Here is a 61,347-nt window from a genome sequence, read left to right on the forward strand (position 1 = left end):
AATAAGCCTGGGACCCTAGTGGGAATGTGATACTAACGTACTTGCCCTGATTACCAACTTTCAAATTCCTCATTGTGTGAGATAAAAACCAAACCAAACCAAACCAAACCCAAAACTGTATTTTGTTCAGCCACTTTTAGCATTTTATTTCATATATGCTGCTGAACCTTTTTAAAAAAAAGACTTTATTTATTTATTTGAGAGAGAAAGTGAGCACGTGCACACGAGCGGGGGGAGGGGAGGGCAGAAGAAAAGGGACAAGCAGACCTCCCGCTGAGCACCGAGCTGGATCCCAAGACCCTGAGATCATGACCCAAGCCAGAATCAGACGCTTAACCAACTGAGCCACCCAGGCGCCCCTGCTGAACCTATTTCTAAGTGATCTGGAATTGGAAACCAAGAGCGTGGTGAAATGAGTAACAAATTCTAAAGTACAGAACTGTCTTAGTGAAGACCTAGCAGGACCAGGAGTTAAGAGTCCCCGCATGGCTATTACCCTTAAATCTTGTTCAGCACTAGGCCAACAAAAACACCTTTTCTTTTTCTCGGATGAAAACTTAGAATCCCTTTCCGCACTGTTCATTCAGTCTTTTTGTTGTTCTGTTTCTTTTTTTTTTCTCTTTTTTTAAAATTTTATTTATTTATTTGAGAGAAAGAGAGTGTGAGAAAGAGTGCATAAGCCAAGGGAGGGGCAGAGAAGCAGACTCCCTGCTGAGCAAGGAGCCCCACGTGGGACAGGATCCCAGGACCCTGGGATCATAACCCGATGGGAAGGCAGATGCTTAACCGACTGAGCCCCCAGGCACCCTGTTGTTCTGTTTCCATGTCATGAAGCAAAGTGGAAAACTTGAGCACAGCAACAGCTTCTGACTAGACTCGTTCTGAGATGTTCTCCTTGCATTGATTGACTTTATTAAGTATGAGAGTTATCAATAAATCTCAGCTATTTACCCTTTATTTTTTTTTAAAGATTTTATTTATTTATTCGACAGAGATAGAGACAGCCAGCAAGAGAAGGAACACAAGCAGCGGGAGTGGGAGAGGAAGAAGCAGGCTCCTAGAGGAGGAGCCTGATGTGGGGCTCGATCCCATAACGCCGGGATCACGCCCTGAGCCGAAGGCAGACACTTAACCGCTGTGCCACCCAGGCGCCCCTCAGCTATTTACCCTTTAAATCACTTCCCCTCTTAGGATCTCACAATGCCTGTGCTGTTTCCATTTACCCTGTCCCAGGATCCACCCTACACTCCCTAAAAGCCTATAATTTGCCTTCAGATCATTTATTTATAAGACAGGCACAGTAATGATATTCGTTGATTCTAGAGGTGGAAGCAAATTCTCAAGACTAGGGGGGATGAAGTGAGGAAGGAGGGACAGGTAGGAAGGGAGTTCTATTTTTTGAGTCACCTTTGTGAGAATCATGCAGTGAAAGTAGAAACTGACAGCTTTTGTATATTAAACTTTTTGGAAATATCTCTAGGATTTTTTTTAAGACTTTATTTTTATTTATTTATTTGAGAGAGTGAGAGTGAGCGAGAGAGAGAGAGCATAAGCCTGGGAGAGAGGCAGAGGGAAAAACAGACTCTCTGCTGAGCAGGGAGCCTGATGTGGGACTCCATCCCAGGAAGCTGGGATCATGACCTGAGCTGAAGGCAGACGCTTAACCAGCTGAGCCACCCAGGTGCATTGTCTCTGAGATTTTCTTACAATCATAAAAATAATTCCACATCTTGGGCTTTTGATAGGTTTTCTTAATAAAAATGCTCTTTAAACATTGTGTACAATAACCAGGCTCCCCCACCCCCCACCCATTTGTTATTCCTCTCTCGTTGCTAGTAGAGTGCTCACAGAATAATGAAGAGAATGTTATGAAATGACTCTAGATTGAACCACATTTTCAGGAAAATGAAGAAATGGATGACCAGGAACTACTGGAATTCAGTGTTTTTCTGGGAAAAATAGAGATAAGTGCATGCATCTCTCCAGTCCTTTAATAAATTATGCTATCTTTGCGATGTGTGTGCTATGGAATGACAGGTCAGTTAAGAGAAGTTCTATTAAAAACAAGAAAAATGTTATTAGTAGAAGAAACATGTTGACTTAAAATTGTCTCAGGGACGGAGGTAAGAACACTCCTAGGATGTTTCGGGGTGTATCCTTCCCAAAAAGATGCTCCGTAACCACAGCACTTCTAGAAAGGTAACAATTTCTTAAGTTTTCTCCTTACACTAGAGCAAACTCTTGTTTAAACAATGAGAGTATACTTCTATTTTTTCCCTTCCACTGGAAAGCAATTTGAAGTTCTGCAAACAAATATTTTCAGAATTACGTTTTTGAAAGAATTGGTATGGAGCAAGAAAGTTACACACGGAGGCACACAGACACACAAACACGGCGCCGAAACCAAACCAAACTACAAAAGCAAAGCAGGTGTCTATGAAGAAGCAAGTGCATAAGCCAGGTGCCATCCTGCGGGTGTTTTCCGAAGACCGATGACAAACTTTCATTGTGATAGCAATCGGAGACAGAGATTAGGTTCCACACACGGGAGGGAGACCGATGGCTCCCTTCATCTTTAAAGAAGGAATTTCAATGCTCACAAGCTAATGAGAAATAAACTCACTTTGCAGAAAGAGACCGTAAGAAAAACTAGCTAGTAACAATTATCATGCTAGGCAAAGGGGAAAAAAATGTTATGTGAGAATTTGAAGCCACTATACAGCCCTCATGTGAGTTTTCAGGCCTCATGTGTGACAGAAAAAAACCTCAACCAAGTAATTCTAACTAAATGATTCTAGGATTGTAGTACTTCCAGACAACCGGGAGAAAGAATACATTTCTTTGTAGGAAAGTATTTTCTTTCATGCTAAACCTCAAAAGATTGCACGGAGAGAATTCCAGCCACGATCCACTTCGGAGTATGAAACAAAGCACACATTTCCATGCCAGAATACTGGTAAGGCAGTGAAGACGTCAGGAGCTAAGATTCCAAAAAGAAGGGACGTTCACAGTGGTGATCTCAACATGTGGTGTTGCTTTCCCCCTGAAGGTAAAAATTATTAGAAGCTGAACAAAGCTTTTGGCAATCTGTCATTACCGAGGCCAAAGAAGCAGAGCCCTGGTAATCACTCCAGGCTTTCAGAGACACCACAAAAAACTCATCTGTAAGCGTAAGAGTGGAACGGAATTGACAAACACTTAAAAAGACTGAAGCTTCTCTTTAAAACAGATCAACCCCATATTATATTAAATTCTCTTGCCCCCACTTTCATGGGCTGACAAAAAAGCAAATCTCTGCAGGACAATGATATCATGTAGAGTCTCCAATTAACCCTGTAATTTTTCACACACAACGTCTAACATTCAAAAAAGAAAGCAGAAGGCATTGAAAAAGGCAAAAATTGAACAGTAACCAAAAGAAAAAGCTAGTATAAATAGATTCACGAGATACCAGGGGGAAATAATTACCAGAAAGAATAAAGAGCAACAAAAAGAATAAATATGTGGGTCAATTTAAATGAAAATCAGTACATCACTAGGTATTCTTTTTTTTTTTTTTAAGATTTTTACATTTCTTTATTCAACAGAGATAGAGACAGCCAGCAAGAGAGGGAACACAAGCAGGGGGAGTGGGAGAGGAAGAAGCAGGCCCATAGAGGAAGAGCCTGATGTGGGGCTCGATCCCATAACGCCGGGATCACACCCTGAGCCGAAGGCAGACGCTCAACTGCTGTGCCACCCAGGCGCCTTATCACTGGGTATTCTACGAAGACCTTCCAACGAGTAACTAACTCTTTACCCTGGGGCAGGAAGAGATGTTTTGCAGACTTGTGTGAATTTGGGGAAAAAAGGACAACCCCCCCCCATCCAGTAATAACTAAAAGTAAAGTGACCTTTCTTAAATGACAGAAGTTCCTAAGTGAAATTTATGAAGCACATATGTCAGCATCCCTTGGAAATGGAGTCCCACCCACACACACACAAGCAAAACTTGTGAGCCCGAGTTCCTGGTCACTGCATATTTCAAGTACCCAGTAATTCTGCCGCATAGTGGTGTTTCATACAAAGTGCTACGGACTAGGGGGTGGGTCCTTCTCTTTCCGGGGTGAGTTATTCTCTTTTATGTAACTTAACTGGAAATGGAAACGTTCTTATCATCCTTCATTTGAAGATTCTTTGAACTTTTGAAATTCAGTACTTAATCACTGTTCTTGCCCCTTTACCCCTTGCAAGGTGCTGCTGCGCTGAGACTTCCGGTGAAAAGGCGAGAGGAACAAGGTCCAGTTCTAATTTCGAAGATTTTAGAACCGGGGGACGGGGGGCACAAGAACAACTAGGATTTGGCCGTTTTTGTAAAATGTTCTGAGGTTGGCGACAAAAATCACAATGTCCTATTCTTTGAGAACTGCCCTCTAGTTCAAAAAGGGTTGATTTCCATCAGATGTGTTTCTATTCATGAGTCTCTCCCAGTGACTTCTGTTCAGTAAACCAAGAGTAATCACATTGGCTGTCATGGGCACATCGATTTGTATAAGCTCCAAATCTGAACTCATAACGATAGTAAATTAATGTATGCGTGGGTGGTCAGAAATATAATTTGTGAATTCAGCAGCTGTGAAGTGGTCCAATTCAATCATGTCACGAATATAAGCATCTGATCTAACGAACAAAAGTATGATGCCTCCTAATCCACGTTTTCCCCTAGACAAAGGCAAGAACCTCTGTACATCTGTACTCCCTCTAGTCTCTCCATTCTCCCTCCACCAAATATTGGCATTGAGCTAGCAGAGCAGTGGTTAATAACGGTGGTGTGTGGAACTAGCTGCCTGGGTATAAACCTCAGCTCCACAGTTAATAGATCGGTGACTTTGAGCATATCAATTCATTCTTTAGGTCTTACTTTTCTCATCTGTAAAATGGGGCTACTAGTATTACCTACCTCAAAACATTGTCATAAGAATTAAATTAATATTTGTAAGTCAGCCAATGCCTGATAAATAATACTGTACAAGGAGCATTTCATTAAATAAGCAAATTATCATATTGAAAGTTGTCTTGAATTTTGAATGAAAATTTCCATGGCTAAACACTTCAGTGTCCTTGCAAATAAACTGCATCATTGTTAATTCTCACAGTGGTAATTATTATTCAGTCTTCTACTTACCCTCACTTCCCATATCCCATACCTTCTCCTAAATTCATTCCCTTCTTAGTGGAATACATTCTCTGAGATTTCTTACAAAGAGTATTCACATCTGGTACACATACTTAATAGTTCAGTTTGAATTTTTTCAGCCAACTGGATCATGAGTGTAGTTTAAAATAATACATCATGACCAAATAGGGCTTATTCTAGAGAAGTTCCACATCAGAAAGATGTCATACAGAGTGGGTAACAGGGAAAAAAATCTACACAGTCATCTCAATATGTACTGTCTGTCTATCTATCATCTGTTTATCTGTCTATATCTATATCTTCTTGCCAGTCTGCTCATTTTTCAGCTGTCAACTTTGCCTTACTATCCTCTCTTTGAGGGACTACTCTGTATCGCAGGTACCAGGAGCCTCATTTTCCAGAACCCCCTTCCCCACAGAGTTTCAGGCCAGAGCTTGCCAAGCAGATCTTGCGCAGTATTTGGAAAGTGAACTGGAGAAGAGGTTTTCGTTCCAGGGAGGTTGTGGCAGCCAAATACCATGGCTTCACAGATTTCTTCACAAGGTCCTCCTTGGCTGCTACAGACCGAGACCAAACCTTGGGACAGCAATCGCTGGAATTTTCTGGCGAACTTGAGAGACTGGGAGACTTGTTTGTTCCAGTGTTTCGGATTGAAGTCCTCAGATTCCTTGACCTCCTACTGCAGCTCTTCCCTCACCCAGCTTTTTTTATATTCATATTATTTCAATTTCCTTAAAAAAAAACCCCACACCTTTATAACAATAATAGACTAATTTAATTTTACTGACCAAAACAAGATAAAAATGTTTAAAAATTAGAAAACTAATTAGGAATGTTCTTCTGCTTATAAAAGTTATCTAAAAAATTCTGTAAATATGTTTTAACATTTAAATGCATTTATTTTAAGGTGTGAAGTAAGATAATGATGCCCATTATCACCACTACTGTTTAACAGAACTGGCTAGGAAATTAAATGACTTATAAGGATTAGAGGTGAAGAGGTAAAGTATTCATTAATTGTAATATAAAAACATTTACATTAATGAAAGATAACTAGCAAACAATACAGAATGATATAAGTACTATACAACATTTATTAAAAAAAATAATAGTATTTCTTTATACTACCAATAACCAATTATAAAATAAAATTTAAAATAATTTACCATTTGAATAGCAACAACTCACCCTTCAAAAATTATGGTATAGTTGGAAAGAATGCTGTTTAAATAGTGTGGCATCCCAGGAAGTAACAATAAGTAAACTGGTATCTGGAAGTATTTTCTGGCTGTCCACCACCTGGCCTTAAAGGCAATGGCACATATTTTAGGAATTGCCATGGCAACAACTGGCTTCTAGGTGTCACTGTAGCAGAAAACAACCCCAAACCCTCATTGTCTTATAGGGGTTAATATTTATTACTTGAACATATCATATGAGAGCTTGAGCTGACTGTGGCTCTTCCGGGCAATGCTAGACTTCACATGTTTTCTTATTTCAAGTCTCAGACTAAGGGACTGGCCACTGAGACCTGTTTTTCTCATGCAAAGAGCAGAAATTGGAGGAGGCAGAACTAAAGTGCAAAAGTTCACTTCAGGTGTCTGCTTGGACATTGCATAAATCACAACCACTCACGTCCCGTCCGCCAAGCAGAATTGGCAGAACAAGGAAGTATACTCCACCTACAGGAACGTATGGCAAGTGCAGGGAAGGAACACGTGCACTGAACAAACAACCCTGTGTGTCTCAAATGGAAAGAACCTAGTCTAGAACAGGAAGCATTAAATACATTTTAGCTCTAACTTTTATTTTGTTGAATTATCATGATAACCCTGAGAAATATTTTATTATAAGAAAACGATGGCTCAGTGTCACCAAATAACTTGTTTCAGGTTTTGAAATGGTAGCCCCAGGATTTAAATCCAGGTATCCTGATACCGTAGAAAATGCATTTTCCACAACCATACCCTGTGATCATGTGGAAGCTGATCACAGAGTTGACAGTGTCCTGTCAGACGAACTCCAGCTGCGAACTGGAAAAGCTCCAGTAGCTTAATCAAGCTTCAGTTGGTGAATTTCTGTGGGTTATTGCTCATCCAAGTATATAAGTATACCCTTCAAGCATAATTTTCTCATTTCTCCCATAATTCAGAAAAACTGACAGATAATTCATGAAGCGTCACTATGTGGAAAGTATAGGGAATAAATTCATTCATGGTACTTTCAACCTACTTCACTTTTCATGCCAGGACAGTTTTTACCAATCTGTCAAGTCAACCATTATTTGCTTGTCAGTAATGTTCTCATGTCAAAATACTAAATTAGCATTCTAGTTTAATATGTTTATCAAACTCGAGAGTATGCTCCAAGTAAATTTGCATTCTAGGGCCTGTTCACATCAGATCCTGATAAAATCTAGATTATGGTTAAGCAAACAAATGATACAAAGATATAAAATCCCAACATCATGGCCATTTTCTTCAGTAACATTCTCTTTGCAGGGTCTCACGAGGACTAAGCATTATGGACTGAATGTCTGTATCCCTACAAAATTCATATTGAAATCCTAGCTCTTGACGTGATGGTATTTGGAAATGGGGACTTTGGGAGAGAATTAGAGTTAGATGAGGTCATGAGGGTGGGGCTCTAATGATGGAATTAGTGCCCTTACAGAAGAGACATAAGAGAGCTTTCTCTTTCTCCCCGTGTACACACAAGGAAGGGATCATGTGAGCACGCGGCAACACAGCAGCTGTCTACAAACCAGGAAGAGAATTCTCCCCAAAACCCAGCTTGGTGGCACCCTCATCTCCAGTCTCCAGCATATGAGAAAATACATTTCTGTTGCCAACTATTCAGTCTACTGTATTTTGTTATGGCAGCCCGAGCTAAGAGAGTGAGATAAATGAAGAGCACCTGGCATAGAGTAGTTTTTTTGTTGTTTTTTTTGTTGTTGTTGTTGTTTTTAATGACAGCTGCTATTTTTGAAGGGCAAGGGTAGGAGGAAAGATAAATGATGAATAAGCCACCACCACTAAGCTAAAAGTTTACAATCTGATTCTGAGTTTTCTGCATATAAAAAAAAAAATGAAACAGCTAGAAAAACACTTGGTAGAGTGTCTTGGATTTTTTTTCACAGTGATCCCAAAATGTAAGAAGTCATCAGGATCCCCAGAGACATATTTTGCTTTTATTCTTTCCTCTCTTAATTCACCGATTCCTATATTCATTCGTTTTTTCAATGAATATTTATTGACTTTTCAATAGATGTCAGACAGTGTTAGTCACTCAAGATGCAAAGCTAAACAGGAAGTCGTTGACCGTTTTCTCTATCTGGATTCTTATGTCACCATTTCCACACCAAATTTTATAAGTGAATTAGCAAACAGGCAGTGTGAGTCTCTTCATTATTCTTGTGGAAATGGATGCTGTTTATTTGAAGATTAGTGATTTTAAGATCTCATGCATAGTTTCATCTTCATAATGTTTTATTGAGAAAGAACATTGTGATTGGATTTTGGTTTTATAATGCATATTATTTAACCCCTCTTGCTAAAGTTAAGAAAGATTCTCTAGTGCCACTTTTAGCAATTTTAAAGGCCATTATGCCATAAATAGTTGGGTGGAAAATTTACTCCTCACTTTCATTTCTTTTGCTGGAAGTTCCCTTCACCCCAACTCCTTCATTATTTAATCAATCCTTGTAAAATCCACACATTTCTATGAATTACTTCAAATCCTTTGTAAAAGACTTAGTATAGGGCGCCTGGGTGGCTCAGTAGGTTAAGTGTCTGCCTTCGGCCCAGGTCATGATCCCACAGTCCTGGGATCGAGTCCTGCATCAGGCTCCCTGCTCACCGGGGAGTCTCTTTCTCCCCTTCCCTCTGCCCCTCCCCTTCCCATGCTCTCTCTCTCATGCTTTCTCTCTCTATCAAATAAATAAATAAAATCTTTTAAAAAAGAGGCTTTGTATAAATAACAAAATTGTCTAGTGTGCCTCTTGAAGAATACAGGTGAGTGTAGCTCTTTTAATAGATCATAATATTTAAGTTGTTTTCAATAGTTGACCTAGCTTATGGTTTTTATCTCAAAAGCAATTCCATAATTCAAATGAGCTCTAAGATCTTAAGAACGAAGAGTATAGCAATGGTCTACATGAAATATTCAGAAAAGAAGTGAGGGATAGATGTTAATTTTTCTCAGCAATTCAATCAATAAATATTTAATGGTGTCTGACATCTTCAGGTAGAAATTATGCAAATTATCATCAATAAATAACTATGAAGAAGAAAAGTTTGCATAGTTAGAAAAGTAGGCAAGGCAATTTTTTGAAGTCACACTTCAAACTATATTCCCTGACCTCAAGGATTTTGGGGAACAAAAACTAACCTTTTTCCCACTGAATTTAGAAATAACCCATAAGATTTCTTTAATATTTGCTCCAAGTCAAGTAAGATTCCTACTATAAATCAATTTAGTTTATCACTAAAGTATTGTAGATTTACTAGTCATAATTAAAACTGTAGGGAACTAATTTGAATGAAATTGATGTTCACTGTACTTTTAAGATACCAGCTCTTCAGCTATAAGGTCTTCTTGGTTTTTTTTTTTTTTTTTTTTTTTTTTTTTTTACTTTTGTTTTTTGTTTTTAGAGAGAGAGGAGGTGAGTGGGGGAGGAGCAGAGGGAGAGGGAGAGAGAGAATCTTAAGCAGGCTCCACACCCAGCGAGAAGCCCAACCTGGGGCTTGATCTCATAACCCTGAGGTCATGACCTGAGCCAAAATCAAGAGTCAGGTGCTTATCCAACTGAGCCACTCAGGTGCCCCTATAAGGTTTTCTCATGAACCAACTAATTTTGGTCCTCAAGATACTTAGAAAAATAGGGCTCTTGTGGCATAGACAGAAGACATTTTAGTAATGTCTTTTAACAATTATCTATCTGGCTGGCATTTTGAAAATTAGCCAGACAAGGGCAAGAACTGGATAAAGAGGATAATGAGTCTTCTGTCTTCCTCATGGACAGGTCTCAGTTTTACCGTGAACGTCTGTAGAGGAACTGATAAAAACTAAGCAAAAAAGGATGCCAATGAGACCTTCATTTCCACATAGTAGATCACTTGACACTTCCAGGGAACTTGCAGAAAATTAAAGCTTGAGTTGGTTGTATAAATAACGGGGCAGAGCAAAGCTATAAGATATGTTATCCTCAGATGACCAAACTAAGGCATAAGTTCCTCACAGCTAAGCTGGAGTAATTTTTCATAGATTCAACTACAAATTTCTAATTTTTCTGAAAAATGAGTTTGAATCATGCCTTCTAGGACAATCCCTGGTGTGTGAGCGGGAATAACAGCTCATAAATAATCTAGCATTTATTGCAAAGAAATATGGTCATTTAAATATCAACCCTTGGTAAAAGCCAAAGGCAAAGCACCAGAAATTAACTCAAAAACAGCATTTATGAGAAGGTAAGTTCATGTGGGCTATGCATTTAGCTTTATACACAGACTGGAAACTTGGCTAGTGCTAAGTTTAAAAGTTTGTGTCCCCCCCAAATTCATATGTGCAAATCCTAATGCCTAATGTGATGGTATTGGGAAGTGGGGCTTTGGAAGATTCTTAGGTGATGAGCGGAAGGCTTCAAAAATGAGATTAATACTCCTAAAAAAAAAAAAAAAAAAGAGGCCCTGAAAGTTCCCAGCACCTTCTCTTATGTGAGGATACCACAAGAAGTCTGCAATCCAGAAAAAGGTCCTCACTCAAACATGCTGGCACCTCAAACGTGGACTTCAGGCCCCAGAACTATGAGAAATAATTGTCTGTGGTTTATAAGCCACCTACTCTGTGGCTTTTTGTTACAAGCAGGCTGAACAGACTAGGACAATTAGTACCTAAGAATCATAGCAGAATGACTAATCTTAAAGTAGCTTCTTCAGGTATAAAATTCTAAACATCCAATTTTTTTATTGCTTGCTTTATATTTACTCAAGACTGTCACTCTCAGCAAATATCCACCCCAATCATTTCTCATAATGAGATGACAGAAATAATTAATAATAATGATAACAGTATAACTAATACTTGCACACACTATGGGCCAAGTACTGTTTCAAGTCTTTCCCACGTTATCAACTCAAGCAATTCTAATAACAAACTAAGGGAGTGCTGGTATTAGTCTCTTTTCTTAGAGAGGGTTATATACTTTCCCAGTGTCACACAGCTCCTGTGTGGTGAAGCTGGATTCAAATAAAGGTGCCTCCTTCTACATTCCATGCCATTAACCATCATAGTATATTTTTCCCGAGAGAAATCCACATGATTTAGGCTAGGCAGTCAGTTAAGCTTGACAGTCTGTTAAATAAGCTTAAACTGATTTTGTGGATGGGGTTTGTATAATTCCCAAACCAAAACTAATGAACAAATACAAGCAAAACAGCGATGCCAAAGAAATTCGTATTAACAACATGAATTTAATACAAAAGATGATATTATTTTGCTAAACCAAAAATCAAAGTGGGCTTTAATAGTAGAATGATGTAACCCAAGTCTGCTTTAATAATATTCATGCCGAGATTAACTATTTGCATGAGTAATTTATTATAAAAATTGGTGTGCTTAACTTCAAGTGTTTATTTTCTAAATCAATTCCTGTTATTTTAAAGTATAGGACAAAGCATCAGATTAACTTCAAGATATGGTACTTCAGTATTTGTAATTTTTAAATGTTTATGCTGAAAGGGACAAGGGCTAGGAATTGGGGCACAGCCATGCAATGGGACAAGAGGCTGACATAATCAAGTTCTTGAAAAAGGAAAAGAAGTAGTTGTAGATGTGTGGCAGGTAACCAAGAGCACCAGCTACAGTGTATAAAACAATTACCCCTGAAATCAAGAGCAAAGGGGCGCCTGGGTGGCTAAGTCAGTTAAGTATTTGCCTTAGGCTCAGGTCGTGATCCCAGGGTCTTCTGGATGGAGCCCTGCATTGGGCTCCCTGCTCCACGGGAAGCCTGCTTCTCCCTCCCCCACTCCCCCTGCTTGTGTTCCCTCTCTCGCTGTCTCTCTCTCTCTCTGTCAAATAAATAAATAAATAAATAAATAAATAAATAAATAAATAAAATCTTTAAAAAAAAGAAATCAAGAGCAAAATAAGCTTTTGTTGTTTAAAATGTATTGTAAACAATCTGCTTGAGCCTTCCTTCTACCTATAAATATGGGATCTGACAAATATATTCCCCCACAACATGAATATGGTCCTGACTCTCACAATGCAGGTTTTCTGTTTCTAATTTGACATGCCTTTACTACCAAGAACCGGTGAGGGCAAATTCTCTCGCTGCTTATCTCTATTTGAACTCCTTCGAAAATTTTATTTGTACAGAACATTGTGATATCAGTTAGTCTTAATTAATATGGAACACCCACATTTGTATAAGTAAATGCAAATGTATTTTTTTTGGCACTGTTAGGTTATAAAATGACCTTGATGATTCAAGATATGTTTATAATATATATTTTTAAATTTTTATAATTTAAAAGTAAAATGTTAAACTTCTCATAGAACACTCTTAGACACACTAGAACATTTTCAGAAACTCCCAAACACAGGTTGGGAAATATGTTATGGTGAGAGATATATAGATAACACTCAAGGATTGCTGTGAGAGAGGCAAATATAAAAAAGAAACAAAACCAAATAAACAGAGAATGTTCATTTACTGGAGATGGGTGAGGATAAACTGACAGCTTTAGGTAGGAAAAATAATCAAGTCGAACAAGACTTTGGTAGTTTCTCCCACTCAAAACGTTGGTAAGTAGTGAATAGCTGTTTTTCCCACTATGATGTATGTAGCCCAGTCACAGATATAATACTTAGGATTTCTCCTCTGACCATACATTTCTAAATGATTATTTTGTATTTCCTAAACATAATTTTGCATGGATTATGTTATTGTAGAAGCATTGAAAGGTAAAATGTTGGCTCAAAAACAAATGACTTTTTTGCTCTTTGCAATGAATCAGAAACAGCTCACCTAACTTTTTTTTGAGATTTTATGTATTTACTTATTTAGAGGGAGTGAGAGCATGCATGGGTGGGGGGAGGGGCAGAGAGCAAGGGAAAGAGAGAATCTCAAGAAGGCTCCATGCTGACTGTGGAGCAAATGAGGGGCTCGATCTCAAGACCCTGAGATCATGACCTGACCCAAAATCAAGAGTTGGAGGCTTAAATGATTGCGCCACCCACACGCCCCTCTCCTAACTCTTGACTTACACACTAATACGGAGTTCTAGGCTAGAGAACTGGAAGAGGTTTAGGAAGGATGGGGCAGTGGAGAAGTCACATCTCCCCTTAGTTTTCAATTTTGTGGGTGATGGCTGGGCGAGCACAGCAGACTGAGGGGCACACCATCAACTGAGACCTGTGCCTCATTATTCTGAAAGAACATCAGAAGGATTAAAGAGCTTTGGTTTTAACTTGAGAGATTTAAAACAAAACAAAACAAAGCATGTTTTGAATATCCAAGACTGGCCTTTTGATTGCCTTGGGTCTCCTGAGAGCGGGATCCCCAGTGTTACAAGGTCTACAGAAGAACAAATGCTAAGTGAAATAAGTCAAGCAGAGAAAGACAATTATCATATGGTTTCACTCATTTGTGGAACATAAGAAGTAGGAAGATCAGTAGGAGAAGAAAGGCAAGAAGGGAGGGGGGGTAAACAGAAGGGGGAATGAACCATGAGAGACTATGGACTCTGGGAATCAAACTGAGGGCTTCAGAGGGAAGGGGAGTGGGGGATTGGGATAGGCCGGTGATGGGTATTAAGGAGGGCACGTATTGCATGGAGCACTGGGTGTTATATGCAAGTAATGGATCATGGAACTTTACATCAAAAACTAGGGATGTACTGTATGGTGACTAACATAACATAATAAAAAATTATTATATAAAAAAAAGAACAAAGAACTATCCATGTGAGCTGAAAGAGTTAATACTCATCCCAGCTGGCTCCTTGCAACTGCAGGTGGCTTAAGTAGTGAGGAAATCTGGACATTTGAATTATAACTATGCAAACAGATTTTATTAGTAAGCATGTAAAATTTCAGTGGAGGGGCGCCTGGGTGGCTCAGTTGGTTAAGCGTCTGACTCTTGATTTCGGCTCAGGTCATGATCTCAGGGTCATGAGATGGAGGCAGGCTTTGGGCTCCCCACTCAATGGACACTCTGCTTGAGGATTCTCTTTCTCTCTCTCTCCTCTGCCCCTCCTCCTTCTCTTTTTCGAATAAATAAATCTTAAAAAGAAAAAAAGTTCAGTAGAACCTTACTTTTCTGAAGTTAATATTCTATCTTCGCTTTCACATTGGCACCAAGAACTTGGGACAGTGACTTGTGGTCAGTCTGTCACAGGGTGCCAGAAATCCATCCAAGAACATGTCTCATATCCTTGATGAAATATTGCATTTTCTATAAATCTGAGGCAATGGCTTGTCAACAGAGTCTCAAATTTATGAGTATGCATGCAAAAGCAAAAAGGGGAGACTCAGTGTGCTCTTTCTGAGTGGGAAAGAAGTCAATGAGCATTTATGAAATGACTGTGTAAGAGCAATTAACCATTTGGGAAACGTGGACTGAGGTTACTTAGCCAGGACCTATCATTATGGCTAATGCAACATCCCTGTGGCTTCATTCACCTAAAATATATCTAATAGAGCCCAATGTGGTCAAGTATTTGCTTACTGCTGCCTCCCTTAATAATGAATTTCAAAGGACTTGCAGGGCCTGTACCTCTCAGTCCTGAGATGTGCCTCTAATGGGAAGTCACACAGCTTAATCACTATTCACCTTCATGAAAATACAATGCCATAGATCCTGGTGGTGAAAACAGCCTCAGTCCTAGATTTTCTGACTCCTGCTGCCTGAGGTAATTAGTGGTTGCAACAGGTGACCCTGTTATGTTCCTATATACAAGAAAAGGAGGGTCAGCTCACAATAGCATTCTGTGGGTAGCACGCAGTTTTCTGAATGACTTGGAGTTTACTTCTGAGTCTTTAAAAATGCACGAAGATTGGTATTTTCCAAGTAAAGTGGCCTGGGAGGAATTTATTGCTTTGATAATTTCAAAATTAAGAATATAAATTATTCAGCCAATACTTTAATGTTCTCTCACTTTGAATACTTGACAGGTAGATTGAGGGCTGAAAATCTTGTTCACTGATAACAAACCAGTCTTGTAAAATTATATTAGAGATGAAACATGAGTTTTATATAGTAATATATAACTTTAAACTTTAGCATTACTATTCATTTATCTACAATATAAAAGCTAAAATATTACTTTTCTACTTTTTTTTCACTTTATATAGGGATAATGAATAAATTCTATGAACACTAATGGTTTTCTGGCTTTTATTTCATTTATAGTCTAAATATTCTATCATTGAAATAGATGTACAAAATAAAAATATATTCTAATACAAACAAAACCCAGAACATCATGACAAAAGGAGGTATGCATCTTTTGAAAATAGTATGTCCCTAAAACGTACTTATAAAGCAAATTATTTTGAGTTAATGGGGTATATTTTACAAGTTGAAGTCTTTTCAAAATAAACATAGATCTATTTAAGCTGAAAGGGAGAAACAAAAGCAGCAAATGAGCAAGTTACTAAAATCACAATTCAAAGTAGTTAAGACCACGTGCTTTAGAGTCGAACCTGTCTGGCTTACGCATTAGCTGCATAACTTTGGAGAATTTACTTAACATCTTTAAGACTCAGTATCTTCACATGAACAGACATTTTCCAAAGAAGACATACAGGTGACCAGCAGAAACATGAAAAGATGCTCAACATCACTGATCATCAGGGGAAATACAATTCAATACAACAATGAGATATCACCTCACACCTGTCAGAATGGCTAAAACCAAAAACACAAGAAACAACATGTGTTGGCAAAGATGTGGAGAAAGGGGAACCTCTTGCACTATTGGTGGGAATGTAAACTGGTACAGCCACTCTGGAAAACAGTATAGAATTTCCTAAAAAAGTTGAAAATAGAACTACCCTACAATCCAGCAATTACACTACTAGGTATTTATTCAAAGAATACAAAAATACTAATTCAAACGGATACATGCACCCTGATGTTTATAGCAGCGTTACCTACAATAGCTTAATTATGGAAACATCCCAAGTGCCCATCAACTGACGAACAGATAAAGAAGTTGAAGTATGTATTATATAGATATGTATATGTACTTATCTATATAATAAAGTATTATTCAGCCATAAAAAAGAATGAAATCTTGCCACTTGCAGTTACATGGATGGAGTTAGAAAGTATAATGTTAAGCAAAATAAGTCAGTCAGAGAAAGACAATGCCATATGATTTCACTCATAAGTAGAATTTAAGAAACAAAACAAACAAGCAAAGAGGAAAAAAACTGAAAGACAAACCAAGAAACAGACTCTTAAGTATAGAGAATAAACTGATGGTTACCAGAGGGAAGGTGGGTGGGGGACGGGTAAATAGGTGATGGGGATTAAGGAGTGCGCTTGTCGTGATGGACACTGGGTGGTGTATGGAATTGTTGAATTACTAGATTGTACACCTGAGAAATACTTATTGAAGTCTATTGTGCGCTCGACGAATGTGCTAACTATTTAGGGATAAACTGGTGAGCAAAAGCAAGTGTAGTCTGTATTAAAAAAAAAAAAAAGGCAAACACGGTGCTAATCCTTTTAGACGTTCCCAGTCTAACAGGGGACATAGTCAAATGAATTTGAAATTATGACTGTGAAAACTACATGGCACTCTAGAAGATATAAAAGGGAAGATAAATTAGTTAAAGAACAAAGACACTTTTCCTGGAGAAAGTGATGATTCAATTGAAATATGAAGAAAAGGTAGGAATAATGTAAGTAAAGCAAAAAGAGAAGTATTTTCTAGGCAGCATTTACAGCTCCCTGCTGGATGAGGACACACTGCTCCTTAGAACAACTGAGAAAAGCCATTGTTCTCGAACTGTTAAGAGGAGGCAGGAATAAGGAGCTGAGGTGACACTGTCCTAGGAAGGGTTGTTTCTACCCCCAAAGTTCTTGGAGAGTTTTAAACAGAGTGTTAACATGAACAAACCTGCATTTGAAAAGATGATCCTGGCTGCAATGCTAAGAATGCCTTGGTGAAGAGCAAGAGTGGACATGTATAAGCCAATTAGGAAGCTGACATAGTAATTTAAGCAAGAGGCAGTGGTAGTTTGGACTGGGTCCATAATGGAATGGAGAGAAGTGGATGGATTTGGGATTGATTTATTAGTTAAAATGTACAGGACTTGGAGTTGAAATGGATATGGGTTTTATTGCTAATGGCCTATAATATTATAAATCATCCCTCATCCATTGTGTCTTTTCTAAATGCCTATTTCATAACTTTTCTTTTATTTTCACCTCCCCCCCAACACAGCTATCTTTCCTATCCCCATTCTCAACTGACATCCTTGTTCCTCAGTCACTAAGGAAAAGGAAGCAATCAGAAGATAAGTTCTGATGTCCCCAGACTGCACTTCCCTACCCACCTGCCAGCATTGGGACCCACATATTCTGTCCCTGTGTCATTAGCCTGGTTATACTATCCAAGCCGCCTCAAGCTGGTCCACCCACATGTGTACCTGATTCCATCTGCTCTCAACTTCTTTAGTAACTCTCCTCTGTCTGTCCTCTCTCTCTTTGTGGGATCATTCTCATTAGTGTGCAAAGATGCTCTATCTTCTCTCGTGTTTAGAAAAAATCTCTTGACCATATTTTGCCCCATAGCTACTACTATTTCTTTCTTCTTTTTCTTTTTTTTCTTTTTGCTTGGTTTTAAGCAAAATTCCTCAAAAGAGTTATTCGTACTTTTTTTTCTCCAATTTATCTGCTATTTTTTTTTTAAACCCATTCCAATCAGACCTGCACCAGTTCTCCAAAACTGTAAGTTACCATTACCAACAAAGTTTAGTCACTCACAACTCTGTATGGTAGGCCTAGGAAACACAAGAGTAGGCTTTGAAGAAATGGAAACCTTTAGTCACAAAAGCATCATCACGTTAATTAACTGTTACGAAAACTAGCAACCTAAACCTTTCATGCGAATTCGCCTTGATTGACCTTCCATTTGAGATTTTTGGGGATGTATGTGTTATGAACCAGAACTAACATGAATGTTTATAACTTGTGCCCTTCTCTGTTGGCTTACTTAGGGCTTTTCTTTGATTCAGAGCTATCTCCAAAATTTAATCGATTTTTCAATTATATTGCATTTAGGGTTATTTGTGAAATAACCATACAGGTTATTGCCTTTATCAGATGATTGCAAATATGAAAAATAAAAAAGATATCATTATTGACCACCAGAATGGCAAAATTTAGAACACATCATAGGGTTCAGGGGGAAGAGAGAGACAGAATCTTAGAACTGATTTCCTGAAACTGTTTTTCTCAATTGGTTTCTCTCACACTGAGACAGATGAAGGCAGAAAACAGTACAGCACATGAAGCAGAATGAACAAAAATGTATTAAAATGGATAGGTTTTAAGATCAGAGTTACAAATGTCACATAAATACATGGGCTGAAAAATGTACTTTATCTGGAAAATAATTAACTTAATAAAATAAACTGCAAGACATCTTACATTTCTGCCTTTGTAGACTCCCTCAGCATTTTCATTTAGGTACTACATTAGGCATTCAAATTTTTATTTATATATTTGGCACAAATCAAAACCGATGCCTTTGTAAAAGGATTTTTTATTTTATTTTATTTTATTTATTTATTTGACAGAGATAGAGACAGCTAGCGAGAGAGGGAACACAAGCAGGGGGAGTGGGAGAGGAAGAAGCAGGCTCATAGCAGAGGAGCCTGATGTGGGGCTCGAACCCATAACGCTGGGATCACGCCCTGAGCCGAAGGCAGACGCTTAACCGCTGTGCCACCCAGGCGCCCCTGTAAAAGGATTTTTGATTGGTGTTGCTATTTGAGCAAATGAGTTGATCCATAATATCTTACAACTTGCTTCTGGGGGACGAAAAGCAATATTGTTATTTTGGCATTGAATAGCAATAAGGATCTCAGCATGGTGAAACTGAAGATGTTTATGTATCATTCAAAAAAAATATTTAACATAACAACTAAGTTAGGCTTAAAGGTAAGTACCAAAATATGCACTAGAAAATGTTCTATTGACCAAATTTTTATCTCAACTATGTACTGTGACTATTCCGAATATCTTCAGGTTTATAAAAAAGTAATGGAGGTAAGGTATACATTTAGAATAATATGCCATTTGTTTTTCTTCTATGCTTTGATCAAATGCACACTTAGAAAATACTAACAATAATAAAAAGCCTGAAAAAGTTCTGAACTTTTCACTGCTTGTAAGATGAAGTCCAGTAACATTAATTTAAAAAATTTATATCATGATTGTTATATGCAAAATATTCAATAGCCATAAGTTTAGGGCTGTCCAATATGGAAGCCCCTAACCACATGTGGCTGTTGTGGTCTCGAAATATGGCTAATCCAAATTGAGATATGCTGTAAGTGAAAAATTCACATCAGTGCTTGAAGACCTGTTATTTAAAAAAAGAACCCAAAATGTCTCATTAAGGACTTCTAGTACTCTTCCTAGAGTGTAGAGAACAGGAAAGAACATCACTCCTACCTTTATTTAAAAAATAGCTGGAATAACTTCAAATTCATGACTCTTTTAGAATCTATTGTAGAACTGAGGTTCCAGAGCAGCCACCTGTCCAAACGCCAAGGAGAGATCAGCACCTTCAAGGAGAGAAGAGACAGGAACACGTACTTACCAGATTATTAGACACTAATAAGAACCAAGCTATAATACTTGACATCTTGGTAAAGGCCCAGGGCAGACTTGCAGGAGAGTATAGGATCCATGGGACATTAGAAATTAGAGAAGCGCACACCCTTTGGCAAGATTTTCTGTATGCATCCCAACATGTAATCACTAAAAAGATCAAGGAGCCCAAAAAGTATTCATTTTGGTGCACACCCCTGGAAAGGGGAAGAGCACATTTGTAGGAGGGCCAGGGATCTCCACTGACCCTTTCCCCCATCTCCTTTTAAGAAACAAAGATCTGTAGGAGGGAGGGAAACAAACACTTTTGCCCTTAGAATACCGGTGAGGGAAGGGAACAGAAAAACCAAACTCCTAGAAGAGGCAGGAGTGCATGCAGGGGCCCACACAGCCAGAATACGGAGAGAAGAATTGAGAAGGCCACACCTCTGACACCCAGGGATAAGGTTCCTGCCTAAGGCTGAGACTTAGAACAGAGAAGAGCTACCACCACTCACCACGAACAAACAAACAATCTTCGAGTACCAATAGTGTGCAAAGATACCTTCTCTTGAGATACAGTGACAAGGGGATACCTCAAGCTGAGAGTCACATGGGTATTGTAGTGAATCAATTCTCATTCTAAACACAAAGTATCACTATAGGAATTGGAAGTGTGAGTCAAATTTAGCCACAGCAACAGAAAGCCTCCCATCTAGCCCAACTTTTAATTCAAACCCATATATTAAAGACCTAGCAGATGGAAAATTGTGCCCATTTCCAGTTTCAATAAATATGTATGAAAAAATGCACTCTCGAGAAACAAAGCAATCCTCAGAACCAAATTCAGATATAACAGAGGTGTTGCAACTATGTGACAGGGAATTCAAAATAATTATGACTAATGTTTATGGCTTTAATGAAAATGGTAGACAGCATGCAAAGTCAAGTGGTTAATTTCAGCAAAGAGATTGAACATTAAGACATGATTAAATGGAAATATTATAAGTGAGAAAAATAGCAATAAAGATTAAAAAAAAAACACCTTTCATGCACTCGTGAGTACATTCAACACATCCAAGAAAGACATAAGCGAACTTGAAGATAGATAGGGAAACAGAAATTACCCAAACTGAAGCACAAAGAGAAAAAAGAGTGAAACAAAAATAGAACAGAGCATCTATGCACCAGGACAACATCAAACAGTATAATATATGCTTAGTTGGAATCTCAGAAGGAAAAGAGAGAATTTGGGAAAAGAAATATTTTTAACAAATACCGGCCAAGAATTTTCTAAAATTAAAACACACCAAACAGCAGATCTAAAACTTGGAGAATAACAAGCAGGAAAATACCAAAAGACAAAAAGCAAACAAAACAAAATATAACTACATTCAAGGCATATCATATTCAAATGAGTGAAAACGAAAGTTAGACGGAAAATTTTGGTGACAGAAATAAGCACATTACATACGGAGGAACAAAGTTGAAAGTTGCAGCTGAATTTTTATGAGAAACCATGAAACAATGCAATAGTATCTTTAAAGTACTGAAGAATAAAACAAAGTTATTAATACCAGTTTCTACAGTCAGTAAAAATATCTTTCAAAGAGAAAAGAGATTTTATATATATATAAAATATAAAACTGAGAGAATTCATCACCAGAAGACATACATTATAAGAAATGTTTAATAAAGTCTTCCAAGGAGAAGGAACATGCTGGGACAGGAAGTTGGACCTAAAAAAAAAATGTAGAAAACTGGCCTAGAATAAAGGTAAATTACACTTTTATTTCTTAAGTTAAACAAATATAAAAAAAAAAATAACAGACAGCATAAAGGAGAAAGAACAGCAATGTAGCTTGTACTCACAGCACACACACAAAAAAATGAAATAAATGACCTTAATAAAGCAAAGGATGGGAGAACAGAATTGGGAATATGCTGTTGTGAGATCTTCATGCTACATGCAATGTGGTATAATATTTGAATTTCTCTGATTATTTAAAGAATTATATTGTAAATTCTAGGACATAAATAATAAATAAATGTTAGAGATAAGATAGAATCATGAAAAAATCTCAATGAAATAAAAATAAGATGAACGAAGTGTAATCAGGAGACAAATAGTGAAAGAACAAGTAGGGAGATGGCTCTCAGCCGTTCCAGATACCAGCCCTTGTGTCAACGGAACTCAGGACCCAGACCTTACACAACAGAGACTGGCCACACTCTTGGTGTGCCTTGTTCAAATTTCTGACCAAAAGAATTGTGAGATGGAATAATACCAAATTTCATTTTAAGCCATTATGCTTAGGAGTAGGTTATTACATAGCAGTAAATAATGCAAACGGTGGAGAATTACGAAATCACAAGAAATGAAAATCTACCCAAATTAGACATTTTGACTTCTTCCTTGCCGATTTGGATACCTTTGATCCCTTTTTGTCGTCTGATTGCTGTTGCAAGGACTTCTAGTACTATGTTGAATAATAAGTGGCGAGAGTGGGCATCCTTGTCGTGTTCCTGATCTTAAGGGAAAGGCTTCCAGCTTTTCCCCATTGAGAATAATATTTGCAGTAGGCTTTTCATAGATGGCTTTTATGAGATTGAGAAATGTACCCTCTATTCCTACACTTTGAAGGGTTTTAATCATGAAAGGATGCTGTATTTCGTCAAATGCTTTTTCTGCATCAATTGAGAGGATCATATGGTTCCTGAGTCTTTTCTTGTTGATATGATGTATCACGCTGATTGATTTGCAAATGTTGAAACACACTTGCATCCCAGGTATGAATCCCACAAGATACTCTATATGGAAAACCCAAAAGAATCCACTCCCAAACTATTAGAAGTTATAGAACAATTCAGTGGCATCCATATTCATTAGAGAAATCGGTCTGTAATTCTCCTTTTTGAGGGGGTCTTTGCCTGGTTTGGGGATCAAGGTAATATTAGCCTCATAGAATGAGTTTGGTAGCTTTCCTTCTGTTTCTATTTTTTGAAATAGCTTTAGGAGAATAGGTATTATTTCTTCTTTGAATGTTTGGTAGAATTCCCCAGGAAAACCGTCTGGGCCTGGAGTTTTATTATTTGGAAGGTTGTTTATCACTGACTCAATTTCTTCATAGTTAATTGGCCTATTTAAGAAATCTATTTCTTCCTGTTTCAGTCTTGGTAGTTTATAGGTTTCCAGGAAGGCCTCCATCTCTTCCAGATTGTTTAGTTTTTTGGCATATAGCTGTTGATAAAAGTTTCTAATAATCCTTGCAATNAAACTGTTGAGAAGGAAAAACAAAGCTGGGGGCATCACAATGCCGGATTTCGAGCTGTGATACAAAGCTGTGATCACAAAGACAGCATGGTACTGGCACAAAAACAGACACATCGACCAATGGAACAGAATAGAGAACCCAGAAATGGACCCTCGGCTCTTTGGGCAACTAATCTTTGATAAAGCAGGAAAAAACATCCGGTGGAAAAAAGACAGTCTCTTCAATAAATGGTGCTGGGAAAATTGGACAGCTACATGCAAAAGAATGAAACTTGACCACTCTCTCACACCATACACAAAAATAAACTCCAAATGGATGAAAGACCTCAATGTGAGACAGGAATCCATCAAAATTCTAGAGGAGAACATAGGCAACAACTTCTATGACATCGGCCAGAGCAACCTTTTTCACGACACATCGCCAAAGGCAAGAGAAATAAAAGATAAAATGAACTTATGGGACTTTATCAGGATAAAGAGCTTCTGCACAGCCAAGGAAACAGTCAAAAAAACTAAGAGACAGCCCACGGAATGGGAGAATATATTTGCAAAGGACACCACAGATAAAGGACTGGTATCCAAGATCTACAAAGAACTTCTCAAACTCAATACACGAGAAACAAATAAACAAATCATAAAATGGGCAGAAGATATGAACAGACACTTTTCCAATGAAGACATACAAATGGCTAACAGACACATGAAAAAATGTTCAAAATCATTAGCCATCAGGGAAATTCAAATCAAAACCACACTGAGATACCACCTTACGCCAGTTAGAATGGCAAAGATAGACAAGGCAAGAAACAACAATTGTTGGAGAGGATGTGGAGAAAGGGGATCCCTCCTACATTGTTGGTGGGAATGCAAGTTGGTACAGCCACTCTGGAAAACAGTGTGGAGGTCCCTTAAAAAGGTAAAAATTGAGCCACCCTATGAACCAGCCATTGCACTACTGTGGGTGTTTACCCCAAAGATACAGACGTAGTGAAGAGAAGGGCCATATGCACCCCAATGTTCATAGCAGCATTGTCCACAATAGCTAAATTGTGGAAGGAGCCGAGATGCCCTTCAACAGATGACTGGATTAAGAAGTTGTGGTCCATATATACAATGGAATATTACTCAGCTATCAGAAAGAAGGAATTCTCAACATTTGCTGCAACATGGACGGCACTGGAGGAGATAATGCTAAGTGAAATAAGTCAAGCAGAGAAAGACAATTATTATATGATTTCTCTCATCTATGGAACATAAGAACTAGGATGATCAGTAGGGGAGGAAAGGGATAAAGAAAGTGGGGGTAATCAGAAGGGGGAATGAAACTTGAGAGACTATGGACTATGAGAAACAACCTGAGGGCCTCAGAGGGGATGGGGGTGGGGGAATGGGATAGACCGGTGATGGGTAGTAAGGAGGGCACGTATTGCATGGTGCACTGGGTGTTATACGCAACTAATGAATCATCGAACTTTACGTCGGAAACCGGGGATGTACTGTATGGTGACTAACATAATATAATAAAAAATCATTAAAAAAAAAAGAAAGAAAGAAAATCTATCCAAATTAGCCCAAATAAAAATATCTTTATGATAAGGATGTAGGGGTATCTCAAACACTTAATTTTAAGAAACAGAGTTCTGCCTTCCACATCATCTAAAGTGTTCAGTCAGCAACCTGCCTTGTACCTCTGTCTCGTGCCACAGGGACCCTCTGTATACAAGGTTTGGGTGGATAGACTGGCCTGTCAGCCACGGTGCCATTGCCACTGACTGCTTTGTGAAGAGTAAGTATAAAAAGCTAGTAAGGAGACATGGTTGATATCTGTGAGGATTAGGGAAGACTGACACAAGGATATTAGTTCAGCACAGACATGCTATGACCAAAGGCTTAGGACTTGGCCAAAGCGATTGAAATCTGAACTACTCTATTTTCCAGCTGTGAGGCAAATTTCTTAACCTGGTTAAGCCTCGTTCTTCATATACTCATTTGGGATAATCACAATTTATAGATATACTTTAAGTCCAAATGAAATGATGTTAATGATGTCCTTGGTTCTAAAATAAGCTATTATTACTTTAGGGCTTTTAGGATAACTGGATAGACAGTAGATTTAATTCACTGAGACATAAAAAGAAGAACAAGAAGAATGAATTTTGAGGGGGTTGATATTGTAATTTATAAGAAATATATATTTGGTCTTCGTTTCTGATACAGAGCTTCTAAAACTCTTGGAATTTCCTTGGTGATAAGAGTGGCAAAGGCTTGTTATGTTAATGAGGTGACTTTTGGATCCTACCTAATGGTGAATGTTGATTTGCAGGAGAATCAACCAAGGGATCAAACTTTCAGTCCCCCCTCTCCCACCTCCTTGGAAGAGAGAGGAGCTGGAGAATGAATTCAATCACCAATGGCCCATGATTTAATCAACCGTGCTATTATAATGAAGCCTCCATAAAACTCCAAGGGGCAGGGTTTGGCGAGCTTCCATGTTAGTGAACGCGTGGAGATTCAGGGAGAGTAGAGTGCTAAGAGAAAGCATGGAAGCTCAGTGTCCTTTCCCCATACCTTGCCCTACACATCTCTTCCATCCTGCTGTTCCTAAGTTATATCTTTTTTTTTAAATCTTTATTTTTAAATTTTTTTTCTTTTAAATTCAATCAGCCAATATAAAGTACATACTTAGTTTTGGCAGTAGTGTTCAATAATTTATCAGTTGCATATAACACCCAATGCTCATCACATCTCTTTTTTTAATAAACTAGTAATCTGGTAAGTAAAATATTTCTCTGAGTTCTCTAAGCCTCTCAAGCGAATTAATTGAACCTAAGGAGAGAGTCATGGGAACCTCAAAAGCACAGATGATGACCTGGGCTTGTTACTGGCACCTGAAATGGGAAGGAGGCGGACTTGTAGAACCAAGTCCTCAACTTACGGAATCTGGTGCTGTCTCTGGGTAGTCAGAATGGAGTTGAATTATAGGACACTTGGATGCTGTCGGAGAATGGTTTGTCAGTGTGGGGACTCTCCCTCACATCAGAATTGGTACCAGAACCTATTCAGTTGGCATTAGAGAAGTGGGATTTGCTAGTATGGCCCTGGCTCATGGAAACATGTGATTTGGGAAGAGATGAAGAACCTTGGATTCCTCGGTGGCGGGTGGTCACCGATGGCATGGAGCAGCAGCTATGCTGCACTCACTACAGGTGAAAGTTATCAGTGGAATTCAGAGATGGCTCCAATTCCCGGGGAGTTGGTTCACTGGCTGCATAAGGAAACACACAGTAATAAGAAAAAGGCAAAATATACAATCCCTGGATTATTGCTATCTATAATAGCTGAAACAAAAGTGAAAGAAAGTGCTAGGTTGGGCCTTAATGCTAAATGAAAGTAAGATCTGGGCCAGTCTGAGCTTTGGCCATGAGCCTCAAAGCTGCCTAGAAAGGGGAAATTGTACAGGGACAACAGAAAGTACCTCTAAGACCTCTGGTCACCAAGAAGATAATAAATGTGGGGGAAGGGCAAAACCAAGAAACTGTTGAAACAAGGGTATCTAGTAGGAAGGAGTTGTTTCGTTTTGTGGCTCAGTATCACCAGCTTCCTGAGAAACCTTTACTGAGATGACTTTTAGGAGTGACTAATTTGGGAGGAGTGTCTGATTTTGAAAGCTGCAGAGTGAGGGTATATTTGGGTTGATGGAGGACCGACAGCTCACTGTGGAAAAGTCATAAATGGCTGTATGTGCTCCTGAGGGAACGGCCAGCCTGATGGGCTGGATAAAAGCTACCGTAAGGTCCTTTTACCCTGAGAAGGGGAACTGTCTGTCCTGAATGCCAAACAGAACACCCCAGATCAAACAGCTGGTATGCTTTGTATGCCAGCTATGTGGGACTGGCTTTAGGATGATCGAATATGGCTCATCAGCCAGGCCATTGTAAACGCTATGGTTAAGGAAGCTCTTTCACATGGGAACCCCGTATAACATGATGCTTGCAAAACCAAAAAATAGTTCTGGAAGCTTTATGGAATTTGCTGTCTCAGCTTGCCTTCAAGGGTCTTACACATGTTAACAAAAACATCCAGCTAATTAACAAAAGAATGGGAAGAGGCGGAGGGGAGAGTCAAGAGACTTGTCCAAGCAAGGTGGAAATTTCTAAACAGTTATTAATAAAAAAGGAAAGAGGAAACAGAGAGGGAAGAGTCAAGGGACTTGTCCCGGCAGGGTGGAAATCTTTAGATGCTTATTAAGGAATGGAATGAATAAAATGAACATTGATGGGGTTAAAACAAAGGTATTAATATAGCACAAACTAAAGTTGGGTGGATCAAAGGATCTTTATTGTTCCCCCAACATTAAAGGGCCCCTAACAAGTCTGCTCTATTTGGAGAAATTTAAACAGCCAGAAAGTAGAGATTTTCGTGAAACACTTGCCCAACAATCTCTTGTGGCAGTAGTTAGACGGATTAATCAGGTTAAAGATTGGCAAAAGAACCAAGCTCTCTTGGTTCCAACCCTTACTTGGGGACACAAAGTCTTTTGCACAAGTGTGGGTCACATGGTCACTGGGTGGCAAAGTTTCCAGGATGCTTTGATATGCGAATCCCTAGAAGTAGTAACAAAATCCATTGCTGCAGTCCTCACTTGGGCTACAATTAAATTGAAAGGGAAAAAAAATGTAATGGCTGATAGGATTATAAAAGCTGGAATGATTAAGCAGGTTTTATGTGAAGAAGTTGTGTCTCCTTTACCTGCATGTTTTATGGGAAAGGGTATTTATACCTGGCCCCAGGGAACACGTCCCCCTACCTAGTATTATAAAGTCAAAACCTGTTGATGACATCCAAAGAAAGCTACAGTTAGGAATGTAATGGCTTATAAAGTCAAGGTTAAATTAAGATTTGTTTGAACAGATTTTATGTGAAACGGTTGCTTCTTTCTTTACCTGATTGTATTTGGGGGGTAGACATTGTGTCTGACTGGAAAATGTTTCCGAACCTAGAACTGTAAAACAAGGCATGTAAATCTGCCCTTCATGCAATACTAATGGAACAATGCTAAATGAGGACCAGTAAGATTTTCTGAGCCCACATGGTCTGAAATAGAACCTAGAATCCTGGTAAAGACACATTCTCTGTACAGTAGCCTACGTGCAGTATTGCCTGGGGCTTAGAGCAAAAGTTAAATCCTTTTATAATAAACCAGCAATCTAATAAGTAAAATGTTCCCCTGAGTTCTGTGATCCACTCTAGCAAATTAATGGAACTCAAGGAGGGGGTCATGGGAACCTTTAATTTATAGCCAGTAGTTTGGAAGTACAGGGAATAACCTGGACTTGTGACTGGCTTCTAAAGGGAGTTGGGGTGGGGGGGCTGTCTTGTAAAGCTGAGTCCTCAACCTGTGGAATCTGACACTATCTCCTGGTGAATCATCATAATTGATTTGAATTCTAGGACACCCAGTCGGTGTCAAAGAATTGCTTGTTGGAGTGGTCAACCTACCACTCCACCATAGCTTTGGAATTGGTACTAAACCCTATTGAATATTGTCAAAGCTTTGTAAAAATTATTATTCAGGGGATGTGTGGAGATGGATCTCATTTGTAACCTGGCATCTGAGTTCAGCAAATTAGGGCAAGGAAGTGACAAAGAGTCTTGATGATTATGCAAATCACCAGTACACTGTGCCTTGCCCCCTTCCCCCAGGGTGGTCATCTCCAAAGTCTAACCAGCTTATCTCTAGAACCTTCAACGTTGGGAGGGGAGTGCTGCTTATCATTGGTATTCAGAAGGCGGTTCAGGGTAATGCTCGGCACAACTGACAATTGGTACCCAGACAAAACATACATAGGTCACCTTGCTAAGGCCTTCATGTAAGTCTTGAAGTGATTTGCTGAGATGACAAGCACAGAAAGGCATGTAACAGACAGAAGGTTGTCCTATCACATAATATCTGTATAAGGATGACAAACGAGACTCAGAAACTTCTGAATACCATTATTTTAAAAAAGGAAAGGAAGATAGAGCAGACTTCTATTATGACAAAGAAGGAATTGGTAAAGCTAATAATTTGGAGCTGCCAATACAATGACACAGTATCATCTCCTTGGAGCTTACATACACAGTGGCTAAAGTTGGAGGGGATAGTCTCTTTCCCTTGACCCCAGAAACTGAATACCAGAAGAAAACTGACACTCTTTGGTAAGAGATATGGAGTAGAGAGTATAGTTGTTGGGATAAAACAAACCATGTATGCCTAAAGTTTGAAGGAAGATGACATACATAAAAAACACCTCTAACTTGGAATGGTTGGAGGACTGTGAAGAAATTAATTGAATAGGATGCTTAAACACTTTGATAGTGATCAGATTATAAAGAGCGATGTATATCATGTAAAGTAATTAGCTTTTGTTGCCTTACTTTTGTGTCATATTTAAGAATTTATTGCCTAGGCCAGTGTTATACAAAGCTTTTCCCCTGTGTTTTTTTCTAAGAACTTCATATTTTCAGGTCTTACATTTAAGTCTTTAGTTCATACAGAGTTTTTTTTTTGTGTGTGTGTGTATGGTGTAAGAAAATGGTCCAACTTTTTTCTTTTTTTTTCCATGTGGATATCTGGTTTTCCCAGCACCATTTGTTGAGGACACCACCCTTTCCCCATTATGTATTCTTGGCACTCTTGGGAAGGTCAGTTCATTGTATATGCATGGGTTAATTTCTGGGTCTCTATTCTGTTCCACTGATCTATATATTTGCCTTCATATCAGTATCATATTGTTTTAATTAGCGTAGCTTTGTAATATATTTTGAAACCAGGAAGTGTGGTGCTTCTAGCTTTACTCTTCTTGTTCGAGATTGTTTTGACTATTTAGGGTCCTTCGTGGTTCCATGTGGATTTTAGAATTGTTTTTCCTATTTCTGTAAAAAATGTTATTGGGGGGGGCGCCTGGGTGGCACAGCGGTTAAGCGTCTGCCTTCGGCTCAGGGCGTGATCCCGGCCTTACAAGATAGAGCCCCACATCAGGCTCTTCCGCTATGAGCCTGCTTCTTCCTCTCCCACTCCCCCTGCTTGTGTTCCCTCTCTCGCTGGCTGTCTCTATCTCTGTCGAATAAATAAATAAAATCTTTTAAAAAAATGTTATTGTGATTAGGGATTGCACAGAGTCTGTAGATTGATCACGCTAGTATTATGGATATTTTAACCATAAGTCGTTCAATTCACGAACACGAAATATTCTTCCACTTCCTGTGTCTTTAATTTTGTTCATCAATGATTTGTAGTTTTCAGTATACACGTGTTTCATCTCTTCCGTTAAGTTTGTACCTAAGTATTTTATTCTTTGGTGATGCTATCATAAGTGGGATTGTTTTTTAAATTTCTTTTTCAAATAATTCATTTTTAGTGTATGGAAACACAATTGATTTTTTTTGTATGTTGATTTTGTATCTTGCAAATTTAATGAATTCATTTATTTATTCTAAGAGTTTTTTTGTAGAGTTTCTAGGATCCAGTAATACCGTTCTTGGATATTTATTCAAAAGAATTGAAATCAGGATCTTGAAGAGATCCTTTCCTTACACAGGGCTAAATTTGAGTGAATCCATTTTGGGACTTAATCTGGTTACTTTAACACTATCTTGGCAAAGTATGAAACATGCATTAGAGTGGGGCAAGGCTGGAAAAAAGGTCCCCTTAGGATGGAGTTTCAGTGTTCCTCACCTAAGCAAAATTGGAGCAGAGGTGGTAGTGATGAAGATAGATGGACTCTTGGAAGGCTTTTTATTGTAGACAATGGGAGAATCCAAGATAACTCTATATTCTGAGCTCAGAGTTGAATGCCAGTACTTAAACACTGTAGTAAGTACAAACAAGAGGAAAAGACTTGTGAAGGAAGATAGAGTTTTTAATTTCTTGAGAGCAAGAAGAAAGGTTGACAAAATTTAGAAATTCTCTGGGCCACCTCTGGGTATCTTGTACCAGTTTGTATCTTCAGTGCCTATCACAGGCCATTACACTTAGCTGAGGCTGATTAGTCATTTCATAATCAAGTCTGACAAAACTGTTTATTTGAAGCTAGATTGTCATTAGTTAGAGCCTGATAGAAAATGGTTCACTTTGAAGGCATGGTTTCTAGCCATTTCATGTGTGAAGTTTCCTTCATATGATCTAAATAAAATTATGGATCTCACTGGAGTGAAATTATGCTTTTGGAATGTGTTGATAAAATGCCTAATGACAAAATGTGACCCTGAATCTTTATTAGCCAAAACAGAATCTCATACATTTAAAATAGAAGACTGCATTTGTGTATGCGATGCATTATTTATTATTTATTCAATCAACAAAGATTAGTGTACATATGGAGTCACAGACTTCTTGAAATAACTCCAAGGACCCAAGATGCTTCAGCACACCATGTGGTGCTTGATTGTTTTGGTTTAATTATCACATTGTAGAAATTAAAGCAGGAAAATCTTAGGAAGTCAGATAGAACCATCTAACTTCTAATGATTGAAATGCTCTATAAACTTCAAAATCCAGTCCCTTTAAAAATTTTTTAATCAATGTAATTTTGACATTTCATTGGGAAGAATGTTGTTCCTTATAAAAACCCATATAAGAGATCCTGATAATCCAGAGTTTTCTTGGCTCCAGGATAAATCTCTGTTACAGTGATTTTCTCTTTACCCCATTTTAGCATTTTATTGATCTCTGGGTTTACTTGTTTTCAGTGACTTACACTGTAAAATGATCTGATCTCAACACCATGCTCAATCTGGGGTACATATATTTTCATACAATTTTAATTTTCTTTCATTACTATAAGCATAAAGTTTTTAAATCCTTGAACTATTTATGGAAGACTCACTTTCTCATTAGCAAGTCCTCATTAATCCTATAAACTGGTGTTGATGCCTATTTAGTACATAAAATATTCATTCTCTAACTTAACAATTACCTGGAGCTGCCCAAAATGTGTTACTGCATAGTGTCACAGAGATATTTGGGTCAATAGATAGCATAATTACCAAAAAAAAAGAGCACGATTTCTAATTCAGCTACTAAGTACACATATTAACCTGCCCCTCCCAATGCTACTTAATCTTTAAATCCACTACTATATAACAAATTCTGAATAAAATCCTTGTTAAAAACACACCATATTTGATAGTCTATTGTTTGGTACCTTTTTCACATGTAGAAATAGAGCATAGGTGATTTATAAAGCCAATGTTATTAAATAATCAATTTTTTTCCTGATGGTTCTAGTGGAACAGCTGTGACAGCACCTTGATGATCTGGAAAGCACAAGTCTTGCTATATCATTGACCTTTACAATCCAGGTTATAGCAACCTTCATTCTGCAAGAAATTCTATTAGCTAAGTTTGTGCTTGTATTTCAGGAAATGTTTACAAATATCAGACTCCATTTAGGGAATATATGAAACAACATAAATTAGTTACTTTGGTGAAATTAATGCAATTATAAACACTAGGAAAAAATTGCTTATTTAATTCCATTGGCTTTATAAATCATGTATGCCCTACTTTTACTTGAGCTTTCCAGGTCAAGATGCTGTCTTGTTTGAAAGTACAGCATCCTTTCTTGATTAAAACTCTCCACAGTGTAGGGATAGAGGGAACATACCTCAATATCATAAAAGCCATCCACAAAGAGTCCACAGCAAATATCATTCTCAATGGGGAAAAACTGAGAGCTTTACCCCTAGGGTCAGGAGCATGGTAGGGATGTCCACTATCACCAGTGCTGTTCAACATGGTACTAGACGTCCCAGCTTCAGCAATCAGACAACAAAAAGAAATTAGAAGGCATCAGAATCAGTAAGGAAGAAATCAAACCTTCATTCTTCACAGATGACATGATACTTTATGTGAAAAACCCAAAAGACTCCATCTCAAAATTGCTAGAACTCATACAGGAATTCAGCAAAGTGGCAAGATATAAAATCAATGCACAGAACTCAGTTGCATTTCTATACACTAACAATGAGGCAGAAGAAAGAGAAATTAAGGAGTTGATCTCATTTACAATTGCACCCAAAACATAAGATACCTAGGAATAAACCTAACCAAAGAGTTGCAAAGGATCTGTACTCAGAAAACTATAGAACACTCATAAAGAAATTGAGGAAAACACAAAGAAATGGAAAAGTGTTCCATGCTCATGGATTGGAAGAGCAAATATTGTTAAAATGCCTATGCTACCTAGAGCAATCTACACATTCAATTCAATCCCTATCAAAATACCATCAACTTTTTTCACAGAGCTGGAACAAACAATCCTAAAATTATATGGAACCATAAAAGGCCCCAAATAGTGAAAGCAATGTTGAAAAAGAAAACCAAAGCTGATGGCATCACAATTCCAGACTTCAAGCTCTATTACAAAGCTGTAAACATCAAGACAGTATGGTCCTGGCACAAAAACAGACACATAGATCAATGGAACAGAACAGAGAACCCAGAAGTGGACCCTAAACTCTCTGGTCAACTAATCTCAGACAAAACAGGAAAGACTATCCAATGGAAAAAAGACAGTCTCTTCAACAAATGATGTTGAGAAAATTGAACAGCCACATGCAGAAACTGGACCCTTTCCTTACACCATGCACAAAAATAGACTCAAAAAGGGTGAAAGATCTAAATGTGAGACAGGAATCCATCAGAATCCTAGAGGAGAACACAGGCAGCAACCTCTGTGACTTTGGCCACAGCAACTTCTTGCTAGATACTTCTCCAAAGGCAAGGGAAATGAAGGCAGAAATGAACAATTGGGACTTCATCAAGATAAAAAGCTTTTGCACAGCAAAGGAAGCAGTTGACAAAACCAAAAGACAACTGACAGAATGGGAGAAGATATTTGCAAATGTCTTACCAGATAAAGGGCCTGTATCCAAAGATCTATAAAGAACTTACCAAACACAACACCCAAAGAACAAATAATCCAATCATGAAATGGGCAGAAGACATGAACAGACATTTCTCCAAGGAAGACACAAATGGCCAACAGACACATGAAAAAATGTTCAAACTCACTTGGCATCAGGGAAATACAAATCAAAACCACAAGACAAACCACCTCACACCAGTCAGAATGGCTAAATTTAACAAGTCAGGAAATGACAGATGTTGGTGAGGATGTGGAAAAAGGGGAACCCCCTTACACTATTGGTGGGAATGTAAGCTGGTGCAGTCACTCTCGAAAACAGTATGGAGGTTCCTCAAAAAGTTGAAAATAGAGCTACCCTATGACTCAGCAATTGCACTACTGTGTATTTACTCCAAAGATACAAATGTAATGATCTGAATGGGCACCTGCACCCCAATGTTTATAGCAACAATGTCCGCGATAACCAAACCATGGAAAAAGCCCATCTGTCCATTGACAGATGAGTGGCTAAAGAAGAGGTGGTATATATACGCAATGGAATACTACTCAGCCACCAAAAAATGAAATCTTGCCATTTACAATGACATGGATGGAACTAGAGGGTATTATGCTAGCAAAATAAGTCAATCAGGGAAAGACAATTATTATATGATCTCATTGATACGTGGAATTTAAGAAACAAAACAGAGGATCATGGGGAAGAAAGGAAGAAATAAAACAAAATGAAACCAGAGAGGGAGACAAACTGTAAGAGCCTCTTAATCATGGGAAACAAACTGAGGGTTGGTAGAAGGGAGGGGATGGAGTAACTGGGTGATAGACATTAAGGAGGGCATGTGATGTAATGAGCACTAGGTATTATATAAGTCTGATGAATCACTGACCTCTACCTCTGAAACCAATAATACATTATATGTTTATTAATTGAATTTAAATTAAAACAATGAAAAAATAAAACATTAAAATTAAAAGCAAAAACAATACAAAAAGATGCTGTATTGTTTGGACAGCATTACTAGCATCCTATTGTCCATGTTAGGATTCTGGGCACACAGGGAAACTGTGCTACACCTGCTCCTGTTCTGTTGTATCTTTGGCTAAATAAATTTGTAATGTAGTCTCTATGTATATATGTTTCCTTCCCAGAAATCTATAACCTACTGAAAAGCCAAATTATGCCTATACTATTTGTTAGAAAATTCATTCCCTATCATTGATTTGAAATCTCACATTTATCAAATATTAAATGTAATAAGGTCTTTCACTAGACCCTCTACCAGTTCCACTGATACCTCAGCCTATTAATTTTTAATGTATAATAGTTTTAAATAGTATAGCTTCATTCAGTATTTAATACCTGATGGGAAAAGGCTTTTGTTATTCTTTTTCATAAAATTTCAGGTTACTAATGTTTCATTTTCCAAATTAAATTTAAAATTGTTGTTATCAAGATCCTCCAATCTAATTGGAATTTAAGGAGAATTAATATGCTTATAGATTTGAGTATTTTTCCGTATGAGTAAAATATATCTTTATTTAACAATTTATTCAATTCCTCCTGTAGAATTTTCAAACATTCTTCATATAGTTCCTGTATATTTGTCATTTAACATATCAATAGGCTATTTGTTTTTGACCCTTTTTTTCTCTTTTCTCTTCTAGTGATATACTAGTTACATTCATTTTATTACTATATTGTATTATTGTTACATTTAGCAAAGTTACTAGGTTTTTGTATTAAATCTGTACCAAACAACTGTTTGTCTCTTCTTTTTTTATGTTGAATCTCTGGGGTTTATGAATATAATCATACTGTCTACAAAGAAAGCTATTTTTTGCTGTTCTTTTTCATTGTCTTCTTGGTTTTACCTTTTCTTGGCTAATTTCATAGTTAATACATTCAGAATAATGTTAAAATTAGTGTTCTTCCATGTCTTATTCCTAACCATAATGAAAATATTTTTAGCATCATATGGTTAGGCATGATCCTGGAATTTTATTTGAAATAAAGATTTTAAACTTTTTAAACGTACGTATTCTAAATGCTAAAATCCATTCAAATCCTGCAGTACATTAGAATAATAATGCACCATGACCAAACAGCATTTTTCCAGACGTGTTTCTAAATTGGAAAACTTTAATATTAACATTGTAGAACAATAATATCCAAGGAGAATAGCCATGATGATATCATAGCAGATGCTAGAAAGGCACCTAATAAAATTGCACAAATATTCTTAATTTTTCAAAATATCAAATATTTGTAACCAATGTTGTGCTAGCTTTGAAAAAAGAAAAAATATGAAGGCTCTTCTTTTGTTCATTGTATCATGAAGACTTGTTTGAATTTACTTGTGAAACCATCTGGGGCCTTGGCAGGAATGAGATTCACAATCAGTAGGGCAAGGACACTGGTGAATCAGAATGGACACAGGCTTATACTCTATAACTATGGGGGCACATGTACGGGATAAAAGCATAAAAGCTTTTCTGGGTGGGTGGAGGGTAGAGAATGGCTCTCTGTTGACTCCCTCAGATTTTTTCCCCCCATGGCCTATTGATTTGTGTCTGGATCTTATATCATTATTGAGGTAAATATTGGCAATGAATATTTGCTAGAGTACCATCCTTTCCCTTTCCTCAAATTTATTTGCATGTGAAGTATTGCATGAAAAGTATTCTTGGAAAGTTACTTTAAAATAAGAATATCTATTATGCCTTCTAATTGAGGTTTTAGCCAAAGATCATTTCTTGATGCTATTTGTTATTTTTGCTTTTTTCTATTAATTTTATTCTGTTATCATCATCATCATCTTCATTCTGGGAACTTAGGTTTAATTTTTTTTCTAATTTCTTGATTTGAATTCTTAGATTACCTATCTTCATTTGTTCTTTCTATTTTCTGTTACTATATATATTAAAAAATTTTAATTTTAATTAATTCAGAAAAATCTTGAAAGTACACGAGATACATGACTAAAACATTCAGCAGTTATAGATAGCTACCTTTATTTTGAGAGATACTACCCAGATAATCTTTTTACACTCATCTAAACTTATAGGTAGGTGTGATCATATCATAATATTGTTTTGTAACCAGACATTTTCCTTAACAATCAAATAATAAACACTTTATGTTGGGACACACATGCACACATACCCCATAATAATCATCATTATCATTCTTTTTGGTGACTCCAGATAATTTTAACTACACTCCTCTTGTGAACAAGGAATTACTTTCAAGCTTTCATCTTCATTTAAAAAAATACATGGATCTTTACGATCAAATCATTTTCCTATCTCCTTACTGTCTTTTTCTTTTCCCACCCTACTCCCATTAGCTAAAAAATGTTAATAATCTAGTTATATCTTGAAATGCATATTTGAAAGTATTTGTCTGCATTTGCTTTAGACATCTCTCAGTTAACAACACATCATGGAAATTCTTACAGTTCATCAGTTACATATAAACACATTTTATTTAATAGCTGCATAATATACCATGGCTGTATTATAATCTATTCGACCATTTTTCCTAATTATGGATATTAGAATTGTTTCTAGTTTTTGGCCACTTCAAATATATTTTCATGTAGGCTTCTATAATGCTGCTTTTCCCCTACAGAACAGATTCTCAAAAGTGGGTTGCTCATTCAAATTTTGTGTTTATATTAAATTTTAATAGCAATTGCTAGGTTGCTTTCCCAAATGATTGTAGCAATTGGTGTTTCCTTCATCAATGTAAGATGTGCCTGGTTTTCTTAATCTCACCAGCATTGAATGCTGGCAGCTTTGAAACATTTTTACTGCTGGGTGAAATTTAACCGTAGGCACATCCAATCCAGCAACAACACATAAAAAGCATTCCAGAAGCCCCTCTTTTGCCTCCTTCCAGTAAACTACCTCACCAACAAGGTAGCCATTATCTTGACTTCTAACAATACGGATTCATTTTGACTATTTATTAGCTTTGTAGAAAAGTAATTATATGGTATGTAATCCATTGTGTTTGGCTTCTTATGCTACTGTAATATTTGTGAAATTCATTCCTTTTGTTACATGTAGCAAGAGTTTATTCCTTCCAACACAAGGAAATATTGGAAATGATGGATGTGTTTATTACTTTGATTGTAGTGATGGTAGCATGAGTGTATGTATATGTACAAATTCATCAAATTATATACATTAAATATGAGCAGTTTTGTTTATCAATCATACCTCAATAAAGCTGAAAAATTGCTCTCTAGTCCTTCATTCCAGAATATATAACTATTTTATGTAATCCACTGTCAGTGTACTTAGGTTACATCTCAACTTTCAGCTATTATAAATGGTCCATGTGAGCACATAACATTCCTGTGCATGTGTATCAGTAAACATACACATAACACTTCTTTAGGGCGCATGAGGAGATACGAAATTGCTTGGTAATAGAGTAGTACTAATCAGCTGTGGTAGACATTGCCAAACAGTTTTTTTGAGTGGCTGGACCAATTTACATCCCCATTCATGTGAGTTGCTCTAAGTCCTCCAATTAACATTGGCATTTTCTTTCTCTTCATTTTAGCTATTTGGTGATGTGTACCAGTACCACATTGTTTAAATGTTATTTCCTTTATCTTTCATGGTGGGTATTCACCATCGGAGCTTTAAAATTGATATTTTTTTCTAAGATTTTATTTATTATTTATTTGCCAGAGAGAGAGTGACAGAGAGGACAAGCAGGGGGAGCAGCAGGCAGAGGGAGAAGCAGGCTCTCCACTGAGCTGGGAGCCCGATGCGGGACTTGATCCCAGGACCCTGGAATCATGACCCAAGCCAAAGGCAGATGCTTCACCAACTGAGCCGCTCAGGAGTCCCTTAAACTGATAAATTAAGAGATAGCGATATGAAAACACTGGAAGTCTTAGGATCAGAATATAAATCTTAGAAAATATCAAAAATATAGCACATGTATGACCACCCCTGTCACCATCACAAACTACAACCTCAACCACCAAATCAAGGGAAGCATGGATGTTATAGTTATAGTAAAAAACAAAGAGCACATTCAATGTAGAAAAATGTGTAACATAGCAGAATTAATGAGTTAGCATATCTGCAAATCAATTGATATAAAAGTGATAAACTCAATTAAAAGTAATGAGACTTATATGGGATTAAAATCAAATCCCAATCATATGCTGTATAAAATAAACATGTTTCAAAGAGCAAAATAGAGATATTAAAAGTAAAAAAAGATGGGCAAAGATGTACAAGAAAATGCAAATTAAATGAAAACAAATTTTGTAATATTATGACCAGATAAAGCAAATTCAAGGCAAAAATAGAGATTCAACTGTCATGGGGTGGGGGGGCGCACAAAGTAAAGTAATATTAAAATTAATTTTGAAAATTCTGTAAAATATTCAAGAGATCTAGATAAAAATTAGTCATAAAATGTTCACAGGAAATTTTTGATTTTATTCTCTCAATCACTGATATATAAAGTAGGTGAAATAACAAGTAGAAGATGAAAATTACATACTTCATAATATTGATTTTTTTAATCAGAAATGAGTATTCGATTTAGTTACATGTTTTACATGTGTCTGTTAAGATGATTTTTTTTTTAGTTTGTTGATATAGTAAATAACATTTATTGATTATCTAGAGTGAAATTAAACAAACCCCACCAGATCATGATGTATTTTCTTTTTTATAAATTATTGGATGCTATTGCTAAAGCTTTGTTTAGAATATTTTTATCTAACCTCATGAAGGATATTAATCTGTAGTTTTCTTTTAAAAGACTTATCCTTACTCCTGCCTTCCATCTTCTCCCACTACCACATTTTGGCTAGTTTAATTATTATTAAACCTTCATATTATTTTTTAGTGTAACACAAAGACACCATCGACGTCCCTGTTGTACCACAGGTGATTGTTGAAAAATCATACTCCTGAGCCCAGACCAAAAACCTGAGTCAGAATCTGTTGAAATAAGATCTGAGAATAAGCATTTAAAGATAGCATTGGAGAGTTTTACACACTAAAATTTGATCATATTTATTCTATTTTTATTTATAGATTTAATTATTATATTTGAACTTTTATAGGTTGATTTAGAAGCTTTTGAAGGCATTAATTTAGGTACTATTATAATAAAATTAATTAGTGCACTTCCAGTTTCTCCTACCTTGCCTTCACATCCTCTCCCAGGTTTTTTTTTTTTTATCATAGAATAACATCTATATTGACAAGAGTTATAATATTTGCATTCTGGGCTCTAATCATAGCTTTTATATTTTGTAGAATTGCTTCTTGTATTTTGAATTGTTTAATATCATACAGTTAGGTCTTGCTTTAATATCCAATCTGACAATCTCTGCCTTTTAAACTGGAGTGTTCAGATTATTTACATTTAACATGATCGCTGACGAGATTAGATGGAAGTTATTTTGCTATTTGCTTTCTTTTTCCCATATGTTTTTGTTTCTCTTTTTCTATCTTTGTCATCTTTTGGATTCTTGAGTATTTTTGTGAATCCATATTATCTCCTTTGTTGGATTATTATCTATAACTTTTGAAAAATTTTCAGCCATTGTAGCAAATATGTCTTCTTTCCTCCATTCTTTTGCTGACTCCAATTACACATATGTAAGGCCACTTGAAGTTGTCCCACTGATCACTTTACGTTTTTCTAATTTCTTTTGTGTTTCCTTTTGGGTAATTTCTTTTTTTTTTTTTTAAGATTTTATTTATTTATTCGACAGAGATAGAGACAGCCAGCGAGAGAGGGAACACAAGCAGGGGGAGTGGGAGAGGAAGAAGCAGGCTCATAGCGAAGGAGCCTGATGTGGGGCTCGATCCCATAATGCCGGGATCACGCCCTGAGCCGAAGGCAGGCGCTTAATCGCTGTGCCACCCAGGCGCCCCCCTTTTGGATAATTTCTATTGCTATATCTTCAGATCACTAATGTTTTCTGCTGCAATTCCTAATTGGCCTTCTATTATCTCAGACGTTGTAATTTTCATTTCTGGAAATTTGGTTTGGGTAATTTTTTATTCTTTCATATCTTTAAACAAAAATATTGAGTATATCAAATACATATAAGTGTTTTAATGTCTTTATCTGCTAATTCTAATACCTATGTCAATTCTAGGTCAATCTAGTTTGATTTATTTTTCCTCTTATTATGGGTAGCAATGCTTTTTACATGCTTGCCTTTTATATGCTCAGCAATCTTTATCAGAAGAAAGAATTTGTTAGTTTTACGCTGTGGAGTACTATATATATTCTGTATAGCTAATAACATTTTTGAGCTGTATTTTGTAATGCAGTTAAGCTATTTGGAAATACTTTGGTCCTTTCAGGTTTTGCTTTTAAGATTTCTTGAGAAGAAGCAGAAAAGAATTTTGTTAATGATTCCACACTACTGAGGCAAGAACATTCTGGGTACTCTACCCAATGCCCAGTGAATTACAAGGTTTTTCAGTATAGCTGGAGGGAATATTATTTTTTCTACCCTTGCATGTTCTCTGGATACTACTAATACTCTAAGGTAACTTTTTTCTACAATCTTGGATATTTTCTTAACATACAGGCAGCTCCATACTTTGATAAATATTCAAAGGAAACCCTCTGTGGATCTCTGTAGGTCTTTTCTGTGAAAATTTCTTCTTTTTTATACTCTGACCTGCAAATTCAATCCTCCTTTTTCTCCCCCAACTTCCAACTTTATTTCCTGAATTCAAGGATTCTGCTGGACTCTATCTGTATTTCCTCTCTACGTGCTGAACCCTGGGGACTTTTTAAGGACAATAATCAGGGACAATTTTAGTACTAATCTTAAGGTTTTCTCCCCTATCTCTCAGGGATTATTATCTAATGTGTAGCGTAAGCAATTGAAATCATATAGAATATATTTTTTGATAACTAAGGTATTACATTAGAAATTAACAGTAATAATATGTCCAGAAAAGTTCCAAATATTTGAAGATTAAGACATCCCCAGATCCACAGGTCTAGAAGAAATCATAAAAGAATACTCTAACTGAACAATGAAAATACTACATACCAAAATTTAGAAGGAGGATATAGCTAAAAGCGATTTAAAGGAAAATTTGTATATGTAAAAGTTTACATTAAAAATAAGACATAATACATTAATTTAAGGTTTAGTTTTGAGAAGGTAGAAAAAATTCCAATTAAACTCAAAACAAATACTAGGAATAATAAAATAATTGCATATATCAATGAAAATAGAAATATGAAAACAATACAAAAAACTATCAAAGCCAAAGTTTAAGTTTTTGAAAAGACTAATAAAATTAGTAAACCCTTGACAGAAATAATCAAGGAGAAGGAAGAGAGAAACCTAATTATCAAAATCAAGAATTAAAGAAAGGATGTCAATATACATCTAACAGAAATTAAAAGGTTAAGGGAATATTACAATTAATTTAATGTAAAAAAATTCAACAGCTTACATGAAAGGAACAAATTCCTTGAAAGATATCATATACTGAAAACAATCTAAGAAAAAAAGGGAAAATAAGTACAGTCTGATATCTACTATAGACATTGACTTTGAAATTTAAAGAAAAGAAAACCTTCCCATAAGGAAAACTCTAAGCCCAGATGCTTCCATTGGTGAATTCTATCAAACAGTTAAGAAAGAAATAACATTAATCCCATGTGAACTTCTTCATAAAACAGAAGAGAAGGAACCACTATCCAAAATATGAGACCACCTTAGTACTGATATGCAAACTTGACAGTTTACAAGAAAATAATTATATAGAACAATATTCCTTATGAACATAGATGCAAAAACCTTCAACAAAGTATTAGCTTATACCAGGAATGTAAGGTTAGTTTCACATTTAAAATTCAATCAATATAATTCATAACATTAAAATACAAAAGTATCTCATTAGATGCAGAAAAATTATTTGAGAAAATTCAAAACTCATACATATTTTTAAAAAAAAGAACTTTAACAAACTACAATTAGCAGATAACTTTCTTGGGGCGCCTGGGTGGCACAGCGGTTAAACGTCTGCCTTCGGCTCAGGGTGAGATCCCGGCGTTATGGGATCGAGCCCCACATCAGGCTCCTCCACTATGAGCCTGCTTCTTCCTCTCCCACTCCCCCTGCTTGTGTTTCCTCTCTCGCTGCCTGTCTCTATCTCTGTCGAACAAATAAATAAAATCTTAAAAAAAAAAAAAAGAAGATAATTTTCTTAACCTGGTAAAAGTTACCCACAAAAAAACCTATGGTTATCATACTTTTAAAAAAAAAAAGATTTTATTTATTTATTTGACAAAGAGAGATAGCCAGCAAGAGAGGGAACACAGGCAGGGAGAGTGGGAGAGGAAGAAGCAGGCTCCCAGTGGAGGAGCCTGATGTGGGGCTCGATCCCAGGACTCGGGGATCACACCCTGAGCCAAAGGCAGACAGCTTAACTACTGAGCCATCCAGGCGCCCCTATGGTTATCGTACTTAATGGGTAAGTATCAAGTGCTTCCACCCCAACCATCCCTAGAGGTTGAAAACAAATCAAAGATACTCACTATCACCACATCTATTCACCATTTTACTAAAGTCCTACCCAGTGCAGTAATGCAAGGTAATGAAATAAATAGCACTAAGATTTGGCAAGAAGAATAAAAACTATCTTCATTCATAAAGGGCATACTTGTTTACACGGAAACACTTGAAAAACATTGCTAGACTCAATAAGTGAAGTTTTAAGGTCAAAAAACAAAAATTAATTGTATCCTAGCAATGCCTAGTTGGGACATGACACTAAAAAAAATTCCAATTTTAACAGCATCTAAAAGCCTAAAATACTTAATTTAACAAACGATATTTTAGTCAGCTATGCCAAAAAGAATAAAATATTAAGAGAAATTAATGAATACAAATAAATGAAGAGATACACCATGTTCAGGTATTAAAAGACAATGTTGTTAAGATATCATTTCTCCTTAAGTTGATCTATGTAGTTAATATGAGCTTAATCATAATGCCAGAATATTTTTCTACAGAAATAGACAAGCCAGTTCTAAATTTTGTATGCAAACACAAAGACCCGAGAATAACCAAACTAATATTGCAAAAGAAGAACAAATTTGGCAGGCATAATTACCAGATTTTTAAGATATACAGAGATCGGGAGAGTGTGATACTGATGCGAGGATAAACAAAAAGTTCCAAACATAAACGGTCAACTGATATTTAGCAAAGATTTCAGGACAATTCCCTGTACGAAATAAAGCTTTTTAAATGATTGGTGTTGGGAGAATTGAATAAGTATAAAAAAATTAAATAAACCCAAATTCAAACATTAATTGAGACAAATCATAGATGTGAAAGGTAAAACTATAGCACTGCTAGGAAAACACAGAATATCTTTCTGGTCTAGGGATAGACAAAGATCTCTCAGAGAGGATAAAAAAAGTACTAATTTTAAAAGAAAAAATGATAAATTGAACTTGATCAAAATTAAGAAATTTTTTCACAGTTTGGGTAAAATCATTTGCAATACATGTATCTGGCAGAATATATACAGATTATATATGTGTGTGTGTATAATGTATATGTATGCATATAATATACTGTACATATGTATATAATATAATGTATATATGTGTATATTAAAAAAAAGATAATACATCAAACTCATGTGAGAGTTATACCAGGAATGTAAGGTTAGTTTCACATTAAATATAATATACACATATATACACACACGTGCAATTTATAGAGACCCACTATAACCCAATAAAAAACAACAGCAAAGACTATTAAATCCAATTTTACATAATGTGTAATTGATGTAAACAGACACTTCTCTAAAGAAGACATATGAATGATGAATAAGCATATCAAGAAGTGATCAACATCATTAGTCATCAGAGAAATGCAAATCAAAAGCACAATAGGATTTCTACTGTAATGGAAAAAATTAGAAACGGTAACAACACCAAATGTTACAAAGTGTGGAACAACTTGGATCTCTCAAACATTTCAATTTCAAGTGGGAGAGTAACCATTTGGGAAATGCATTGGCTATTTCTCATACAGTTCACTATATATCTACTTTATGACCTAGTAATTCAGCTACTTTTTTATATTTTTAAGGAATATAAAAATATATCTCTATAAAAGGACTTTGGTAAGAATATTTATAGCAGGTTTAGCCATAAAGGCCAAAAACTTGAAATATTCCAAACATATATCAAGAGAATGGATAAATAAATTGTGGTGTACTCACACCAATTAATGTGACCCAGCAATAAAATCAGAATGAATTAATGATACATGCACCAAACTGGATGAATCTCCAAATTACTGCATTATGCAAAAGATGCCGGATACAAAACAGTACGTACTCTGTGGCTCCAAGTGTATGAAGTTGAAGGAGGACAAAATTAATCTATGGTGACAAAAATCAGCATGACCGTTGCTATCAGGGTGGGGTGGAGATTGACTGGAAGTGGACATGAAGTGATGAAAAGTCTATCTCTTGATTGCGGTAAATGATCACATATGAGTTTACACTTGTCAAAACTCATAGAATTATATACCTAAATAGGTGCATATAACTGTAAATTTTATTTTCATTAAAATATAAAATAGTAGGGGGTTGATTCTGAGTGCTGGGGCTGGTTGACACTTCAGCAATGCTGCAGAAATTCAGGGAATCTTCCAGTGAGTTGGTACCCATGTGATCTACTCAATGCAGACAAACAAGAGAATACTGGGGGTCTTCTGCCCCATTTCTTTAGGATGTTGCCACCCTTTCCCCTCCATCCTTACTTTCTCCTCCATGTCTTCCTTTCCCCACAGGAAAAACAAAAACAAAAAGAACAGCAACAACAAACACTTGGTAGAGCACTCCCTCACATACACCTACCTCATCCCCAGCTGATAAAAAGCAGGAAACAATTGTCACAAGAATTTACTATTTTAAGGCTCAATACACTTATTACATAATTATTTATTGAATGAACTCCCAGCGATTAAAAAATCAATAATTAAATTAAAATGTTTCCTTCTAGAGAGTTATGAGAGCTTGTAGGTGATTTTAATTAAAAAGAGTTAGTGTTGATCTCCTAAGTATACACAATCCATGTAAGGAAACGCTTGTCTAAGATTTTCCATCTTGCTCCAGACCCCTTCTCTCAGCGTTACAGATACAGTGGTGCAGCCATTACATTGCTCCTGCCTCCCTCTTGTTTCAGCATTCTGGTTCCTGGTTTGATCCTATCCCCACCCAGACACTGTCACTTAATTTCATGATGCCTCGAAGACACTGTGCCCTTGGACTTGGCTGTTGCTCTGACCTTCCTACTTTCAGCTCTAAGCCGTTTCTGCTGCAGATTCACCTGTGGGTCTGTCGTGCATCATGGAAGAGACCACCTGCTCCTTGGAACCCACTTGCATCACCTGTCCTTCCAGCCAGTCTCTGGCGGTGGAAAACAGAATTGGGCAGGAGGATGATAGGAGAAAGAAACTATGGGAGGGACATAGGCTTGGGAATAACAGAACCTATTAGAAGAAATGATGTTAATTTGTTTAATACCATGAGTTCTCTGCAAGGATGTCATAATTGCTCAGTCATGCAACTATCTTTAAGAATGTGCTGGTGGGCAAAGTGGATTTTTAAAGACATGATGAATGTATCAATACAAATGATTAGCACTGGTAGCAAAAGTGCCCAAGCTATATGGTCAATCACGTTTTGCATAAAGTAGCACCTCATCATAATATCGACAGTTCCAAAATTCCATCCATACTCTTTCATTATATCCACTAAAAAAATAGCTGTTGGGACCTGTTGGGGTTTTTTTAAGTATAATACTCATGACTCTAACCATCTGATTCATGCTGTCTCAGGATATAATGACAAAAAATATTCCCTGGTTACTTTTTCCTTTATTTCTTTGTGAGGATCATGCAATATTTTTCAATTTTAATGTGATACCACATGCCTGTATCTTGATCTACTATGTGGTGTTTGGCAAGTAATTTGTTCAAGTGGTAAAACTTGGCAATGATTTACAAAGGAGAGTAGATTCGGAGTTAGTCATTTTCATTTACTTCCATTCAGTTACATATTCAAGGACTAACGAGGAAGATTTGGAGTCACAAAGAACTTGTGAACTATCTAACCCACAGTCCATCTTCCCTATATCCTCACGCATATCCAGGAAAACCTGTGAAGTCTGTGGACATCAGACTAGTGTACCACTGCAGAAAAAAGTCAGTAATCTAACAGGTGTCCTTTGTAAATCCTCACAAATCAATCTTTATACATTCATATTTCATCCCTTATCAACTTGAACATTTTAAAGATTGTTTTCTCCCCGAGGCATCATTTCCTTTGCTCATCCTAGGAAGTTAATCCAGAATTTATATATTTCTGTGGTTTTTAGATCATTAAGACTTTTTTTTTTTTTTACGATTTTATTTATTTATTTGAGAGAGAGGCAAGCAGGACTGGGGCGGGGAGGGGCAGAGGGAGAGGGAGAAGCAGACTCCCCGCTGAGCAGGGAGCCCGATGCGGGGCTCCATCCCAGGACCCTGGGATCATGACCTGAGCTGAAGGCTGATGCTTAACCGATTGAGCCACGCAGGTGCCCCTAGATCATTAAGTCTTGATATAATTCTTTCTTCCTCCATTCTAATCAATCTATCATAGGGGGGAAAAAAAGATCTTTCCTGATGCTTTACTCCTCAGTCCATCTGTACTAATGGGCCAGTTTCAAAGAGTATCTTTAACACATTGGCCTTGAAACCAGAAAAGGAAAAAAGATATAGTCAGCTTGCATCATTGTTAACTCTGAACAACCCAAAAAAGCACGAAGAAGGAGAGGATGAGGCTGAAACTAGAAATTACAGCATTTGGGCAATACTCAAGATCTCTAGATCGACGGCAATTAGACAATATATTCTCTCTTCCATGCTCTCCCTGTGTCCTAGGGGATAGAAACCTAAGAACTACATTTCTCCAAATCCCTGCCAGCAAGGCTTGAGTTACATTCTACAAATGAGAGATACTCACATGAATTTGGAAAACAAAAGAAAAGCAAAAGGCATTATTGAGTCCATGAGAGGGAAAGGGGGCAGGATTGTGGGCTTAGCAGAAGGCAATACGATTTTTTTTTTATTGAACTATATGACATATATGACATTAGTTTCAGCTCTACTACTCACTGTTTGGACAAGTCTATATGGTATATTACGCTCACCCGAAGTGTAGCTACATCTGTCACCATATAAAGCAATTACAAAACCATTGACCAGATTCCCTATACTATACCTTTTATCCCCTTGACTTATTCATTCTGTAACTGGAAGCTTGTACCTCCCACTCCCCTTCACCCATTTTGCCCATTTCCCACCCCCTCCACTCTGGCAACCATCAGTTTGTTCTCTGTATTTGTGGGTTTGCACCTGCTTTTTGTTTTGTTTTCTAGATTCCCTATACAAGTAAAATCATATGATATTTGTCTTTCTCTGTCTGACTTATTTCACTAGGCATAATACCCATCAATTTTGGGTCCATCCATGTTGTCACAAATGGCAAGAATCTCATTATATTTTATAGCTGAGTAATATTCCATTGTGTTTTTGTGTGTGTGTATGTGTGTGTCCGTTCATCAATCATTAGACATTTGGAAGCAATAAAATTTTAATAGATAAACCTGTACTCTTTCCTGTGCACCGTCCACTCTCTGTTGCAGGCATGAGTAGTAGTTTTGCTTAATTTTGTATTTCCTGGTTTCTTCAGTCACAGCTTTTCCTCACCTTCACTTCTCCAGTTCTTCGAGTGGTTTTGCAAGATTTTAATTTCCTGTACTAAATGACTTTTTGCTGGAAATACCTAGCACAGCTGCCTTTTAGCTATCTGAATTATGACTAGTATAGTGCACTGGCCTTTCCATGCTTCCCTTGTGCAAGGTTCTAGATAATTTTGAGTGAACCCTAAATGGAGTATATGTACAGAGCCCTTTCCTATCTTCAAATCTTGGCTTTAATATTTACTTGACTCATTGACTCAGTTTCCTTGATGGATATTGATCACTAATGGGTGCCAGAAGCTGCAAGTACCCATGATACCACAATGATCAAAAGAGTCCCTGTCCCCTGCCCTCATATGCTTAAAATCTAGCAGCGAAGATTATAGAAAGAAAATTTGCAAGGGATAAAACATATAAGTAGAGTCAGGTACTAAACAGCCTTCTAAGTCATAAAAAGATTTTGACTCTATCATAAGAATGATGAGGAAACACTGAAGAATTTTCATCAGAACAGTGATTTGATAAAATTTGAGTTTTTTGAAAAATCACTTTGGCAAGTAGGTAAAAGGTGAATTGGATAGGTAGATGACTGGATACAGAGAGACAATCAGGAAGTTGCAACACTAAACCAGAGGAGAGAGAGTACAGATCTGGGAAGAAAATCACAACCTGAACTATGGTGGGGAGCATAGGGATGAAGAAAAATGAATTGATTCAAGCAACCTCTAGGAATTAGAACAAAATGTGGATGATTGGACATGTGTGATGAAGAGACACAAAAGTCAAGGGAGACTCCAAAGTGTAAGGCTTTAGGGAAGTAGATGAATAGCAGCACCATGATTAGAAAAGAAATACAGAAAAACACAGTAGAGGTGAAGTGGGGTGTGGATCAAAATGGCAGGGTCTGTTTTAGACATGTTGGATTTAATCATCTGATGAGACACCCATGTCAGGTAAGACATGTCAGGTAAGCTGATAGAGATATAGGTTTGAGGTTTAGAAAAAAGGTCTGGTCTTAAAGATTCAAACACTGTCAAAATATGGATTATAATTGCAGCCATAGGAGTGAATACATTGACTCACATTCATGTACTGTCTAGAAGTCACCATTATTTTCCCTTTTTTTTTGGTTGTGTCAAAGGCTTACTATTTCATCTGGGACGGAAACTCTGATATAAAATATCACACAATTTCTCTAATTTCCCAAAGTCTTTATTTCAACAGATAAAAATCACTACATAAAAAGATATTTTGTTAATGGGTTAACAGAATTAATTAGATCACATATATTAATTAGGTCATTAATTGGATTCTAATAATTTACTACTACAACTGGTGATACAGTAACATACACATTTCCTACAGGATAAGAATTCTCCAAGAGGGAAAGAAAACTCTTTTAACCACAATTATCTGTTAGCATCTTAAACAAAGTAACTACTATTTAAAGGACAAAAAGCTTCGTCTTGGATAGTTATGTCAAGTCCAACAGAAAAATTAATTCGTCTATTATATGATATATTACATATATATATATATATTATTTGTTGTTGACTTCTTAGTCTTTCACTGTTTTCATTCTTCCTCAGTATTCCACTGAAGTCCACGTCAAGTCCACATCAAGAGCTTTACTTCATTGGAAATAATTCAACAAGAGCCATAGTATGAATTTTAAATATATCCATAAAATGAAACTCTTCAGTTCATAAAGTTAATGTGTGTAGCTAAATGTTCATATTGAAGCTTTTTAAAATTTAAGAAATCTATTCACAAATTCAGTCATACTGACAAAATATGATTACAATAAAACTTCTTTAACAGCCTCCAAAGAAGTACAAGTATTTTAACATCACAGTGAGTTTTCATAAACATACTAGGGATTTAAGCATCTTTGGCTGGGTACTATTGAAATGAAAATTTTATACACAAAATCATTCAATGGAAAATACTATAGCATCTGCACTCCACTATTTATAAGTAAAATTTTATTATGTAATTATTCATAAGTTAGCCAAAATACATAGCTAAGTATTTCGAGAGGAGGATAATTTACGTTTAAATTAATCCAAATAGAACATCTGTAAAGTGGAATGAATGCAATGCTTTTAATATTTCTTACCAGGTGGTTTCTTTTTGATGAAATTATATTGTTTTATTAATTTTGAATGGGTCCACGGAAGATGAATTTCAAAAAATAACACTGTAGTGTTCTGTAAACACATTAGAGCTGTGTATCTATGCAAAAACTGTTTATAAACAACCACAAAATGTTGCAAAATGTCACAAAAATTATTTCCTAATCTGAATTAATTCTTAGTGAAGACAAACTCAGCTCCAACATAGGAATAATACATGTTCAAAAAGATATAATAATTAAAAGTGATTAAAAGTTTTGAGTTGTATGCCTATTTCCTATGTAAATAGCATCTATATAAAGCAGTCACAAGTTGAAATGAGAAGCTAAATGATGGTTTACATTTCTACAATTCTGAGAATTTCAGCCTTCCATTCCGAGTTGAAGAAAGTTTTCACTAAATGTGCATTTGGTTTTAAGAACAATTGGCTAACTGAGTGTTAAAGATTTTCCCCATCACTGGCCAAAATATTAATTATATAGCAAATTTCAGCTTATTTCCTGGAAGGCGTTCACATAATCGGTGATGCTCCCTGATGGATTAGTCCATAGGAAGAATAACTTTTAAAAAATACAATAAAGAAGAGCCTGTGACTCCCTAAGGGAATTGGTCTTGGGTAGTCTTTTCATCAGATGAGGGGGCAGTGAACAGCACATCACCCTCACCCCGTCCGCACCCCGAAATGACTTGAAAGGCAACTTACTTAGCCACCACTTTTTAGCAATGCCGATCATGCCAATTCCTTGTTCGGGTTTCCTTCCTTCCGAGAAATAGTCGAAAGCATTTCTCTCTGCTTTTCCTCAGCCTTTGACCTACCGTCCAAGCAGCTGCAGGCAAACTGCGTGTTGTGTCTTTGACTAGGAGTATCTTTACCTAGGCTCTGCCAACCAGGCTTCCCCAGATCCCACTGCAGATGCCCCCATCCAGAGCCTCCTCTTCTACAAAATGGGAATTCGGGATGTACCTGGGAGCCGTCCTCAACCAGATTTCTAGCTCTGGTCAGAATGCATGTACCAATTTTCACACCGGAACATCCTTAGACGTTGGTAGCCTCCGTGAAAGAGTCATGGGGGCCACTGTTCTTTTTTACTTCCAGGTTCTTTTTAGTCTTGAACGTCACAGACACCTCCGAGTGAATGGCATCCAGCCTCTGCTCACAGCGGAAGGCTGCGAGGAAAGCCTTGCGGTAGTTGCCGTTCATCCAGCCGTAGAGGAGGGGGTTGGCGAAGGTGGAGCACATGGCGATGATGTGGAACACGGTGAAGATGAGTTTGTACTCCTTCAGGTCGAGGACTTGGTTGTCGATGTCCACAGCAAGCTGGAAGGCGTGGAGAGGCAACCAGCTCACCGCAAACACCACGACCACGCACACCAGCATTTTGGTGGTTTTCTGCCTCCGCTGATGGTAGTGGTCGTTGGCAGTGCCAGGGCTGACGTGGTTCTTAAGTTTACTCCAGATACGGGTGTAGGAGAAGGATATGATGCCCAGAGGCAACACATACAGGATTAACAGGGAGGAGAGACTGTAGACGGTGCCATAGATGTTCTTCTCCTCGCCAGGCCACTTCTCCGTGCAGACCACGATCTCAAAGTCGGGGATAATCTCAATCAGCGAATACTCGCGGAAGATAGCCAGGGGGCTGGCGAGCAGGGCGCTGACACCCCAGGCCATGCCGATAATCAGGAAGCTGATTCTCTTAGAGATCTTGCTCTCCAGGTGGTAGACGATGCAACGGTGCCGGTCCAGGGCAATCACTGTCAAGGTGATGGTGGACACTTGTACCGCCAGGCCCTGGGCATACGGCACCAGGTGGCATAGGACGAGACCCATTTTCCACTCCCCCATTAAGGTGTAGGTAAGAGTGAAGGGCAAGCACAGGGTGTTCACCAGCAGATCCGCCACAGCCAGATTGGCAATGAAAAAGTTGGTTACCGTGCGCATGCTCTTGAATTTGATCACCACATGAATCACCAAAGAGTTTCCAATTACCCCAAGCAAGATGATGGAGCAGTAGGCTAATATGAGGATAATCCGTACCTCCATCAGCATGGTGCTGTCTATAAGCTCTGGCTCAGGGTCGGGGGCCAGCTCCCCTCTAGGAGTGGTTTGCTGGGGAGGATACTTCTCCACCTTCATTTCTTCCACCGTCTGGTTCTCATCAGCTTCTGTACCTACAGGGCCCATTTTCAGCAATAGGAACAAGAATCTACACCTAAAAACAAACAAACAAACAAACAAAAACAAAAGAAGAAGAAATATGGAACAAGGAAAACACAAGCGTGACACAGAGGAATATCACAAATGGATTGGTTTCATTTTGATTAGGGCTCAAAATACCTGTCCCCTGATCCCTCAAATTGCACATAGTGTAACATTTTAATAAAGCAGACCCCTTAATAAGTCTATTTGTAAATATGGATGAATTCAACCAGGTCCCTGCAATGTGTAATTTCAATGGTAAAATGTAATACCTATAGGATTGATGTAATTTCAGTGTGAATGCTACCAAATTGAGTCAATTTGTTTTAAGTGCAGTGAATGTTAGAAACCTTACCAATTAATTTTATAACTTCTGTAAACTCATCAAATTAATTTTAAGGTAGACAAAGAAAATGGCATTCAATATCTTGATGGCTTTAAATTTATAAATATAGCAACAAATTACACAGGAAAGAGAAAAATATGATAACCCTTTGCTTTGTGCCTGGACTTTGGGAGTATAACATATTTAAGATAAAGTCAGCAGATTTCATCCCATTTCTTCTAGTGTTGGGGGTAGTGTTAAAAATAAGAAGCCTGTGTAAAACAGCTGCATTTTTTGATGATCCGAAATCACCTTCCTACTGGCACACAGCAAAATCCCACACAGGATCTATACGAAAAATACATCCAAATCTGAAGTACATCTCTCTCTAACCTCTAAATATCAAAGTTTTGATACTTTTCTTCCCCAGTTGCAATCCCCCCGCAAGACTTCTCTTTCTGCATGCCCTACTCCAGTCAATGTTATCCCCGTGGATTACACCAGGTAAAGTTAAAAAGCAGATAAACCATTCTAGGCTTTGTCAACTCCTTTAGCCCCCACATCTAAGAGAACCCTCAGACTGATCTGATATACCTCTCTCAGTGGTCCTCATCATTTCTACCACATTGACTTTGTCCTTCTTGATTTCTTACCACAGTTACTCTAATAGTCTTCTGATGTATCTCACTTCCTCTTCTCCTGCTTTCATTCATTCATTCATTCGTTCATTCTTAACAATAATAATTGAGCATCTGCAAAATGCCAGGCCTGGCTCCACCCTAGTGATGCTTGCACTTACTCTAACATGCATTCAGCAAGCATTTAAATTCCTATTTAAGCAACCAGGATTTGTGCTGGGGAAATGACAACAGGATAATGTCTCCACTCTTAGGCTCTTACCTTTGATGAGAAAGAGCCTACTCAGACATTAAAATGGTCTTTCTGAAATTCATATGTGATCATATCATTTCCCCCATGTCTCCAGATTGCTTAAAACAATATAATATATTGGTTTCTAATGTGAAATTCTCTTCTCAAGCTTGTAAAAACATCCAGAGCCCAACATCATAGTATTGAATGTAGTTGTAATGACAAAACACTGTCACCATTAATTCAGAAGCTCTTTTAAACAAATTTGGTTTTTATTAATCATAATGGCATCTACCTACATTGGTGGGTGAATCATATTTATTCAGCCCACAGACAAAGCCTGGGTAGGCCCTCAACTCCATTCCTTACCCTTCCTCTGGAGGGCTAACTCTTGCAGACTGTATTTTCGGGCTCCCAAGTCATCGGGATGCTGGCTGAGTTTGATCCCAGGAGGCACTGGCAAGCAACTAGAGGACAGAGGAAGGGAGAAGCCCCTGTCTTCTTCTCCCTCCTTCTCTCCTCTGGGCAGTGCCTCAGTAGCCCCTCTGTGGCTCTGGTTCCCACAGGACTAATTCATAGTGATTCTATTTCCTGTGGATGGCCCTGGTCCCTGTGCTTTGGTCACACCACCTACTCCCTATGTTCCTCTGGCTGGGGGTAGTAATGACTCTGCTCTTGCTAATCCGTGAGTGGCCGCAACATCCTCTGTTCGGCTTCCATCACCTGTGTAATCAATTCTCTGCATTTAATTTTTCCTCCCTTACATTCTCGAATGGGTTCTGTTTTGCAGGATCTGCAGAAACCATGTATATATGCTGTCATTAATTTTCTCTCCCACTAATGGTTCTGCATGTGTAGGTTGGTAACACTGGCCTACAGAAGATAATCCCAATTCCATTATATATATGACATTCAAAGCTTTTCTTGAACGCATTCCCGCCTATCCTCTGGCTTCATCTCTCCTGACATAGCAATGCATATGTTATGCTTTAGTCATACTAAACTATTTCCAATTCCAGCAATGCATCAGCTTTTCTCATGTCTCTCTGCTTTCCCTGTTCTGAACTGGGAAGCCTCTCATTTACCCCAACAATCTGTGTTCACTTTTAATACAAGAAGAAGCATAAGCCACAATGCAATTATTTCCCCATCACAGCCAGGACAGAAATTGGATCTTTTCCATCCATTGTTCAATCCTTAGCACACTATCTAACACATTAACGGTACTCAATAACTTGGCAAAACAAATGCAAAGCTAAAGGAAAGCATAATTTTACTGAATACTTGAAGTCAGCAAAATACAAAGTAACAATTCCTTTCCTTAAGATAATTGCCTACACGGAATTCCTTGCTCTGATATGACATCCTTGTGCTTATTTTCTGGTTCTTAGTCCCTGCAAGAAAGTTGTTCCAAGGTCCCTCTTAAATCCATCCCTGATTACAGCATTACAAACTTCCAGTCAGTATATAGCCTAAAGAGACTTCCTCTCTCAGGGGCCTATCTCACACACACACACACACACACACACACACACACACACCCTTATAGAAGCCTTATTGCAGAGAGAAAGATATTTCCAATATACTTATATATTTGCTTTACTGCTATATTTTAGTTCTGTCTGCATAAATTCCAAATAACATGTTCCTCTTTTTGTATTTGCTTCCATTCTCCAGAAATTAGGGGGAAAAAAAAGTGAAACTAATTATCTAAATCTTGGAGTGTATATTTGGTAGGCTATACCATTTCCCTTAACCTAAAGGAGATTTTACAGAGTGCAATTAGTGAATCCTGACAACTCATTTACAGGATTAATAAGACTCTAGGAGGTCTGAGTTTGAGGTTCGCCACAGCTAAATTGAGAGTAAGCCTGAGAGAGAAGGGTAATAGTTTATCTATTAACTTATTTTGGGTTTTCTTTTCAGTTCCATTTTCTTTATTTCAGAGCCCCTTTATTTAAAGCTTCTCAGAAGGAATGGTTATTGATCTACAGGCAATTTGCATATGAGCACTTAACCACCTGTTCTCAAGCACACTGCTGGCTTTTAGCCAGGTCAGAGCACTCCCCAGAGAATGTATCATTTTCTGACTGTGCTTCTGGAAAAGTGCAAGAGGAAAAGAGAGTACATAGAGGAAGCTGACTGATTCAAAACCCAAAAGCACAAAAATTTAAGTAACTAGATGAGGGAAAAACCCTTCCTTTGAAACAAGGCAATAAGAAGCATTCACATGGATCAAGTCATTTAAGAACTGTGAGTGGTAGTTTTCTTGAACAAGTGAGTCTTCAGAGTTTCTGTTATAGAATTATTTCTTTGTAAAATAGGAAAATGATTTCAGGATTCTTTTTTTCAGAGATCAAGAACTTCAAATTACCTGAGTGGGAAACCAGTTTCTGCTTTAGCTCCATATTTAAATTTTGGGGCTTTTTGCAACAGTACTCTTATTACCACAGGTTAGCCTTAGTAAAACGTAACATCTTGTCAATCACAAAACCTTCCAGGAGCATATCCCAGGGAAAATAAATCCCAGAAATCATGCCACATACCCCATACTTTTTAGTCCCAGGAAGAGGGGAGTGGACTCCAAGAATGCTACATCCAAGACATGACTATTTGCTTCATATGCAGAAAGTTGAAACTATTCACCTAAGGGTCTGGTAATGGATCACTTTCCCTGGGTTTGAACTTCTGGCCTTTCCTTGCCAACAGCATTGTCTATTTCATGTCAGAGTTTAAATGATGTGCCCCATTGCAAAGCGTCTTAAAGCTTTTACTTTTGCCTCCTCCTCGTGCACCATATGCTCCTACCCAGTGGGTGAGCCCTTCTGGTGCAAAACCAATGAATGCTTAAATAAATGTACTTATTCTTGAACAGCTTTGGAGAATCCAGTATGACCTTCTGCTTTAGACAGAGGTATTTGATTTAAAAAGGGGGGGGGGAGACAGAAACAGTAACAACTTGCTGCTCTGGAAAGATGATGACCTCTCCCTAAGAAGGTCAAGGAAAGAGTAAGAACCTTCAGCAGAAAAGGAAAATTCTAGCTAAAGTAGAAAATGGTGAAGATATCGCCCCCACCCCCACCTTCAGCCTAAATGAGAGGGGGGGGGAAGTCCGCATACTCAAGAGGACCTCCCCATACCTTCTTCATAGGGCCAGAGCTCTTCTTTGGGGGGGGGGGTATTCTCGTTCCCACGATGTGAATCAGAGTTAGGACTTACACTTACTTACCCGGCCCTGACGTTTCTGCTGAGACGTGGAAGCAAGACGTGTGCAGTCCGTCCGTGCGATGATTATCCAGCCCTCGGATCCGAAGAGGGCAGTGGAAGGTCCCCAAAGGCAAGCCCAGTTGCGTCGGTTCCGACGGGGCAGGAGCGCCAGCGCCGCTCGGAAGAGCAGCGAAAGCGCGGCGTCCGCCAGGCGCCCAAGCCGCTGGGAGCTGGCGCTGCTCGGCTCTGCCGCCGACCTCTGCGGCCAAGCGCGCTCGGGCACCGCACTGCGCCGCGCACAGCAGCGGGCTGAGCGGGTGAGGATGCGAGGCCGGTGGGGGGCGGGGGCACGTGGGTGGAGGGTGAGGCAACCCTTCCCTGGAAGGAAAAGAAACAGGTGCAGAAGGTGGGGGGCGACGGTCCCGCAGCGCCAAGGACTGGACGGAAGTTTCCGTGGCGAGGGAGGGGGACAGCGTCCACGGTGTCGCCTCTGCCTCAGGGTTTGGAAGTCCGCGCGGCGGGACCCTACTCAGAGCGGCGCCCCCTCGCGGATGCCCACTACCACCTGCAACTGTTACTTTCACCCCACTTCGCGGGTGACCCCAAGTGTGATACTCTGGGCGGCATTTGCACCACCCAGTCTCCTTTCCCTTCCACAACCCCCTCCCTTTGCTCTCCGCTCCTCAGTTCCGCGAGAGATGACCCCGCGAGAAGCTCCTGAAGTCGGGGTTCACCAAATCGGCCAGGCAAAGTCGAAGGCGCAAGCGACCGCGGGGAGGGCGGACCCAGCTTCAGACGAGGGTGCTTCGGTCCCTGGCGCAAGAGGAGACCTCGAGCTGGCGGGGGGCCGATGGGGAGGCAGAGGCTCTTGCCTTGAAAAGGTCGAGAAAATCCCACAACTTCCAACCAGGAGTTGTTTTTTCTTCTTTTGTTGCTTGCTCCTAGGAGCAGGGGCGGGGAGCTGGACCCGCGCAGAACCACAGAAAAGCGACAAGGACAAACCCTGGGCACCCTCGCCCAGGTCTGGGGCGCAGGACGCCGGTGCTCCTCTAACTGGACGGTCGCTGCGTTCTAACGAGAAGGTGAAGAGAGTTCAGATGCTTGTTGCCCACCATTGGCAATTCCCTTAACAGTTGTATGCCGACAGTTTACAAGTTGGTATTGCGGGTTCAGATTCACTAGCCGGCAGTCAGCGTGTGTACCGTGCGCTCCGGCTCCCGGCAGAAGCTCCATAGGAAGAGAACACAATGGGTGACAAAGTAAACACAATCTCTTTCTCCAGTTAGTTGATTTCCCTATCCTTCGCTCTTTGATCATGATCCAAGCCACTAGTGTCACTCTGAGTGCGTGCCTCTGTACTCTTTGCAGAGAAGCCCTCCGCGAATGCCTTGAGCCCATGGAGCTGAGGTAGTGCCTCGGAACAGGACCACAGTGCTGCAGGGTGTTTCCTTGTGATTCCTCCCAGAAACTCTATTGAGAGCTATTCTTAGAGGAGTTTGCAACCAGTCTCTTCCCCTTGTTAATTTTTAGAGGGGGCACGAGGGCCGGCCAAGTTAGGAAAACAAAAACCTGAAATTGGAAACCAAATCTTTCCTAAGTATCCTGAGTTGAGGTTCTGTACACATTACTTTCCCTCTACGCATCAGTCTCTTCATTTCTGAAATGAAGATGGCCGTACTTGGACTTTCGCTGAAATAGGAAAAAAAAAAAAAAAAAAGGTTAAACAACTCAAAATAACACTGTCTTCAAAAATATTAGCTATGGCATGTAGAAGATTAGATTTTCAGTCTTATCTGGGCTTGCCCACACCCTAATAATATTGTATATGTAAGCATCTTTACACAGTGTAATCTGAAATTGATCATCTGGTTAATGTAGAATTATGCCTATAGGAGCAAATTTATTTATAAAACATTATTTATAAAATGAAGCAGTTTGGGCTTTTCAATTACCAAGAAACGAAAGTAAACAGAACTGGAAATATCCAAGATGTTCTACACAATTCTACTTAAAATATTTTGGTAAGTATTACTTACCCTGGGGAAATATCCCTTGCTCACGCGTGTGTTTTATGCAACAAATTCAGTGCTTCTTAATATATTTGCCCCTGTGAAGAGTGAACTCTGTACCAAGGAGTTGAAATTTTAGAAGGCTAAGAATGGCTTGAAATAACCACCAAAACATATAGGAAAACAGATGAGCAATCAGGTTCATTGCTTTGGAGGGCTCAGCTGACTTGACTGACTTTGATTCTGGGAACATTTTTGCCTGCATTACAACTGGCTTTCAAAAACAGCCTAGCACTCTTATACAAGTATTTATCTTGCTCCCATACAGACATGTGCGCATCTTAGAAAACACACATAGTTCCACACACATCTCCTCAGCAACTCTGAGAACATTAACTGATCTCTTTGACTCTCTTCCAATGAAGTACAGAACTGAATGAAAAACTGATCTATTGAAGTTAAAGTTGCTTTCTCACATGCCATATTATCAAGAATAGTTTTGGCAGTTAACTCGTGATATTTTTGTGCATTAAGGTCTAACTGATACCTTTTGATGTGCATTGGCTGTGTGCTATGGTAGCAGTGAATCATTCTGATGAATGTCAATAAACCCTATCAAGGTGCTGATAGAAGTTTGTGGAAGTAGTGGTGAAATATGGATTAATCCAAATTGAAACAGGATTATTGCTGCCTGATTTCTCTGGTGTCAAATCATTTAGTTCTTCGGGTAATTACACAGCTAAGAAGAATATATGCTGACTTTTCCTCAAATAGGGAGCAGACTCAAACTCAAATGCTTACCTGGCTGGGGCCAGTGACATAAATGTGTACATCAGCTAAGCTGTGAGAGACAGTAGGGAGTGGTGGGTGTTACAACACCCTCGAAAGCACAGAAGTACATGCCTTTTCTGGAGGAGGAGGCTGCTGATTCCACTGAGCTGCCCTGCAAAAATCTAAATTCGGTATTGTCAGATCTGACATTTTAAGAGAACAAAAGTCCATATTCTTAAAAATCTTCCAATCTTTCAACAAAGGAAATTAATTCTTGAAAAGTCAAGCTGGCAGGTGGGTCAGATCTGTGGAGGCCAAAATAAATAGAGATGAATAGATAACCCTCAGCCTGGCCTATGGGTCTCCAATAGGGCAGCCTCCGCTATTAGTATGTGATGTTTGATGGACCTCCTCAGATACATAAGACATGACTCGGCCACCATTTGCCCTACCCCAAAAACGATTCCTCAGTGCACATAAGTATAAAAGGAATACAACCAAAGAGTAATTGCTAAATAAGTAACTTTCTTTTCTTTTTTTTTTTGCTCTGTCATCACTTTTTTTTATTTTAATGTTTTTTGATTATATTATGTTAGTCACCATACAGTACATCCCTGGTTTCTGATGTAAAATTCGATGATTCATTAGTTGCATATAACACCCAGTGCACCATGCAATACGTGCCCTCCTTACTACTCATCACCAGTGTATCCCATTCCCCCACCCCCTCCCCTCCGAAGTCCTCGGTTTGTTTCTCATAGTACATAGTCTCTCATGCTTCACTCCCCCTTCTGATTACCCCCCCTTTCTTTATCCCTTTCTTCTCCTACCGATCTT

General features: G+C 38.0%; 1 protein-coding gene across 1 annotated transcript; it reads right to left on the bottom strand.

The window, feature by feature from the left end:
• Nucleotides 1-50,453: 50,453 nt before the first annotated feature.
• Nucleotides 50,454-58,160, bottom strand: NPY2R (neuropeptide Y receptor Y2). Its single transcript, XM_034660166.1, has 2 exons — nt 57,753-58,160; nt 50,454-53,341 (listed from the first exon to the last, which is right to left on the bottom strand). Exon 2 carries the CDS (start codon nt 53,311-53,313, stop codon nt 52,165-52,167), a length of 1,149 nt encoding a protein of 382 aa, XP_034516057.1. The 5' UTR covers nt 53,314-53,341; nt 57,753-58,160; the 3' UTR covers nt 50,454-52,164.
• Between the last annotated feature and the right edge of the window lie 3,187 nt (nt 58,161-61,347).

This window comes from Ailuropoda melanoleuca, chromosome 5 (assembly GCF_002007445.2).
Source record: "Ailuropoda melanoleuca isolate Jingjing chromosome 5, ASM200744v2, whole genome shotgun sequence".
In the NCBI taxonomy this organism is placed as follows: Eukaryota; Metazoa; Chordata; class Mammalia; order Carnivora; family Ursidae; genus Ailuropoda; species Ailuropoda melanoleuca.

Bases quoted from the DNA above. Each gene is read 5' to 3' on its own strand.
- NPY2R (XM_034660166.1), bottom strand. From the start codon at position 53,313: ATGGGCCCTGTAGGTACAGAAGCTGATGAGAACCAGACGGTGGAAGAA.